At 32.9% G+C, this 64,086-nt stretch overlaps 5 protein-coding genes across 6 annotated transcripts; 4 read left to right on the forward strand and 1 right to left on the reverse strand.

Moving 5' to 3' along the window:
• Positions 1–12,685: 12,685 nt before the first annotated feature.
• Positions 12,686–16,084, reverse strand: LOC134255976 (uncharacterized). The gene is made up of 7 exons (XM_062738576.1): positions 15,930–16,084; positions 15,564–15,654; positions 14,359–14,441; positions 13,857–13,982; positions 13,665–13,755; positions 13,176–13,354; positions 12,686–12,890 (listed from the first exon to the last, which is right to left on the reverse strand). The coding sequence occupies exons 1-7, from the start codon at positions 16,068–16,070 to the stop codon at positions 12,696–12,698; spliced, it is 906 nt and encodes a 301-aa protein (XP_062594560.1). The 5' UTR covers positions 16,071–16,084; the 3' UTR covers positions 12,686–12,695.
• Positions 16,085–19,778: 3,694 nt separating this feature from the next.
• On the forward strand, positions 19,779–31,053 carry LOC134255975 (PC3-like endoprotease variant B). Of its 2 annotated transcripts, none has more exons than XM_062738575.1 (13): positions 19,779–19,926; positions 22,930–23,107; positions 23,962–24,063; positions 24,661–24,861; positions 25,219–25,365; positions 25,686–25,768; positions 26,570–26,658; positions 26,944–27,116; positions 27,713–27,949; positions 28,361–28,461; positions 28,713–28,931; positions 29,165–29,482; positions 29,870–31,053. In XM_062738575.1, exons 2-13 carry the CDS (start codon positions 22,931–22,933, stop codon positions 30,312–30,314), a joined length of 2,292 nt encoding a protein of 763 aa, XP_062594559.1. In that variant the 5' UTR covers positions 19,779–19,926; position 22,930; the 3' UTR covers positions 30,315–31,053. The 2 variants fall into 2 exon arrangements, with proteins under 2 accessions (XP_062594559.1, XP_062594558.1); XM_062738574.1 differs by lacking the exon at positions 19,779–19,926 and adding an exon at positions 20,133–20,455.
• Positions 31,054–44,071: 13,018 nt separating this feature from the next.
• LOC134255966 (uncharacterized) lies at positions 44,072–50,678 on the forward strand. The gene is made up of 9 exons (XM_062738565.1): positions 44,072–44,430; positions 46,947–47,009; positions 47,378–47,536; positions 48,371–48,491; positions 48,843–48,963; positions 49,119–49,301; positions 49,388–49,511; positions 49,625–50,050; positions 50,224–50,678. Exons 1-9 carry the CDS (start codon positions 44,250–44,252, stop codon positions 50,634–50,636), a joined length of 1,791 nt encoding a protein of 596 aa, XP_062594549.1. The 5' UTR covers positions 44,072–44,249; the 3' UTR covers positions 50,637–50,678.
• A 1,496-nt stretch (positions 50,679–52,174) lies between these two features.
• Positions 52,175–53,967, forward strand: LOC134255968 (uncharacterized). The gene is made up of 4 exons (XM_062738567.1): positions 52,175–52,225; positions 52,973–53,110; positions 53,449–53,562; positions 53,786–53,967. The coding sequence occupies exons 1-4, from the start codon at positions 52,175–52,177 to the stop codon at positions 53,921–53,923; spliced, it is 441 nt and encodes a 146-aa protein (XP_062594551.1). The 3' UTR covers positions 53,924–53,967.
• A 2,331-nt stretch (positions 53,968–56,298) lies between these two features.
• On the forward strand, positions 56,299–57,745 carry LOC134255972 (uncharacterized). Its single transcript, XM_062738571.1, has 4 exons — positions 56,299–56,366; positions 56,640–56,765; positions 57,158–57,271; positions 57,581–57,745. The coding sequence occupies exons 1-4, from the start codon at positions 56,307–56,309 to the stop codon at positions 57,722–57,724; spliced, it is 444 nt and encodes a 147-aa protein (XP_062594555.1). The 5' UTR covers positions 56,299–56,306; the 3' UTR covers positions 57,725–57,745.
• The last annotated feature ends 6,341 nt before the right edge of the window (positions 57,746–64,086 follow it).

The following is a 64,086-nucleotide window of genomic DNA, read 5'->3' on the forward strand; positions in this document are numbered from 1 at the left end:
TTTTCCTTGAACATTTCAAAAGATGGATGAATTGGAATTTTCAATTCATTCCCACAGGTATTAGCAATGGGGAACTTTCCTCCCCCCTCCTCTTCGTGTAGAAACGACAGAACAGGAGAAGGACTGAGTCCGAGTAGCGGCACTCTGTTTGTTCCAGTTGCAAAAATCAATAAGTGCTCCAAAGTCACCACAGTGGCTCCCTCTGTAAAAGCAAATTATATGTAAATTTAAAAAATTGCATTTTCATATTTATTTTTTTACTGGGAAAAAATAGTTTCAATATAATTTTCATTGAATAATTGGAAATAACCATTAAATACGTATACAATTTCTCTCTACAGAAAGTTATTTTCATAGAAAAATTTTACAATGCCCAGTACCCTCTGCATCTTGTAAAAAGTCCCGCCAATATCCAACCAGTCTGTCCTCGACTGTTCTCCGGTTACTTCCGGTGGGACTGACACATGTGTAATGGTTAGGGCCGTGGATATCGGCCTGGATAGCTCAGTTGGTAGAGCACCTGACTAGAGATACAGGGGTCCCGGGTTCGATTCCCGGTCCAGCCATGCATTTTCTCCTTTCCTGTTACAGATTTGGTGCCGTTGACCACCCCTGGAAGTGCAGGTGAAAGTCCTGCCAGGGGCAATAAGAACTTGGGTTGTGTCTTCGAGGGCGAAGACCTTTTAAGGAGGGAGGAATGTAATGGTTCGGGCCGTGGATATCGGCCTGGATAGCTCAGTTGGTAGAGCACCTGACTAGAGATACAGGGGTCCCGGGTTCGATTCCCGGTCCAGCCATGCATTTTCTCCTTTCCTGTTACAGATTTGGTGCCGTTGACCACCCCTGGAAGTGCAGGTGAAAGTCCTGCCAGGGGCAATAAGAACTTGGGTTGTGTCTTCGAGGGCGAAGACCATTTAAGGAGGGAGGAATGTAATGGTTAGGGCCGTGGATATCGGCCTGGATAGCTCAGTTGGTAGAGCACCTGACTAGAGATACAGGGGTCCCGGGTTCGATTCCCGGTCCAGCCATGCATTTTCTCCTTTCCTGTTACAGATTTGGTGCCGTTGACCACCCCTGGAATTGCAGGTGAAAGTCCTGCCAGGGGGCAATAAGAACTTGGGTTGTGTCTTCGAGGGCGAAGACCATTTAAGGAGGGAGGAATGTAATGGTTAGGGCCGTGGATATCGGCCTGGATAGCTCAGTTGGTAGAGCACCTGACTAGAGATACAGGGGTCCCGGGTTCGATTCCCGGTCCAGCCATGCATTTTCTCCTTTCCTGTTACAGATTTGGTGCCGTTGACCACCCCTGGAATTGCAGGTGAAAGTCCTGCCAGGGGCAATAAGAACTTGGGTTGTGTCTTCGAGGGCGAAGACCATTTAAGGAGGGAGGAATGTAATGGTTAGGGCCGTGGATATCGGCCTGGATAGCTCAGTTGGTAGAGCACCTGACTAGAGATACAGGGGTCCCGGGTTCGATTCCCGGTCCAGCCATGCATTTTCTCCTTTCCTGTTACACATGGACGGAAAATGTCCTCCATCGATATCGCCGTCAGTTTGATGTTGGTGAACATTAGGCAATCTCTAAAACTCTCTGGGTATGACTGAATGGTGGCCAGCACACCCAGGGTTTGTAATCCAGACTTAAATCTAACCAGAAAAAAATAAATTTTATACTATTAGATACCTGCAAATGAATCGGAAACATAAAAAATAATTACTAGTAGATTAATCCTTCGATTTTTTTTATTTAGCCGGGTTACTATAATTAATATATAAGTATAATAGATTTAAGTTAAAGTAAAAAAGTAAAAAAAAAAAAAGAATACCTGTCAAATGCCGCACGTGTCCTCTCAAGACAGTACCATTTGATCATATCTCTAATTAGTGGCACTTTGTCCTCGATCGATCGTACGTGATGGAAACATCCCGCTAAAGTCAAAGTGCTGCTGTTGGCTTCCATTGAACTTCTTAAATTGTTCAGCGTATCTGCTTGCAGTATCTGAAGAATCGTGATAAATGAATGGGTAAATAATTTAGCTTATCAAAATAGTATTTCTCCTGTTTATGTTAAATCGAGAGATGTCATTTGATTGAATTTGCAGAGAAAGTTCCTGGAGAATTTCCACAGTTGATCGCGGGGGTTGAGAACTGAAAAAATAAGACCCTTTAGTTTTAAATTCATGATATTCCAAGCTTTATCAAAGTGTACTTTCTCGGTTTCTTAGTTTCAAATTATTGAATGAAATATGAGAATACTCCACCTGCAAGCCATATCCACTGTTTGCGTATTTTTTGCCTCAGAAGGACTTGGTGGATTAAGATCTTCTTCCTCATCTGAACCATCTGATATAATTGTAATATACTCGCTAAAATGTAAAAAAAAAAAATCATGTTATTTATTCACTGTAAGTTCTTTTAACTAAATTGTCATTTAAACAGGACTTAGTATCATAATCATTTTTTTTTCTTAGAGATTGAGTTTCTTTTGTAGTTTTAAATATGCCTAGAAATTGCCATGTAATTTTCTTGCAGCACAGCCAAATCCTTCGCTAAAAATCTACTCATCTGGAATACTGAGACCCACTAAGCCCCACCTACATATGCCCTCCCCCCACTAATTTTATGTTACTGTAAGGTATTAGTTGTGTATAAAAGACCTGTAGGTTGAGGGTTGCTCCATTCTGTCGTTTTCTTGTTTTATTACTCTCGTTTCTGCATCAAGTACTCGATTCTCTGGTTTTGGTGCTGGATTTACAGAATCTATATTTTGGGTCTCTCTTTCAGGTGCACGATTCCTTGATTTTGTAGCTGGCCTTTTACGTTTTAGTATTTCTGGTGTTCCGAGCTCCTCCCATGAATCATCACCTACCTTCAACCGAAAGTTTACATATACATGTACATATGTATAAAAATATAAACAAAATAAAAATAGACCTATAAGATCAGGGGATGATAAATCCCATTGCCCGACGCCCGGGGCTAGTGAATTTTAGGATTGGCCAAGTAAAATTTTATCAACCATTTGCCCGTGGGTAAGTGACTTAATCAATTATCAAAAATAAAATCAATATGTATGCCAATATTTTACTCAGTATTTGTCTTTCTCTTTTTTGAAATATTTATAAATACAGTATTTATAAGCTAATGGTAGGGCAGGCAAAAATTCAGGTAGGGCAAGTTAATTTTGACCATGTACTTGCCCTTGGGCAAGTGCCTTAAAAATCTATTTGTCAGCCTCTGTATAAGCGTCATATACTGTAGTTCTTACCTCATTTTTGTTATTCAGTTTTGGATCTGGGAGGTCATCAGAATCGCTGCTGTTCGATACATCTGGAGAATATGAAAATGCATTTAATGATATTAAATTTTATTATCATATAACAGGAAAAAAGTGACTCTGGATGAAAATATAGACCATCCCCGAACTAGCTCGAAATAACTTACTTGATTCAAATTCTGTTTTCGGGCATATGTACAATTGCATATTCTGGAATGGCTTTCCAAGAAAATCTTTATACCCTCTGACAGTAAAAACATTTGTTGTTCCCGGTATACTACTAGCCCTGGATCCATCTTTATATAACAAAATGTATTTCTCTGTTGGGAGCATCTTATTGTTTTTATGATGCTTGTCTGTTGCAACCTTTAGGACATCCGTTTCTGTATTGCTAGGGAAGACTTCTATTGGCAATAATGTTCCCCGTTGATATTTCAGTGTGCCAATGGTGAGTCTCATCACTCCGACATTTATCTATGAAATATAATTTAAGAATTTAAAAATGTGCCCAATGGATTTCAATAAAAATATAAATAAACCCAATCAACTGATCAGTGAGCTTACAAAAAAAATAGAATATCATGGACGTAGCGCCGCTCCTGCTCGTCGTTTTGAAATTGGGGGGAGGGGGGGGGGTTGGCAACCAGAGAAAAAAATATCATCTTATACCTAAAATACTTGACAAGCAAAAGTAAAAAATGAAAAATTTCCAAACTCAGAAATCTCATTTCGTGCGCCAAGGGGGTGGAGGTTGGGTTAGGTTCCAACTTCTTTTCAGAGTCAAATTTTATCCATACAATTCCACATTACCCTTATTTGACTACACACAACGAAAAGTGGGGGAGGGGTGGCTTTCAATAAACATAACAAATGATGCTCCGGAAAAGAGGCAAGGATCCGCCATTATAACCCCCTTGCTACATGTACATGTATATGCCTAATTACAGTTTTTTTTTTTTTTTAGATCATCGGTCAGAAAAAAAGTTATGATTGAAGTGATGTGTAGATGTACATGTATAAAGTCATTGATATTGTAATGATTTGCATTTTGCTCCTACAAGGATTTTTTATTCCTAAATTTTCAAATTATTTTTGCATATACATGTACATTTGAACGCTTAATGAAGTGGTGGATCCAGGATTATTTCTAGGGAAAGAAATTGGTTCAAAGTAAAATAAAATCTTGTTGTTTGAGAAACATAGCATTTATACAGAGCTTGATGAGCTTAAATTGCAATATTTAATCTGATTTGGGTTTTAAAGATGATTCCTCTACATCACCCCCCCCCCTTAACAAAGACATTGAAAGTGTTCTCAAGAAAACTACAAAATTATATTGGCTGATGAAAAAATGGATAATAATTCAAAGTTATTTAATAATTCAAATAAACAACATAATTATGTTCCCCAAACGAAGTTGGGGAACATATTGTTTTTACTCTGTTTCTTATTATGTTCCCCAAACGAAGTTGGGGAACATATTGTTTTTACTCTGTTTCTTATTATTATTATTATTTTTCTTCTTCTTCTTCTTCTTCCTGGGTACTTTTTTGTCCGGGAATGATCTTGTAAACTGTTCGTCCAATGTAGGTAAAACCTTTTTAGGGTCAGTAGACATGTTATGTAGATTTGCGGAATCAAGGTCATTTTGCGCGCACGTGCTTGCAAGAGCGCGCACGTGCAACACGTGAAATGACCAATATAAGGATATTGCTGTAACTTTTCTTTTTTTTTGATGAATTTTTTTGAAACTCATAATGTAAGGATATATTAGTAGTATAGACAAGATGGCATGGTCAAAATAGCAAGATCTCACGCGCATGCACGTGCGCTTCGCTCTGATTGGCTGAAACTAAATTCTCAATATCTTTCTTGTTTCTAGTCATAATGTTTAGAAATTTTGAACATAGTCCTACATTATGAAGGTCTACAGCATGATATATAAAAATTTTCATGAAAGTATGCGCATGCACGTGTGCTGCAATCTGATTGGCTGAAACTTTAAATGGCTATATCTCCTTTGTTTTTTGACGAAATGCTTTGAAATTTAAAACATAGTCATGCATTAGGATATCCTAAAATATGATATAGTAAAAAATTCATGAAATCACGCGCATGCACATGTGCTGCAATCTGATTGGCTGAAACTTTATATGGCTATATCTCCTTTGTTTTTTGATGAAATGTTTGGAATTTTAAAATATAGTCATTCATTTAGATATCCTTCAATACAATAAAGATAAAATTTTATGAAATCACGCGCATGCATGTGTGCTGCAATCTGATTGGCTGATACTTCAAATGGCTATAACTCCCTTGTTTTTCAACCAAACAGGATGGGATTTAGAAAATAGATAAATATGAGGGACTCCTACAAGAAGGGTTGTAATTATGCACGTGCGTGCACGTGCATAAAGTAAAATTAAAAATACACTGGAATGAGTGTATTTTTTAATACTTTTTTATTAAATGCTTTTATATTAAGTATATTAGAATTTTAGATAGTGTAGACAAGATAATATGGTCGTTACGCACATGAACATGCGTGCAATTCCTATTTTTTAATATATTTGGTATTTTTCGAGAAGACCTTGATTAAGTCTAAATTCCATAAAGTATTTCTTATTTAACAGAGATTACAGGGAATATGGCACCAAAAGGGAGTTTGGGGAACATCTGTAACGGTCCCCGTTACAATTAGCACTAGTTATTATTATGTTCCCCAAACGAAGTTGGGGAACATATTGTTTTTACTCTGTTTCTTATTATTATTATTATTTTTCTTCTTCTTCTTCTTCTTCCTGGGTACTTTTTTGTCCGGGGGTGATCTTGTAAACTACACATCCGACTTAGGTAAAACCTTTTTAGGGTCAGTAGGCATGTTATGTAGATTTGCGGAACAAAGGTTATTTTGCGCGCACGTGCTTGCAAGAGCGTGCACGTGCAACGCATGAAATGACCAATATAATAGATATAGCCGTAACTTTTCTATTTTTGGATGAAATGCTTTGAAACTCATAATGTGATGATATATTAGTAGCATAGACAATATGACATGGTCAAAATAGCAAGATCTCACGCGCATGCACGTGCGCTTCACTCTGATTGGCTGAAACTAAAGTCTCAATATCTTTCTTGATTTTTGACGAAATCCTTTGAAATTTTGAACATAGCCATGCATTAGGATATCCTACAACTTGATATATAGCAATTATCATGAAAGCACGTGCATGCACGTGTGCTGCAATCTGATTGGCTTAAACTTTAAATAGCTATAACTCCCTTGATTTTCAACCAAACATGATGGGATTTGGAACATAGATAGATATAATGGACTTCTACAAGACGGTATGGTCACCATGCACATGCATACACGTGCGTGTACGTGCGCTGCAATCTGATTGGCTGAAACTTTGAACAGCTATAACTCCCTTGGTTTTTAACCAAACGGGGTGGGATTTAGAACATACATGTAGATAGATGAAATGGACTTCTAGAAGAAGGTATGGTCACCATGCTCATGTATGCACGTGCGTGCACGTGAAATGAGTAAATTCAAAAATACACTTGAATGAGCGTATTTTTCAAAAATATTTTTGGGTTTAATACATTAATATTTAGTGTATTAAAATATATAGATTGTGTTGACAAGATGATATGGTCATTACGCACATGCATTCACATGCGCACGCGTGCAATGCTAAAGTTTTAATGAATTTGGTACACTTCTGGGTAAACGTTGTTAAAATCTCAAATGCATGGAGTTTGTCTTATTTAATGAAGCTTACAGGGAATATGGCACCAAAAGGGAGTTGGGGAGCGTTTGGGGAACATCACCCTTATTTGACTACACACAACGAAAAGTGGGGGAGGGGTGTAACGGTCCCCGTTACAATTAGCACTAGTTATTATTATTTTTCTTCTTCTTCTTCTTCCTGGGTACTTTTTTGTCCGGGAATGATCTCGTAAACTATACATCCGACTAAGGTGAAATGTTTTTAGGGTCAGTAGACATGTTATGTAGATTTGCGGAACGAAGGTCATTTTGCGCGCACGTGCTTGCAAGAGCGTGCACGTGCAACATGTGAAATGACCGATTTAATTGATATAGGCGTAACTTTTAAAATTTTTGATGAAATGCTTTGAAACTTATAACATAAGGATATATAAGAAGCATAGACAATATGACATGGTCAAAATAGCAAGATCTCACGCGCATGCACGTGCGCTTCGTTCTGATTGGCTGAAACTAAAGTCTCAATATCTTTCTTGTTTTTTGACGAAATCCTTTGAAATTTTGAAAATAGCCATGCATTAGTATATCCTACAACATGATATATAGCAATTATCATGAAAACACGTGCATGCACGTGCGCTGCAATCTGATTGGCTTAAACTTTAAATAGCTATAACTCCCTTGATTTTCAACCAAACAGGATGGGATTTGGAACATGGATAGATATACTGGACTACTACAAGAAAATATGGTCACCATGCACATGCACACACGTGCATGTTCGTGCGCTGCAATCTGATTGGCTGAAACTTTAACAGCTATAACTCCCTTCGTTTTCAACCAAACGGGATGAGATTTAGAACATAGATAGATGTAACGGACATCTACAAGAAGATATGGTTACCATGCTCATGTATGCACGTGCGTGCATGTGAAATAAGCAAAATCAAAAAAACACTTGAATGAGCGTATCTTTTTAATACTTTTGGATTAAATACTTTAATATTTAGTATATTTAAATATATAGATTGTGTAGACAAGATGATATGGTCATTACGCACATGCATTCACATGCACACGCGTGCAATGCTAAAATTTGAATGAACTTTGTACACTTCTGGGTAAAAGTTGTTAAAGTCTCAAATGCATCGAGTTTGTCTTATTTAATGAAGCTTACAGGGAATATGGCACCAAAAGGGAGTTGGGGAGCGTTTGGGGAACATCTGTAACGGTCCCCGTTACAATTAGCACTAGTTTATCATTAATTTTTACCATGGGCGTTTGTAAAAATAATTATTTCAGAAAAAATCTTCAAGGTTTTAACAATTACATTATAGAAATGTTAATATTTTACTTTAACTCGAGTTGGTTTCTTGCTCTTTCGAAAGGTAAATGTCTGTCTCCTCTCTATTTCCTTTTTCTTGCCGAAATTTCTTGAAATCTCTGAAGGAAGGCAAAGCTCTTGTAGAGAAACTTGCATCTAAAAAGGGTTGAACTGTTTAAGTAGTGATAATTATTAATAAGAGGATTTGTATTACACACAAATCATTTGGACATCCCGTCGAAATTCATTGAAGAAGATGGGGGAACAAGGCGCGCAGAATGCCTATAGCTTAAGATATTAAGAAATATTCATTTTCAGTTTGTGAATTAAATATTAAAATTACGTTCGCATTATTGAAATTTATGAAATTATGAGAAATAAAACTTTTCCGAAAAAAAAAATCATGGAAAAAATTATTCTTTTATTGAAATATTTAAGATAGTATCATATTGCTTTGAGACTAAAGCGCTAACCACTTCGCTACACAGCTCATAATCATTCAAAAGAAACAGGGGCATTTAAATCTTATTTGTGATAGTATGTGTAATTTTAGTACACAAATAATTACAGTCTTCTTTGTAAATTGTAGAGATTTTTAAATATAATATATATTTAAAATTAGATGAAATATCAAATAAAATTTGGATATAATTGATATTTGATTTTTTACTTCATGTCTGTCTCACTATAGGCACTTCGTCCGCCCCCTTTCACTCTTCTTTCTCTCATCCTGCACCCATGCAGAGTTGTCGTTCGTTCCTCTCTCAGACACCTCTGCAATGGGCTCACGTCAAGATTTTTGACATAACGTATAAAACATGATATTTGCAGGATTGTTTCAAATTAAATTAATAGTTCTGGATTGATTTAGTAAAAAATTATCTCAAAACTCGGACATAAGCATAGAAAGTGATTTATAATGTTAAAACAAACGCACTATTTCTCGTGTTTATCACTGTGATATACGCGAGCCAACGACAGAGGTGAATGTATGAGCCAATAGTAGACAATGCTCAACCTGGTGTCCGAGCTAAATTTATTAATCTCTTCACAATGACAATTGTATACAGAGATATGTAAACAATGATGAAAACCAGTTATAGCATGCGTGAGTATGAGCTCGAGGATAGACAAATAGTACAATCATAGAATAGAAAATAGACCATGACTAATTCGGCGAGCATGTTTTAGTAATTTTTCAAATAAATGGATTAACTTTTCATAAATATTAATTCATGAGTTCTGTAGATGTAATAGATGTAATTAAATATTTTCAAACTGTAATTGTTTTTGCGATAAACACTTCTTTCTTGTATCACTGACAAACAGTTTAATATGTAATACTACTGAATTCTTGGCCTATCAAACAGGAACAAGGTTTGTTGACCGAGTTGGCATTATTAAATAAAAGTGTAATTAATGGAAACGGGTTTCACACCCAATCAGGACAAGAGCATTGTGCGAAAAACAAAAATAATCATAATATCAATATTATCACCAGATTATATACTGCATATTTCATAATTAACATCCATTCTCAAATGCATTATTCATATCCCGCAAACTAAAGTACAATGTAGCAGGGATAAACACGTTTTAATTATACTTATTTTTAAAGAAATATAGAAAAGTAACAAATTTATTTTATACCATTGATAACATTGAAAAATACTTAACCATTTATAGCTCTTGTAACATTTTTAAAGCACGGCTATATCTTTGCTTCAGAAAATAAGAATCTTCCAGCAGGTACATGTTCAGGACCACACCTCCCCAAAATTTTGATATTTCCATCATTCACAACCAAATAGATCAAAATATATGCATGATATATATCAATTCTAGACATCATGTTTATTAATCTTTTCTAAAAAGAAATGAAACAAATTCAAAATTCAAGTCCGATTTTTATTTTCTGTCTTTGACAATAATTTGATGTAAGTTTTCTTGTTTCAATACACAATAATTACTGTGCTCATGTCAAACTAGCTGTTAAGTAAACCAAAACCTTTTAGAAATTCGCTCACTTGTTTACCATATGTTTATACCAATCTTCTGCTGCACTTGTTTATTGATGATAAAGTGGGAAACTGGCCTCTCTGCAGGACACCAGGGTGATTACGGAATTAAAGAATGGGGTTAACTTTGTGGCACTGATTTCCGTAATATGACTATCTTGATGCTAAACTGAGAGAGAGAGAGAGAGAGAGAGAAAGAGAGAGAAAGAGAGAGAGAGAGAGAATAACACGATATTGTATCGTTTGGGAGTCGTGCGAGAGTTTGACAATTTGATGTTATGTAACTAAACGCTTCATAAAATGAAGTATTTTATGTATGTGAGAGGATGTGAACAGAGTGTACAGAACTTATGTATACGTTGTGAAAATTAATGTTGTTAATACTTTTAAAATATATTATATAAACACACTCAAATGTATTAGAAACAGGAATCGTCCCATCATACAAGCCCGCTATTAAAGTTCTCCGGGAATTATGCAAAACATATACAAAAACGTGTAAAACTAATAACAACTGTAAACTAGTAATTTAATATTAATAAAATGTACAAAAAATTAACGTATTTGAATACACACTCACCATCTTGTCTTCCCGAAGCCAATTTTTCGCCACAAATTGAGCAAAAGATATCTCTTTGATCATCTGCACCACAAGATTGACAATTATTCATCTTGTAAGTTTGCGTTCAAACATGAATTGTGATGCCATGTATTAAGACAAGGAGCCTCTCAGTGGGATGCTGGGGGCATCACTGATGTAATAAAGGTCAGTAAAGGTCACGCCATGGAAAATTTTCTCTTTATATATAGCGAGTTTTTGTTTATATATATCGCATTTCACTTTATATATATCGAGGTTCTGTTTATATATATCGCATTTCCTTTATATATATCGAGGTTCTGTTTATATATATATCGCATTTCCTTTATATATATCGAGGTTCTGTTTATATATATCGCATTTTCTTTATATATATCGAGGTTCTGTTTATATATATCGCATTTTCTTTATATATAGAGGTTTGCTTATATATATTGCTTTTCCTTGATATATAGAGGTTGGCACTAATGGGCTTCCGTAGGATTGAGCACAAGTTCTGAAAACTTATAATGCCCTCTCCCTATACATTTAAATTACACATTTATATTGTCACAGTTAAACATGCTATATAATGTATTCAGTATTTGCAAAAGTAAACAAATTGATGCATTTTGCATATATGTATAAATATATAAAAAGTTGAACAAATTCATATATTAATATTGGTACAGTATTTAACAAGGAAATCTACCAGAATGCTTAATAAATGTTTGAACAAAAGAAAAGAGACGTTGTCATCAAACCAAAATATTGTTGGTCTTGTATTGGAAAACCTGCTCTCCTTGAAATAGCTGGCCTGCAGTACTGAAGTATTATGATTTTATATACGTCTTTGACCATAATGTTATACAGATCACTTGAAGCAAAAAAATGTGCAATTTACAGCACAAGATTTTTTTTGCTCTGTTGGGAAGAATTTCTCCACTTCCTAGCACTGGTCCACATTCCCAAATTGCAAACACACCCTTAAACCATTCTGTGTATTTTATCCACCTCTCAGCCCTTCGACTCTACAGGCGATAAACTCATTTGTCTTGTATTGTCTGTTGGATTGCAGAAAATTCAAATTAAGTGAGTTTATCACCAGTAGACTTGACTTTAAAGGGTTGGGAGGTGGATAAAATACACAGATTGGTTAAGAAGGGATTGAAAGGTAGTTGATTGACCAATGCTGGGAAGTGGAGAAATTCTCCCCAACAGTGCACAAAAATGTGCAATTTATGGGGTGCGAATTTTTGTGCACTGTTGGGGAGAATTTCTTGCGCATAAATTGCACTTTTTTTATCTGTAATGTTATGGTCAAAGACTAATATATATAAAACCAGAGTGCCACAGTTCTGCAGCTACTCTCCAAAATGAAAAGAGGAACATGACATTTAGAAGGATTGTTTCAGATAGATCACCTGCAAATACAGTTAATGTCTTCCAGTTGATTTGATAGGCAAGAGTGTGCTCTACATACGATGCATTTCTTTAACTAGGCAAGCTATTGCCAAACAAGTTGACGAAACAGAAATATCAACTGTCTTATTTAAAGTCAGAATTTAGCAACTTAAATCAAATGCTGACTTGTTTTTCATACAAATTGTAAGGCCATTATTTACAAATCTAAATTTCTACAGAATTACCAGTTTGCCCAATCAAGGCATGTGTGACGGGTTGACAAGGAATGCTTACTTGTCTTTGGCACAATCTGTTCTTCATTTTTCTTTGTCATCAACACACTACAAAGCTTTTTTCTATTTATTGGTAAGCTTCTCAGCTACATACAGTTCAGTGTTAAATGGGACAGTGATGTCATCAGTTCCTTTGGCTAAACTATGTTTATCCATAACTGCTTCCATCTCACTTCTGACTTTTAATTTCTCGTTTTCATCAAGGGAAGCAATGACACTTATGGAGCAGAAATGTCCAAGTACATCATTCCGACACCCCTAAAAAGTTTTGTATTTATAATCAACAATATAAACTCTACTTTTGTAGACCTTTTCTATGTCAATTCATAGTTTCATTAGAAATTATTGTTTTTAATAGTATATTCTAAAGATAAAGGAGAAACATTCAATGTACAAAGATGAACTATATGCATATTATAGGTACATGAATACATAAATGGTTCTCAGGTTTAGCTAGAAAAAATGGCATATGGAACTAAAATGATTTGACTGTTTTAAGTACCATGTATTTCTTGAGCTATTAAAACACATTACTTTTCTCACCTTTAACAGTGTGCCAGGTAAGATTTCATGTCGCACACAGCGGAAATGAGGACATTTTTCTATCACTTCCTTCCATTGATAAGATACAGCTCGTGGTGTGTCGCCATAGTAACGTGTTAGGATTCCCTCCATGTCCTTAACCCACGGAACTTTCCAGTCTTTGTTATTCCACACCATTACTGTCAACAAAATTCAGGAAGGACTTCTGATGTCAATATGTCATGATTCTTCCATTTATAGTGATTTACATTGATTTTCAAAAACTTTGTGTTAAATTCTCACAAGTTTACAATTTTGAAAGAAGTCCTTTAAGACTCAAAAATTGAGTCTGGTCTCATATATTGACTTCAAGTGAAGTTTATAGGAATATAAATTAAATAAAATCTATTTTAGCAGACATAATGACTTATCTACTCTTTGATTATCACATGTACACTACATCTACAATGAGCAATTCATATGTCCATTATACAAATTGTATGTTCCTACAGAATTTTCCGCCTGGAATAAGAATCCTATTTATTTCATCTAATGACGTCGTATTAGCGAACCAATGGAAACACTGGGCAGCTAGTACAGTCTGAAAGAGATAAAAAGAAACACAATCACCAACATAATTTAAAAACTAGCAAACTTTTATAAAATTCATCAAAGACTTACTGATTAGTAAATAAAAACTACCTTCACACATTCAGATGGAACTGGAATTTTTTCTGCAGTGCATATTTGAGTGTCTATTCCAGGACAATTCTGTTTTAACATCTTTTGAAATCCATCCATGGGCTCTGTAGCTAAATATTTTTCAACCTGAAAAGAATTCAGAAAAAAATTAAATAATATTTAAAGGAAAATGTCAAGTCCTTTTCAAATATTTGTCAAATGTCATTGCTGTAGAGTGGAATTACTATTTGTTTGTTGTTTATGTTTAATGGGAATTTTTTCTCTCTCTTTTGATTGTAGAACTGTGCTGCATTTCAAAACTACTAAACATTCAATTTGTTGTGAATTGTTGCAATTCTACATAACCTTCAGTTCAAGAAATATTTTTTTCAATTATCTTGCCACTGGCTATAGGGTTTTGATTTGGGTTTGATAAAACTGGACTATCTGCATGGGAAAATTGTAACAATCTTTGCATCTTCAAAGTTTACATTCAGACTACAACGTGAACATAAGTATGTACCTTTGGTAACTCTTTAATTAATTTCTGTGTTAATTTCCCTGTCCCTGCTCCAAGTTCCACACAATCATACTTTACATTATCCTCTGTAAATTAAACAAAAATGTGTACATGTAGTACATGTATGGAACAATTGCAGAATTCTATTGAACCAAAAGTATTAAAAATCATTTTAAAGATGTTATATGCCGGCTTCCATTCAGAAACACATGCCATTCCATTAAAAACGTGATGAAACCTAGGTGATCTTATTGTAATTTAATGTATCATTGAGTCATTGACTGCAGAACGAAACTAGAGGTATTGTGAGCAATGAGCTCACTAAATGATACTCCTGCCTCCCAAATGGCTATAATGGCAAAGTCCGTGTTTTGCTCTGGGAGACCCAAAATATGTGTCGGATCAAAAAGTAAAATAGTAGGTGCAAAATGGCATTATGTAATAAAGAATCTGTGAAAGTATCATTCATTTATAGGAGAAGTTGTGGATAAGTGATGGATACCCTTCAATAATTATAGATTTTGTTTCAAATGTAAAACTCTTGTTGAAGATGAAAAACACTTTTTACTTGATTGTCCTGTGTATAAAAATGTCAGGAAAAAGTATTCAAGGTTACTAGATGTTAATAACTTATCCTGTTTGCTTAATCCACATAACTTTGTATCTATGTTACGAAACAAATCTGTCTATATATCAGAGACTGTTTTGATATTAGAAACAAGCTTACAATAGTATAATATCTTGCAATACATGTATATGGCTAACAACCCATTCCTGTATATAAATATGTGCTTCAGTGCCAATAAAGAATTGAAATTGAAATATTAAAATTAATTATTAAAGGGTATCTATCTCTTATTCGCAACTTCTCCAAAAAATTATTATACTTTTACATAGAGAGAATGGCTATGTCCAGGTTTTGTTCTCAAAATATGTGTCCGATCAAAAAGTAAAAGAGGAGGTCACAATGGCACTATGTAACAAAGATTCTTTGAAAGTCTCAGTGAATTTCATTCAGTGGTACAAGAGGAGTTGCGGATAAGAGACGGTTCTCCAAAGCATTTAAGTGGAACAGACAGACGTACAGACAGACAGAAAGAGGGAAGGATGGACTGACGTAAAGACAGATGGACATCCCAACCACTACATACCCTCCTGCTGTTTAAGTGGGGTGGGGTGGGGGTGGGTATAATTCAAGAATGTTATACCTTTATCTGTTTGAGTTTCTGTGATGATTGAGGATATCAACTTTACAACTTCATCTGTGTAAGAGGGGCGGAATCTGTCATAATTTTCTCCCTAAAATATAATGTTTTGTTTGTTAAAAACATATCTTAATTAATTTACATCATGAGTACATGTATATCCTTAATTAAATCTTCTACTGGGGTCACCTCAGACCAGTGGTTTCCAGTTAGTAGATTTACTTGGTGTCATTAATTCAAGATGTGCATAAGTATAACAAGATTGTTTTTGCCACCGTGCATTGGTGCCAAAACGGAAAAAGTAAAGGAGATTGAGCAGTTTTACTCCATGCAATAATACATATTTATATGAAAGTTTCACATCCTTACATCAACAAATCCCGATTTCGCCGTGTCGTGAACAGCTTCTGTCATGTTCCAGTATATGCCTGGGTGAGTGAATCGAATATTCTTAATTTGTTTATAACTGTGAAACAAAAAGTAGGTTTGTCGGTGTCTAATCATACTCATAGTACGTGGTTTCACGTGGGAAAATAAATCGGGCTCGAGATACCAAAATAATAAAAACATTTGTTTGGACGAGTGGTTTGGTAATTGGTAGGTAACTTAATTAACTATTTAGTTAATTTACCTAATTAATAAGTACCTGGATACTAATAATATTATATTATGTTTATACTTTTTGACTGTGAACATAATTTGGCGAGGTTTAAATAGAGTCTAATGTGGTTAATTTTAATGTATTGCAATAAATACCATAACCAGTTGATAAACAGTTGGACAAGTGAATAGAGAACTATTTCTTTTAATCTTAAACATATGCATATATATATCCACAAAGATATTTTAAAAATTCCCTATAGATAAATTATAGCCAAACTAGGGCCTTTGTAAATAGGAACTCAGATAAACAGAATAATTAGGCCTGATATTTTGAAATGAATTAATGCATATTTCTCTTACTTCAATTTATAACAAACACTCTTACTTCAGTTTATTAACTAACTGGTCATGGTACAGTTGTGTGTCAAAAGTGAAGATAATTTTATTTTTTCTTTATATATTTCATTAAAAACAATATTTTGTAAAATCGCTGGTATGACAACATTTCTTGACAGATTTTATCAAAAATTTCTTGATAATCCAAGAAATTGTTGTAGTTAAAAAAAAAAGTTTTTATCTGATAAGCAATGATAATTTAAAAATATTGTAATTTAAGTGTGACATGAATTTTTAAGTCATATACTCACAATGAATTAGATAGTCAACATTGATCTTAAATTTTAGAACTGATGTTTAGTGATGAACTATATTTTACTACATATTAAACGTGGAATGATCTTTTAAAGAAAGATAACTACACATTTTCTGGTTTAAGTACTGAAATAAATAATTAGATTGGACAAAAATTGACCATTTACCTATGATTTTACAAAATGTTGTTTTCAATGAAATATATAGAGAAAAAATAAAATTATCTTCACTTTTGGCACGCCACTGTAGCTTAGTGGTAGAGTGTTCACTTCATGATCGTTAGTCCTGGGTTTGATTCTCGTTCGTGGCGCAGCATCAAACTTAAGACGTAAACATAGGTAGTGACTGTTCCTTAGCTAAACGCTTGGCATTAGAAGTGAAAGTCATGGGTGTTTTGAATATGACCTTAAAAACGTAGGTCCCATGTTGCCATAGGTATTGGCATGTTGAAGAACCCCACTGCTCAATGGCCCTGAGTGCGGAGTATAGGTCCAAATTTGAAGCCCTTCACTGGCATACGGTGACATCTTCATATGAGTGAAAAATTCTCGAGAGGGACGTTAGACAACATACAATCAATCAATCAATTTATTAACATGTTTTGAGACAGGTTCATTGATTCTAAATCATTGATTATCCCACTGTTCACTCAGGAAGCAGGGCTCTCGATTCTCTAAAATTGGGGCCGTTCAACGGCCCCGTTCCCAATGCAAAAAAAATACTTTTTTCCCAAAAGAAAGATGTAAATTTCCCAATTTTCATAGCAAAATATTAATTAAAAAATAAAAGTCCATGAAACTTAATCGCAAAAAAAAAAAACCCAAACAAAACACACTTGAAAATGAAAGTGAAACTGTACCACTATTTTATTAGTTCGCACAAATGCATTTAAAAGTTCGGGGAACCAGGTTATTGTTTTTACCGAAATGTTTACTATGAGTTCAGAGTATCTTGTCATGTAGTTTCGACAAAAAAACGTCATTTTGTTTTCAAAAAAAGACATTTCACTTAAATATTAGTAAGCTGCACGTAGAAACAAACCCATGCACGCTTTGGCATGATCAGTCTCGCGCTGTATTGGTAAGCAACTTTGTCCATGTGATCGAGGAAATTCGGGACAATGTGACTAGCGACTGTCACTCAGAATGACAGATAACCACAATATCAACACTCAAAGACAGTAATGACAAAGCTAATGTACTTTCATAAATAGCCTACGTACCCATGTTTGATCTGTATTCAAAACCAGAGTTAAATAGATGACAAAATGCTAGAAAAGCAAAATTTGAGGATTTTTTAAAATGAATTTTGGTTATCCAACTTTTCCCAAAATGATGGTAATTTTCCCAACTTGAACGGCCCCGGCCCCAGTCCCAAAAAGTGGTGTGAGAGCCCTGGGAAATAAAACTTTTTTTAAACACATTATTTTTTAAAAGAATTCCAGTTTATTAAAGTTGAGCATAACTCCTTGGAAATATTCATTCCTTTTGTAACAGAGTTGAAAGTGGCCAGGTGTTGTACATGTAAATAGTGAGGCCACGCTCCTACTAGCACTAGCTAGTGGGTTAACCCTTTAGCTCAGTCGTTAGAGCGTTGGATTTTAAATCTGATGGTTGCAGGTTTGAGCCACAGTACGTACACCCCCCAGCTAATTGGTCATACTTTTAAAATACTTATTTACCCAGACTGCAAATTGCATGGACATACAAATTCATAAAATTGAAACAACAATATTATAGAATTGTATCTATTCTTGAAAGAGAAATTATTATGTCGTAAATTATGATTCCGTAAAATTTTATTGATCCTTTACTCACATGGGAGCTTTTTTTTTTTTATTATTTTATACTTTGATTGATTAGACTTTGATTGTGTTGCTTTTCCTGAAAAAATTGACCAACTGAATAAAAGTGGTTGGATTCAAGACTTTTTTATTACATTCCAGGTTTTTTAATGAATCTTAATTGAAGGCCAAGGTATTACATGTATGAGCCTCATCTGTGACTGTCAAATAAGCATGCATGTAGTGTATTGATAAATTTAGAAATCAATCCAGTTAAGGGAACCTTAGGGAATATGAAAAGCTCTGAGCTTCCATGTAACACAATGAGTGTTTTAAGAATTACATTTTCTATACCTTCTTTGTATAATACAGATTAGGACAAATGGGACAAGTTTAATGGTGTTGTATTGTGATAAAATCAAAATTTCAGTCTCATTTGAAAATTTATTTGAAGTGAAAGCTCTAGATTAAGATATAAAAAATAAATTATTTCTTCGAATAAGATGCATGAAGCTGTCGTCCACTGTTAGTCACATATATCACTACATCATATTATCTGTTATATGAACATATCACATATCACAGTCAGAAAAACTCATGTGTACATATATAGTTGAATTATGTGATTTGTTTGTTTATTTGTATGAATGTTCTGATAAATTTTCTGATATTCCTGTTTAGTCCCTACATATACATGTATGTGGCATATATGTGAGCTTATACATGTTCTGGAGTACATAGATATAGAAGTCTTTTATGTACATGTACTTCTATTTATGATCTTAAAATCAGCCTTCAAGGAATATAAGGGTTATACTATAGAACATGAGAAGGTCACATCATTTTCCCTTTGAAGCTAAGATAATACTGTAACATGATTATGAGTACTTCTTTACTGTGCTCAAAGGAATTAACATGTTTTCATTTAAATTTACACATAAGAAATAAATACATCTATTGAAAAGTAAACACAAATTTTATTTCACAAACCCTAAACATTTTATATTGATATTCAATGAGGCATGACCAGGTATATTCCATTACCAGGATATACCTTTGCAGGTAACTGATGTATCGCCTATGTTGACGAAAAGTTCAACAGATATCAAGATAATTCTCTGTTCCTCAGGCATTCATGCTTCAAAATGAGCTGGTAGCTCAGTGTATTGCCATGCATGATTTGAAACTCTATATTTAGTTTTCTTTTTTCAGGTAGTTAAACAGATAGGCAGTCTAAGTAAACAAAGTCTTAATAATTGGCCATGTTGACGTTTAAACTCTGACGTAAAGGAAGCGGGGGAGAGAGGGGCCGCAAAGATAAGAGAAATCGTAAGTATAATGGGCAAAGGGATTTAAAGGGGTGCACAATAGGTATTGTAGAACATTTTGTGTGCTTATGGCTTTACCTGTATTAAAGATACCCCAAATTCTAATTTTAAGGTCGCCTGAGAAAGGTCTCTATTAGCTATCACAATGCCAATTCTTATTTAACACATTTCATAATCTTGAACCATTTTCTTACCTGTGGGAACCTTCGAGGCATTTAAATTCGTGCACATTAGAAAAATAAATGACAATGAAAGAATAAGATTTGTACTCTCAGTGTTTCTACATTTTATGATAGGAAGTTTATTGGATGACATTAGGCTGCCACGTCTACATGGGAAATTAAACAATAGTTAAAACTGAACTACTGTTGGAGTATTTGAAAGTGCTTTTTTTAGTGTTTTTGGAGTAAAATATTTTCTACTTGCAAAATTTCAGTGATTTTTAAGTGAAAGTAATTTTTCGGGTCTGTTTACCATATGGAAAAATTAAAATGTGGATTATTTGACAATAATGTCCCAAGCGGATTCAGGTACTAAAATTCAAAGTAAAAAATAAATATTGAGACATCTAGGGTATATTAGTTCAAATTAAAACAAAAAAAAGTAAGGCTAAGACTGGTAAATGGTAAAGCTACATAGCTGGACACATTTTAATGTTTTGTTTTGTATTTCAATTTTTCACTGCAGTTTATATCCAGAATTTATGCTCAAAATTTTCAACATTTGATATTTATTTTCATAAAAAAAATTTCCAACATTTTTTATTTGAATTTTCTCAATTATTTTTTTTAATTTCATGTATAACAAGTACAAGTGAAGGAGACCAATGTGTTAATTTTTTTCTAGTTGAATTTTTAGGTCACCTGAGTAAACTCAGGTGACCTATTGCTATCCGTTTTCGTCCGTCGTCGTCCGTCGTGTGTCGTGTGTTAACATTTGAACATTTTCAGCTTCTTCTCTGCAACCACTGAACCAATTTCAACCAAATTTGGCACAAAGCATCTATGGGTGAAGGGGAACAAAAATTGTGAATTTCATGATCCCTGCCCCCCTGGGGCCTGAGGGGTGGGGCCAAGACCACTAAAATTAATGCAATCTTTAAAAATCTTCTTCTTTACTCCTGGACATCAAGCAGTCAAACTATTTGCATGATTGTAATCAGCATTGAGTCCTCTACCAAAATTGTGAAATTCATGGCCCTGGGGTCAGGGGTTCTAGTGCTAGGGCGAGGCTAAATAAGTATATAGTGAAAATGCATTATTTCTTTGAAAATCTTCTTCTCTGCTCCTGGGTATTAAATAAACCAACTAAGTACATAGTTATGATGAGCAAGAGTGCCTCTACCAAAATTGTGAATTTTATGGCCCCAGGGTCAGGGGTTCTGGTGTTAGGGTGGGGCTCTATTGATTATATAGTAAAAATACATGATTTCTTTGAAAATCTTCTTCTCTGCCCCTGGGTATTAAATAAACCAAGTAAGTAAATAGTTATGATGAGCAAGAGTGCCTCTACCAAAATTGTGAATTTTATGGCCCCAGGGTCAAGGGTTCTGGTGTTGGGGGGGGGGCTCTATTGATTATAAAGTGAAAATACATGAAATCTTTGAAAATCTTCTTCTCTGCTCCTAGGTATTAAATAAACTAACTAAGTACGTAGTTATGATAAGCAAGTGTTCCTCAACCAAGATTGTGAATTTTATGGCCCCAGGGTCAAGGGTTCTGGTGTGTGGGGGGGAGGGCTCTATTGATTATATAGTGAAAATATGTGAATTCCTTGAAAATCTTCTTCTCTGCTCCTAGGTATTATATAAACTAAATAAGTGCATAGTTATGATGAGCAAGAGTGCCTCACACAATATTGTGAATTTAATGGCCATATCATCAAGGGTTCTGGTGTTGGGGGGGGGGGGGCTCGATTGATTATATAGTGAAATTACATGAATTCTTTGAAAATCTTTTTCTCTGCTCCTAGGTATTAAATAAATTAATTAAGTGCATAGTGACGATGAGCAAGAGTGCCTCAACCAAAATTGTGAATTTTATGGCCCCAGGGTCAAGGGTTCTGGTGTTGGAGGGGGGGGGGGGCTCTATTGATCATATGGTGAAAATACATGAATTCTTTGAAAATCTTCTTCTCTGCTCCTAGGTATCAAATAAAGTAACTAAGTGCATAGTTATGATGAGCAAGAGTGCCTCTACAAAAATTGTGAATTTTATGGCTCCAGCGTCAATGGTTCTTTGGGGGGGGTTTATTGATTATAAAGTGAAAATACATGAATTCTTTGAAAATCTTCTTCTCTGCTCCTAGGTATTAAATAAACTAAGTAAGTGCATAGTTATGATGAGCAAGAATGCCTCTTCTAAAATTATGAATTTCATTGCCCCAGGGTCTGGGGTTCTGGTGTTAGGGTGGGGCTCTATTGATTATATAGTGAAAATACATTAAATTTTTGAAAATTTTCTTCTCTGTCTCTGGGTATGAAGCAGATGAACTACCTATATAGTTATGATGAGCAAGGTCCCTAATCTTGCAGAATTGTGGATTTCAATGCCCCAGGGTCAGGGGGGGCTCTACTTATATACTGAAAATGAATTGTTTGAAATCTGGTCCTTTGTATTTATAAAACATTTATTTACTTTTTGATAGGCAATTTTAAGGGTGCCTTTTAAAAGTTTGTGCAACCTAGGGTCAGGGGTTTATGTCAGAGTGTTAGGGGCACTACTGATTATTGATGAATATTACTGATTAGTTGGAATGCATTTTTGTTCTCCTACCCTGCATATGGGTATTCAGTAACCAAGCTAAGCAACTGCTAAGTTTATTGTTATGATGATCAATGGTGCCCTTTCAAAATTGTGAATGCCATATAGCATCTGGCTTAAAACATGAATCAAATTCAATACACTGTAACTGGAAAGTTGTTGCATAATGCTCAGGTGACCTATAAGGCCGTGGGGCTCTTGTTAAATTATTGTTTTAAAAATGAGTTGTGTTTATATGACAGGATGTATGTTAGAGTAATGTGGGTCCTACTCCTACTGGCTCTGGTGGCGTGTTCAGCACTTCCTGTCACATCCGAGGAAGGGGAGTCGGACTACCTTAACCTATTCCTAGTGAAGGTCCACAAAAGGTCAGCCATCCATGACCTGGCGGCTGAGCATGGGTTCAAGGTCACAGATGAGGTGAGTGGCTACATCTTTTACAAAGTGGAATATTAATTGTATTGTCAAGTTAAAAACAGTATTATTATTTTGATTACCTTTACGGTAATTGATACTTTTTTTTTTATTGCAAATCTATATATTTTAGACATACATTAATTATCAGATGAAGAGTAAGATATAGAAAATAATTTTGTAATTAGTGAATGGAAAAGGGCTGAGAAAAAAATGCCAGACTCTGTTGTAGTCCATTTAAGACATTTTGGAATAGTCAAAAGAAGCACAAAATCCAGTTATCAAATATCAAATATTGAAAAAAAGATTTAAATTGCTAACTAAAATTACTTCAATATATATATCCTGTTCTATTTGCAGTCAATGGCAATTAATGTTAACTCTTACGTTTCAGTAAAGTAGTTGACCTTTAAAGCAGGATTGATTTTTTTCCTTCTTTATGCATATTCTTTTTTCTGCCTTAGTTACAAAATACAACTTATTTCAATCTTGCTTGATGAAAAAAAATTATATAACAAAGATTCTTTCAAAAGTAGAATAGGATTTATGATTGCAAAGATCTGCCAAAAATAAGATAAACTTGTGGTTTGAATCCCTTTATTATGAAATTTTAATTTTAATGTGGTTTGAGTCCCTTTATTATGAAATTTTAGTTGCCATTAGATATTATTAAGCTGCAAAGGAGTTTGAATTGAAATACATGTACAGTGTATGTGCATTGTAACCATAAACTTTTTCTAATTAATGTTTCTTTAGCAATTAATTCTATGATAATTTTAAGTGAAAGTTTTGTGAGAAGGAATGCTGTGTTTTTAGTTCATTCTGAAGTGTTTATAATGCTCTATTATTGTTGTTATTAGCTAGAAGAACTGGGTTACCATTTATTGGAACATGAGGAAGTGTCACGGAGATCCAAAAGAAGTGCTGAAAATCATGTTAAAAAACTAAAGGAGGATTCTAGAGTAAGCTGATCAGTTATCCATAATTCTGATTTAATGCTTATAAATGAAAGAGACTTGTACTCAAGTTATTTTGGTAAAGCACAATTTGATTTGCTAATGCGCTAATGTTTGAGACAGTAAAATGGAGCAATAACGAGAATTAATTCTTTTTATTGCGACGTCATAATACTTGTATAGTGATGCTCCATGATATATATATATTGCATAGAAAGTCAACAAAATAAGATGTAGACTTAAAACATAATGCAAAGTTTGCATTAGAATGGGAATAATAATCATGTAATTTAATATTTGTTACTGTTTATGCTGATTTAATGGTCGCGAACATCTGTTTGACTGGCTCTACCTAAGCATCACCGATACATGTAAAACTCAGTTTGCAGCCATTAAATCGGCATTAACGGGTACATAAACCAAATTTGTAGAAGAAAGTTATTTCCTAAATCATATTCTTGGCAATTAAGCCATCTTATCTTGATTTATCCAGCAAATAATTCATAAAATTTTTCTTAAAGAAAATTAATTGAAACTTCATATAATTTTTTGCCATTTATTGATATAGAGTTATTGAAACACATAAAATTATTTTTGTTTCAGGTGAAGTTTGTCCAGCAGCAGAAGCTGTTGGTTCGTGAGAAGAGAGAGATCTTGTATGACAAACAACTGGAGATGCCAGAGCGTAACTTTGACCCCTCAGAGTTTTACCGGGCCCCCCAGTCCCACCTGTACAGTAGGGACTTCACTAGCACCCAGGGGGTGTCCTTTAATGACCCCTACTATAAAGACCAGTGGTATTGTGTAAGTCCCCCCCCCCCCCCCCCTCCAAGTCTGATTTATCTACAACAAATTACGCTTAATTAGAGAGTCATGAATGAACAATTTTAATTCAATATGAATGTAAAATTTTATTTGTGTTAAGTTCATATGTCTCAAAACTACATGGAATAAAAATTATCTTGCTGTAAGCATTAATTCAATATAAGCATGTTTGCCTTAATAATTTTTACTGCGAAGCCACTTTATGTTTCATAAGAATTTTGTTTGATTTATGTGACAATTTGAATACTCCATGTAGATCTGCTTAAAAATAAGTAACTCGATCAGCTTTAATTGTGATAATCTTTTGTGTATTCTATACTTAACGTATTTTTTTAGGACAATTATGGGCAGTCTGGTGGAAAGAAATTTATTGACCTCAATGTCAAGGTCGCGTGGAACCAAGGTTACACTGGTAAAGGGGTCACAATCACCGTGTTAGACGACGGCGTGGATCATAGCCACCCAGATCTTCAGAGGAACTATGTGAGTCTTAAACATAACAGATGAGTTAGCTTTAAGTTTGCAATATACATGTATCATAAACTGGGATGTATATGCATGTATATTGTGGAATATTGTGAGAATGAGTGGGCATTGTGTTATATATCACAAAGAAGCTAATTATTTGCTGAATACGAAGCTCCTTGTATAAAAAAAAATCATACAAGTTTAAGTTAAATACACTGTATGTGAAAAGAGTTGTCAATGAAGTTCTTTGCAAGAAAATTTATCAAAAACAGAGTTACTTGAAGGTGCAAGTATTTTGAGAATGTGAAAAATATTCTCATAATTGTTTTTTTCAGTCTCCTTTTGCAAGTGCTGACTTAAATGATAAAAGTGATAAGAACAACGACCCTATGCCAAACACCAAAGTTCCAGGAAATAGGTCAGTTCTGTATAACAAACAAAGATAGTAAAGGATAGAATCATATCAAAGATATTAATTACCAAAGAAATTATTTAGAAATTGTCATTAAATGTCATACATATTTAATTGCTTCATTTAATGTAAATAATTTAAACTTCATTTCTACAATTTAATGCCAGCCTGTGGAAAGGTAATGTATATACATATCAAGAGGATCTGTTCTGTAAAAACAAAAGTACATATAAAGCATGCTGAATCACAGATGGTCATGTATTGTAAAGTTGTGCATGGTCATGGAGACTATATTGTACATGAAAGCAATGCTTCTCATTTTATGTCAAACAACATGGGAAAGAAACCAAGACTGTCAGAGTGCTTCCCAATCAAGTTGTTTATTTGTGTCTAGTTCTGCTTTGGATGTTTTGAAATAAGCATGCTTTGTTATCCTTATGCTGTTTTATTTTATTTTTTTTCTCTTGAATTTTATTTCGATTTGTTTTTAAGAAAATTTCTACCAATTTATGTCAATGCTGCATTTGTATTAATATAGCATGTTTAGTGTACAGTGTAATGTTCTTGAAATTTGAGAAAGATTTCAATTGATAATGAACCAAGTAAAGCTTATCAACCTGTAGATTATGATTATATGGAATCCCAAAATATAAAGATAACATTGAAGTTCCATAGAAGTACAAAGTCCATTTATTTTTTAAATTGTATGTACATGTATTACATTTATGAAAACATTAGACTGCCAACTATATATATAAGTTAACTTTTAAAAACAAAATTATTAATTAACATTACTGTTATTTTCAGTCATGGAACACGCTGTGCTGGGGAGATTGCAGCTGAAGCCAACAATAATGTTTGTAGTGTGGGCGTGGCTTATAATGCCAAAGTAGGAGGTAAGCTGTCAATCAGAGTATGATTATATTTACCAGTAAGTTTTATCGGAAAAATTTATTTGTAAAATTCAACTTATTTGATGTCTTAATGGAACTGAGCTATTCACAATGTGGCAAATCTTGGAAGAATTCTATGGAAACAGATGAATTGTTAATAAATATCTTCATTTATTTAGAAATTTACTAATCAATCTTTAGCATATTACCTAAATCAGCCTATTAATTTGCAAAAGAAAAAATGATTTGATACTCCTTTTCCTATAAATTTGCTCTGCCTGTTTTCAGGTGTGCGTATGTTGGACGGAGCTGTGTATGATACGATAGAGGCCAAGGCAGTCAACTTTAAGAACCAGTTTATTGATATAATGAGTGCCTCCTGGGGACCAAGGGATGATGGACGAACACTGGAGGGCCCAGGCCCCGCGACCTTAGATGCTCTGGAGGCAGGGGTCAACAAGGTAAAAAATTAACAAAATAAACGAACACTTTTACTAAATCTAAAATGCAAATTTTCTTTATAATCATTATAATTTTTTGATTAATGTAATACATAATTATGTTTTTTAAAACAAAAATTGAAAAAAAAAATCACTTAATCAACAAGTGAATTTTAAAAATTATTGAAGAGTTTAATGAAAGTGCAAAACCCTTTAAATTTATTGACATTTATGACAGTTGTACTTTCCAATGAGTTTCCAAACTTTTAGTTATCCCATGTTTAACCCTTTATGATGATATAAATGATGTCGGAAAACGTCACAATGGGTTTTGCGTTAGAGTGATGAAGTAAAATGAAGTGGAGTCCTATATAAAATAAGTGTTAAACATTGACTGTGGTGTACAAAACATGGGATAAAAAGAATCTCACATGATTCGTGGTTAGATATGATTTTTATCCAAATCGTGTGTTTTTATCCCCTTGCCAAGGCTCGGGGATATAAAACACACAACTTGTTGGATAAAAATCATATCCAACTACAAATCATGTGAGATCCTACATATATCATCAGTAATATCCATACCTATGGGGTAATTTTTTAAAACTCAATTTCAGGGCAGAAATGGTAAGGGCACTATTTATGTGTGGGCAACAGGAAATGGTGGTGTCCACGACGACGACTGTGGTTGTGATGGTTACGTGTCCTCACCTTACACTTTATCTGTGGGCAGCATCTCCGATCGTGGCCAGGCTCCTTATTTTGATGAAAAGTGTGCCTCCACCATGACAGTGGTACCTAGTGGGGGGGAGATCAGAGCTGGGGAATTCGGTGGAAAACCCAAAATTAAAGTGGTTGGTATATAAATATCACTGCGGTTTAGTAAGACAGGATCATGTAAAGTTATTAGTGTATGTAGCACAAAGTTCAATATATATATGAGCAAAAGCTGTTGCTTATTTTGATGATGTTAATATTCAGACTCTGCAAAGATACCAGATAAAAACCTACTTAATCTTTGATATTTTACTCACTTAGTTTCTTCAATCAAGACAAATACACACATACTTCAAAGAAAGATAACTCTTATCAGGTTTTACAATTTTTTCACCTCTCATTTCTATGATTCACCCATCAAAATCAAACAAACCTCAAAAATTGTTACTATTCCTGATTTAGAGGCTGTCCAAAGTATTTTTTTATTTTCTTCAAATTAAAATAGATGAAATGTGAATCAGATCTAAATGATTGATTAACAATGACAGGTGACCACAGACATTAATGGGGGCTGTATCCTGGGATTTGAGGGGACATCTGCTGCCGCCCCCCTGGCTGCTGCCTGTACCGCCCTGGCCCTAGAGGCAAAGTAAGAATCTCTAGTTACAGAAAAATTTTAATTAAAGACCTTTTCATTATATAAATGTCCTTTTTGTAAAACATAAATAAAACGAAACTTCAGAGAAGAAAATATATAAATTGGATTTGAGATTTGTGTTGTTTGATGAATGATGTTAAGATATAATTTTAAAAAGTTATATTTTTTGTTAAACAAGCTGCTAAATGGCTGATGAAATAATGTAACATATATCCACTTAACATAAATGGTTTGTTTAACAGCCCTGATTTGACATGGAGAGATATGCAGCACATTGTCGTGGAGACCGCTAAGATCCCCTCCGTGGACCACACCTGGATTGTTAACGGGGCAGGGAAACATGTCAGCCACTCCTTTGGGTTTGGAGTGATGGACTGCGGGGCTATGGTGAATGCTGCCTTAAACTGGCAGACCGTCCCAGATCTCAAGATCCAGAAGTCTCAGGTGTATGAGATCAACAGGTGGGTATCTTTATTGTCCTTGTTTTGTTCATTACTTTATCCCATTTCTTTAATATTAAATGGTGAATTCCCAACTACAATATTATTACATGAATCTATTCAAAAATTGATAGTTATTGGTGAAGTACTTGAAATATATTCTGATAATTTAAAGCTAGCTTCATTCAGCACCATGAAACAAAACTCTTATTAAATATTTCCCGCTAATTATAACTGAATATTTGGTTTTCCAGGCCCATACCCACCAGGGACTGTGTAACGAGAACAGTACAATACGTCCCTGAGGGATCTCCCATAATTCAGTTGGAACACGTCCAGCTGTACGTCAAATTACAGCACACTCGCCGTGGTGATGTGCAGATTTATCTGACCTCTCCCAGTAAAACCGAGTCAGAAATGTTGTCCACCAGGACGAATGATGAGTCTAAGGACGGTATTGACTTTACATTTATGACGGTCCACAAATGGGGGGAGAATCCCGCAGGAAACTGGGGAGTCAAAGTGTGTGATAATCGCAAATCAACCACAGAAAATACAGGAAAACTGGAAAAGTAAGTTTGATGTATTTTGGAAAACAGAAATGTATGCAAGCAAATTCATTGATGTTCAGAACTACAAGAAAAAAAATTACAGTTCATAAAGGAATCATCCTCTATTTCATTGTTGATCATTTTGCAAGATATTTTTGCACTTGTACTTATGAGTCTTATGCTAAAAAAATTTTTTTTGAAAAATGATTCAGGAAAAAGCTTATTATGGTTGAAATGATTGTCATTGTCTCAAAGTAGAGAAATCCTTTTAGAAAGGAAAATTTATGCTACTTGTTGTGCAATTTAAAGACCATTTTTGTGGTCCTAGGAAGTTAATTTTGAATATGTTTTATTTAATGACACAACTGACAGAAAATTTTTCATGGGAACTCCTTGTATAATTTTCAGATTCCAGGTAATCTATTATGGAACTACAGAGAGACCAGCAACTCGTAGTACAGGAAACCAGCAATCTCACAAACTGCCCCTGGCAACGGTAGAGGAGATAGAGAAGACAGAATTACTGAAATCACGGAACCTAAAGCTCAAAAGAAACACGGGAGACAAAAAGAAAAAGGCCTACCAGGAACAGGATGTCAACACTGAAAAAGAGAGGGCTTTTGACATTGATTTCGGGGAAGAGAAGCTGGATGGGCAACTGGAAGATCGAGAGTTTGAGAGCCAGAAGGAGAGGAAGAGTGAGCTATATAAGAAGTTGTTGGAAGACCTAGAGGAAATGCTGGAGGGTAGGAGTGAGGAGGAGGAAGACCAGTACAGGGAGGAAAAACGAGGGAGGGACAAGACTCAGGAACTACTGGACGAAATTGACCGAGTTCTTAAAAATAATGAGTAACCATGATAGCCTTTTGTTCACGTCTTCAATAGGAGTGGTTAGTCAGTGTTATGTTTAACAATATAAAAAGATCTGGTCATCTCATAAGCTGATTTTGATTTATTTTGTCATTTTGAAGTGTTTAGATTTATTTTCAATTCAAAATTCAGATCTTTGGAAATATTTTCAATTAAAAATTCAGATTTTTGTAAAACCAGCTTATTTTAAGAATCTCCATGTATATTGATCTTTGTTAAGAAGTTGAGGAAGCATAGTGGATATGAATAAGGTTAATAACATGACAGAAAAGAATGTAGATTTTTCCAATGGAAATAAATATATAGCAAATGCAAAACATCAGTTGATTATAAACTTAATTTGAAATACCTTTACTGACTGACCTCTCCTACACTTGTTGATGATGGCTATATTTGGCTCTTATTGATGAGGAACACTTTTGAAAAAGCAATAATTTCTGAGAATATACTCATGGGAACTGGTTTCTGCTTTACACAACACTCAATTCTACGCAGCTTTACTAATGTTTAATTACTCCTGAGGCCCATCTTTCTTCATTTCCTGAAATATATTGAGTTTTGTAGGAGGGTTTTTGAATCTCAACAATTGGCTTCTGTTATTTAGCCAGTTTTTTTCTGACTACAATAATTTTCAAAATCCTGTGTTTTGTTTTATATAACTATAAGTTATAAAGAAAGAAAACACATTTTAAAGACAGGGTATTATAAGTGTTGATGGATTATTTTCTATCATTTGTTCAAAAAATTTATTTGATTACATATAATGTTTTGTATTTTTTTTTAAATTTGCAGAATTAAAATCTATGCATTGAAATCCAAATTTGTTGATAATATAGTTTGATACTTTTATTTATTGAAATCTCGTTATTTTGTTCTTAAGTTTATTTGATATAATTTAATTTTGATTCATTTTTGTATAGATATAGTGAACACATTGAAGTCCAGATTTGTTGACTATATTTCTTACTATTTTGTTTTCTTACTAAATTGTTACTATATTTCTTGAAATCCTGTTATTTTGTACATCCCACCTTCTGAAATCCATTTTGTATTTTTATTTAAAGTTTCGTTAAACTTTAATTTACATATTTGAAATCCAAGATTTGTTGATGATGCTATTTCTTGAAATCCTTTATTTGTCTATAACTGATGAATTTAATAATTTTTGGATTTTTTTTTTTTTTTTGCGGAAAGCAGTTGTTATAAAAAATTCCTACCACCCATTCTAATTTAAAAAATATAACAGAATTTTGAAATGTTAGTCTTGTTTAACTGGTGATTCAGGTAGAACACATATCCAGACAAAACTAGGAACCAAAGCTTTGTTATTTTGAATATACATATATTTACAAATATTTATTTCTTATTGTTATATTTTTTGTTAAATCTTTGATTGAAATTTCATCTTTGTTAAAAGTCTGTTATGTAATTTTGAAATATTTGTGAATAAACTTTCACCAACAAATTTTTTTCAGGTCTCAGAAATACATGTTCTTTGTTTTTATTTTAAGTCATTTGAATGACAGAAACATGAGGTACATGTATATATGTATCTATAAGTGATTAAACTCATAGATGGAGGATATGATAAGAACAGTATATCAAAGTCCATAAAACAATACAAAATAGGAGCAGAGCAAACAAGGACCTCCAAAACATCAGAGGTGGGATCAGGTGCCATGGAGGAGTGAGCATCCCCTGCTGACCGCTCACACCAGCTGTGTGCTCCTTGTCATGATTGGGAAATAAAAGAAAAATCCTTCTTCAATACAGTGTATAAATAATGGACTAACAATTAGTATGAAAAACGTCAGTCAGCATTTGACTCGATGATAAATTGTATTTGTAGATCTTGTGAACAATACAAATAGTGGACAAGGCAAATACAGAAATTCTTGTAAACATGTAAATGAGGAAAAATCCTGTCAACAAGTCTCAGCTGCTTAAAATAGTCTTGATTTGATCAGGTAAAAGGAGTAATTTGTGGTCAAAATTAATGTAAAAAACAATAAAATAACAATTAGTTGTGAAACTTTTCTCAAAAATGCACAGCCTAATGATAGGGTTGTGTATGTATTAATTTTGTATCAATGTCATTATGCTATGCATAGAATTTGCAAAATACTGACTAAATGAGATCCTTAAACTCAGTGTATTATTAACTTTTTTATCTGTCTCAGAAACAATTGATCTGAGGTGTGGTGTAAATCTGATTGTGATACATAAAAACTCTGAAGAATTTTCGGAAATTTTGAAATCACATCATTTAACTAAAATTATGCGACCTTCAAACATTTAAACAACCATTCCCACGATAAATCAAAGTCCAGATTTTTGAAATATACGGCTGGGTTTTTTTTAAAATAAAAATGGAACTCGTAAATAATCCAACCTGGTCATTAGTCATTTGCAAAGTTATTTTGTATTTTAAAAAAAGATTTTACCCACAAGTACCCCCAAAACTGATATCAAAAAGTTTCAATTTTCTGATTGATGATATCCACGTACCTTTTGGATATCAAGTCTCTAACAGTCTATTGTTTATTGTTCCAATTATACCTCATTAAGACCCATTATATAAATTGTATTTTAGAAGAAGTTGGATTCAATTCTACAAGTGGTAATCGAACTTATAGTTCCCTTTCTAAAAAAGAAATTCTTCAAATTATATGCCAGTTTTGAATATTTTTAATATCCCAAACAACCGAAATGAATTTAAACTATCATATCTACTGTACGAGGGTTGTTAGAAAAGTTCGCGGACACATTGAATTACGGAATATCTATTGTGTACTGAGAAGTATGATCTATGTCTGAATAAATTCCTACATTTTGTTTATTAGTATGTAAAATACCAGGTCCATTTACTAAAATCTTGAAAATTTACAACGATTTTTACTATGAGGTTATAGGATTCACGGAGCAATCACTTGACGTAAGCCGTCGTGAAACCAGATTTATAGCTTTGTCGCAGTTCTATAAATCTTTCTTCAGATTTTTCTTACATTTTTCTAGTTTAAAATTGAATATCTATATCAAGACATGTTACTTTTTCTACTATAATGTCTTTTGTACTAATTCGGATTGCACTGATTAGGATATTATTGAGATCTTTAAAATGCCTATACAGTAAATTGATCAGGTATGGAAACTAAGCAAAACCATATAGGCACAACGTCCATGTGATAAGGGGGTACTGAAGTATCGATGGAGTTAATCATTCAAAATGTTAATCCTCCCATTTATATAAAGCTACAACCATTTGAAAACTTTTGTCCTTTGTATGTGTAGGAAATTCCCAGCAGTATCTGGAACATTTTAATCTATTTTGAGAAATTTTACTGTCTGCACATAATTTTTACGTAGTGCAGTGCTCCATGACGCTCAATGACGTTCCGATTTTTGGCTGTGTTTTTACGCGTTGATCATTTATAAATGGTTATAAAACAGTCATATACCCTCCAAGTTAATTCAAAATTTCTCCCAGTGACGTTTAATGAAGACTTTAGCGACAGGTAAAATATTATAAATCTCTTTGCGCTACAATTGTGCAATTTTTAATTTTAATAAAGAGTTTTTGTGATGTAAACGTGCCAAAATGTAGCATGCTCCGTACTAAATAAAAAAGCTGTATATTTTCCAATGATCACAGAGAGCACCAAACTTTTGTATATTTATTGGAAAATAGTTTAAGATTTTAACTGGAAAGTTTGACCGTTTCTTGGAAATAGCGCGCTCACAATAGATCTTGTCCGCGAACTTTTCTAACACCCCTCGTATATTGGATTCCGAAACTTCATAAAAATCCTTACAAAGAATGATACATAGCGGGGTCCAGTAAATGTTCAACCAAGCCTTCTTTACTCATCACTACGATATTAACAGTAGTAAAGGAGAACCTTCAAGAGAACTTTGCAACAATATATTTGAGAAGTGGTCTAAGTCAGATTTGGATACTTAAAAATTCAAAGGAACTTTTGGGCAATTTGAAATCATGAGATTTGATCAAAATAAACAGCTTAAAAACTTACGACTTTTCAACTTTATACACAACCATTCCTCACAATAAATTAAACTCCAGGCTTTTTCATATCATGGACAGCTGCTTTTTCAATAAAAATGGAACTCGTAAATTTACATACTGTACATGTACATTATCATAGGCCATTTGCAAAATTATTTTGTTTAAAAACATTCTGATTGTACACAATTACCCTGAAGTTGACATCAAAAAGATGCTTGAGTTTCTGATTGACAGTATCTATGTGGTTTTTAGAGACCACATCTTCCAGCAATTTAATTTATTGGAATTCCCATGACTACCAATTGCGCTCCGTTACTAGCAGACCTATTTCTGTATTCATATGAAGCAAAATTTGTGCAAAATCTTATTCACGAAAAGGAGAAAACACTTGCTTGGCCTTCAACTCGATATTTCGATATATCGACGACGTATTGTCAATAACAACGGTTATTTCCATTTTTATGTTGATACGATATATCCCGGTGAGCTTGAGATAAAAGATACCACAGAGTCTGACACATCTGTTTCATATTTGGATATTTAACTTGAATTTACACACTGAATTGACGACGGCTTTTTCCATTATTTCTTGATCATGACAAGGAGCACACGGCGAGTGTGACCAGTCGGCAGGGGATGCTAACTCTTCTGTGGTACCGGATCCCACCTCTGATTTTTCGGAGGTCTGTGTTTGCTCTGCTCCTGTTTTCTATATTGTTAAATGGATTTTCAGCTTGAATACTCTCCGTTATCTCCATATATTTCACACTACATGCAAGCTAGTGATATTAAGATATTGCTGCACCGATATCCACGGGAAGTTGGCAATGGAAAAGGTTTATCATAAAGTGTAGTTGTTTATTACAGTCTAGATGGTCATTTACGCCTTAAACATGCATAAATGAAATTGATGTTGCAGACACTGCGGAGTCTTTTATTTGGAGTTAATAGAAATTTATAAAGTCAAAATAGAAATAAAATATAAACAGTTGGTGTATGGAAATTGTGTCAATCCCATCAGAAAATCATTATTTTTAACCATTTTTACTTCCAACTCAAACAATTATGTGATGAAATTACAAGAAAGTCATACAGATATCAAACAAGGATCATGTAGAAAAATGATAAAAACATTGCACTTGCATACTTCTTGTCCTAGGCTTTGTTGAATTTTTTTGTTTTTAGATATTTCAAAATCTCAAAATCATCATCGTCTTGAAAACATCGTTCACATACCTAAATGATGCATTTATGGCCACAACAAGAGATTTCTTCTTTACAACTAAAATGGATTTATTTTGCTTCATTTGAATAGAAAAAATACAAATACAGAATACAAATACTTCTCATTGCAATTTCAAGTGATTTTTGGAAGACCAGGCCCAGAATCATGAAATTTCTAAAGCTTACATCAAAACACTCATTCTGTACTAACATTTTGATTTGTCAAGTAGACAAAAATTAAAATAAATTTTTTAACATTACTTTACTAAAGTGTTGTTATCTGCAAAATTAGAAATTCGTTCAATAATTAATAAACATTTCACAAGCGATTTAAAATTTGACTTAAGTCTAAGTCTGTTTTATGATCCTGGGCTTGGTCTCCAAAAACTCCAACGATATTGTAAAGGGAACCTACCCCTTTAACAAATAGTAGAGTACTTGTGTGCAGAATCAGAATGATTTCCAACAATGTATAATCTTGGCAATAATAAATCATTCTCGATTGAAAAATTAAAAGAACAATTGTTCTATGATGCCAGAAAAGCCAGTTCTTCATCTTAATGCTAAGAATAGTTGTATAAACCGTTTTAATGTCACATGATGTCATGCAACTGATTTTTTAAGTTTTGAAATTTTCAATTTTTCCGAAAATTCTTTGGCGTTTTAGAAATCTAAGTACATGTACATGTATGATGTACATCACTTTTTGAATATGTTGTAGCACAGTTAGCCTTAAGGTCTCCTTCACAGTACTTAAAATCTCCTTCATAGTACTTAAAATATTTTGTGGAGTAAGGGGCTTCGTAGAACATCTACATCTGTCCTAGCTGCAGTGTCTCCTTTATTTCATCTTTGCTAGACAGAGTTTTTTTCTGATCCGCTTACATGTACCCTTGCTTTTACTTGTTGATTTAATGATTTGTGCTCACTACAAGGTCTAATGCAGTATCAACAGGTAATCTTCCTTTTTTCCTATTGTAAACAAAAAATGTTTCCGTTTTTAAACTTATTTTATCTGGTGTTAACCAGATTCATGACTGTCCACGTGACGCAGTGATAAATTGTTTCCATGAGGTTCGCGGAGGAAGGAGTTGATCCTTATTTCGTGGGTTCAAACCCTACTGCATGACGTGCAGCTAGCAAGTACGGCCCTTCGGATGAAACCGTATTTATAAGCCGAGGTCCCATGTTGCAATAAATGTTGGCATAAAAAGATCCCTCGGTGCTTAAAGACCCTTAGTGCTGAGTAGAGGTCTCAATTTGCAGTCTTCCAAAGGCAAACGGTGGCATCTCAAGATGAGTAAAATTTTCAAAGGGACCAAACTGACATAACCAGAATGTGTATAGAAAAGTTGAGTTATCATTTAAAATAACATTAAATGACACATGCTAACTTCTGACCACGAGCTTCCTATAACTGATCATAGCAAAGGAGATAAATAAATATATATTTTATTTTGAAGTATTTATACGGTATATCACAGTAACGTGGATTCAGATTAATCTACTAGCTAGTATCATTGGGTCCTTTTTTTGGCTGCCTTTTTCTATATCAATTGTGAAACCTTTGTTTTTATACCTTGTGTTCAGTCTTTACATACGTATGTAAAGACTGAACACACGATATTAAGGATATCCGATCCTCAGCCAGGAAGGATAACTCCAAAAATTGATATTTAATTTGAAATGCATCAAAACGAAGCTTGAAAATGAAATTTTTTCATGCAACAATTTTCATTTTATTCATCTTTATAAGATTCAAGGTTTTTGGAAGTCTTAGAAAAGGTTTAATAAAAGTTTACATTTTTACCCTATAAAAAGAAAAAAAAATAATACAGTTTTAGAGAAATAAGATTTTCTTGAATCCAGCCGTAGATACCAATGCTTATTAGCATGGTATGAAATAAGAAGTGATTTGTGGTGTCTTGCAATCATAGCAAAAGCCTTTTACACTATGTATTATAGAATACATGACGGAAATAAAAGACAAAAAATACCAAATAAATCATGACAATTTCTCTGAATGCCTGGATACCTATCGTTTTTTAACCTGAAATATATTTGTTGATCAATTTGCAATTAGAAAATGCATTGCTGATATTCCAATTCGCTTTTTCTGCAAAAACATTGGAGATTTGACAATTTTCCCTATATAATATGATTAACTTTAATCTTTAACTTCAAAGAAATACTGTGGATAAATTTACATAACTTTCCGGATTCAGAGATACTTTTATGAGTATTTTTGATTACTTAACTGCTAATTTTTTAAAGCTGAGGATCGGACTACCTTAAGAAATAAAGCAAAGACTTAAAGGGCTAGGACATAAGTTTTCGGGGGCACATATTTATAATTAGTACATTCGTCCTCGGGGATTTAATTTTCTAATTAAGCAAATTGATCATGACGTACGTCAGGGTATTTTTCAGCTTAAGTTTATACGATTTGTTAATTTTTTTAACATCCGCCAACAGAAATTTGGTTCATTGTTAATAAAATGAATTTTAATAGGTACATCTGAGGTGAGAAGAAAAGAATTTGGTGCGGTTTCCTGAATTATGGGGTATTTTTATGAAAACACACTAAAACATTGAAATTTTATCAGGGACATAATTATGTTGTCGTCACAACTGGCACCCAATTTATTCAAATTTTGTACTATACAAAGTTAAACAAGGTAATGGAACAATCCCCTTGTTTTGATAGTTATGTTATAATTGTGTTTTAACGTTAACCCCATTGTATAATATCAAATGCGTTTTAAGGAGTTTGAAATTCTATCAGTGACGACTGTACTTCTCTGTACTTCTGTGTTACTGTACATTGCTGTACTAGTGTATTCTAATTAAAAAAAAACCATGCAAGTGTTTTTTAAACAACATACAAGCCTTGATATAAAATAAGTATCAGTTTTATAACTTAAAATAATTAAAATATCCTACAATGTTTTATAATTTAATAGTAAACTTGTATTTTTATCATGTAATCAATTGATTAAGGAGACATTGATATTTTAGCAGAATTAAAAACAAGTTTAATATATAGAAAAACACCACACTAAGCAAAAAGTTCAAAGATATGGAATTACCTCAGAGAATTCAGAAAAATATATAATATTATGAAATATGTTCAAAACAACTTAGCTATTAGGACATGTTCTGTTTAATGATCTGAGAAAGCATAGATCTCAGACATTAAACTAGTAATAACGTTTCATAGTGTTTTTATTAAGAGAAAAATAGCTAAATTCATATTCATTTCTTATATATCTACAGAGAATTAGGCTACCAATTTTCTAAACAAGCATACCTTTGTTTAAACAGATACTGAGCAAATTAGAAATGAATTGATTAGAAAATACAGGTAAAGGATTTTCTATTTTTACACTTTATATTTAAAAATATAATAACGAGTAAATGGCATAATTAGTTATGAAATTATGGTATAAAATAACAAATAAAATTTAAAAAATACAGGTTTATTTTCTCTATGTCTTAAAGTATGTTACATGAAATATATTGAGATAACGAACAATATTCACGCTCAAAAGTCTATTAAAAACATAAATCAGGAGCAGAGCAAACACGAACCTCTTAAACACCTGAGTTGGGATCAGATGCCATGGAGGAGTGAGTATCCACTGCCAATTGATCATGTTTTGTGCTCTTTGTCATGATCGGAAAATAACGCAAAAATCTGTCGTCAATTCAGTCTATAGATAATGGACTAACAATTAGTAGGAAAAACGTCAGTAAGATTTTACTTAATGATAAATTAATTTGTATTTGTTGACAAGGCAATTGTATCGACCATAGAAATAACAAAGTGATGACTTTAAACGAGACTGCTGATATTCTTGTTTCATCAACTTATTTGTCAAGAATTTACCTCGTTTTAGAAATTGTTCATACGTAGAGTATGCTCATACGTATCGAATCAACTGAAAGATATAAACCCCGTATACACGTGATAAAAGTACATGTATATTACTGCATAAGTATTAAGGTAAGTTGACGATAGAAAAGTCATCGCGTTTATCACAGAGCTTGGTTGTTAGATTACCATAAAGGTCTTTTTCAAGTAAAATATCCAAATATGAAACAGATGTGTCAGACTCTGTGGTATCTTGTATCTCCATCTCACCAGGATATATCGTATCGACATAAGGATGATAATTATCATCGTAAATTGACAATACATCGTCGATATATTTAAATGTCGAGCTGAAGGCCACAGGATGTATTTTCTTCTTTTCAAGCATAAAATTTTCCACAAATTCTGCTTCTGAATACAAAAATAAGACTGCTGATAACGGAGCGCGTCAATCAGAAACTCTTACATTTTCGATGTCATTTTCAGCGTACTTGTGTGTATAATCAGAATATTTTTAACAAAATAAAATTGCAAATGACCAATGACAAGGTAAGTAAATTTACGAGTTTCATTTTTATTGGAAAAAGCAGCTGTCAATGATGGCAAAAAGCCTGGACTTTCATTTCTCGTGGGGAATGGTTGTGTATAAGTTGAAAAATCGTAGGTTTTTAGCTGTTGATTTTTGTGAAATCTTGAGCTTTCAAATGGTCCAAAAGATCCTTGGAATTTTTGAGTATCCACATCTGATTTACACCACTTCTTGAATATATTGTTGCACAGCTCTCCTGAAGTTCTCCTTCCCTCCTGTTAATATCTTAGTGGGGATTAAAGAAAGAGGCTTGGTTGAATATTTACTGGAACCTGCTAGGTAACTTTGTAAGGATTCTTATGAAGTTTCGGAATCCAATATATATATGGTAGTTCAAATTTATTTTGGTACTTTGGGTATTACAAATATTTAAAACTGACATATGATTTAGAAGAATTTCTACCTTAGAAAGGGAACTATGATTATAAGTTGTATTACTACTCGTAGAATTAAATCCAAGTTCTTCTAAAAACAATTTATATAATGAGCCTAGCTTACAAAAGAAGACAACGTTAATTTTACGTTGCTACCTGCTTTGTCAGCATGGACCAGTGGAGTAAAACGTTTTTTTTTTAATTCAATTAAACATTAAATGATACAAATTTTTCTTAGCCGACGTTTTCCAATACAAAAATTGATTAAGGCTGCACCAATGCATTTATCCCTCCAAAATATACCTTGTATTAATTTTCATAAGTTTTATTTTGCTTTAAACAGTTTTGGTATCAGCGTTTTAAGTGAGTTCTTTATATTATGAAAGAAAACCTAGAAGATAATTCTCTAAAATAAGAAATTCCCCAGGCAATACTTCAGATATTTCCTATTTAGACCCTTTTAATGACATGTCAAAACCTAATCAAATTTCGACACTTTAGTTACTAATATTTTGATAGGTGTCTAAATAATGATTTATGAGTAAAAATCTAATTTCAGAAAGCGAATGAGGTGTCATTTCATATAATGTTTATTTTAAGAAATAATTAGCTCAGTTCGCATCTGCGTAAATCACATCTGCAGATAATTAAACCAAGTTAACAATTTTCTAAACATGAATTGGTTAGAAAAAACGGACATGAGTGTTCACAAATATTATGTATCCCTGGTAAAAATCATCGTCATAGCCGGTAGGTTTTTGTGAAAATAGATACTATAAGATTTTTTAATGAAATAGAAAAACACAAGTGGAAAACTTTGCCAACCTAGATTGTATTTTACATTTTATCATCCCAGATAATAGACAAGTTTTCAGCGTTGTAACAATATAAGGTAAAGAAACATATCGGCTTTTTGTTCATAAGAGTAGCTTAATTTTCATTTCTTAAATCATGCAAAAATAGCAAATCCATGGTTATTAAATGAATTGACTGCACTTATGAAGAAAAACATTCCCCCAGATGTTTGTTGATGTTGCACCCATTACAAACTGGGAAAATTATAAGAAGAATAAAAATGCACTTTATATAATGCAGTTTATGTTGGGGAGACATGTTTTGGTGGTCTTGTTGACAATATTTCTTGTTTCTTTATGGGAAATTTGACCTGAACAAAAGTATATATCATTTAAATTTTAATTGAATTTCAACACAACTCTATTTAACATTAACTAAGTTGTACCCAGCTTATATTACAAGAAATGAAGTATGTGTGAATTTGGAAAACCTCTAACGTCCTCGCATTTATTTGTAAAACAATATATTTTGAACTCAAACTGTAATATTTTCAACTCTGATCAAAATTGACATCATATTCCCTCGACAATACGTAAATATTTAAATTGTAATTGTATGATTAAAGTTTAAAAGGTATAGTATTATGTACATATACCTCCGTACTATCTGTAAATAATTACGTTAACTTTATTCTCTTCCTCTCCTTACCTGTAGAACACTATAACTACAATGCCAAAATCTGTAATCCGTGAAATCTTCAGAATTTTGAGCTCAGTGTAATGTTCGGAAAAAAGACATTCAATATAAATAAGCATATGGAGAAATAATCATTGCAATGTTGTATTTTCAAGCATTGTATTTGCAATTCTCACCGCTTGAAATTCATGTAAAATTAATTAATTTGACAAAAGGGAAAATCTAAAGAAAATTCTTTTTAAAAATAATAGTTTAACAATTAGTATGAAAAACGTCAATCAGCATTTGACTTAAATTGTATTTGTCGATAGGGCGATAGCGTCGACTATAGAACTTGAGAAATTATGACTTTAAACAAAACTTTTGAAACAAGTATACTTGTTTCCTCATGCAATTTGTTGGTAAATACATGTACATGTATCTTTCATAAAAAGACTTTAAACAAAACTGCATAAATAGTATAGCATCATGCAGTTTGCTAGTAAATAGCTTTTTTATATTATCTAGAGGAGATATAAACTTCAATGCAGGTGATAAGGATTTATATTGTTACGTAAGTAGGGAAACGAGAGAAAAGTTGAAGTCATCACGTTTATCTCAAGAGTTTTGTTCTAAGAATACTACTATTATATATATTGTCTTTTGTAGTAAAATACCCAAATATGAAACAGATGAACCATACTCTGTTGTGTCTTTTATTTCAAGTTCTCTGGGAAATATATAGTCAATGTATGAATGAAGTTACTCTTGTTTTAAATTGATAAAGCATATGTCTATATATCTGACAGTGAGCTTTACACTGGTAACAGCATACAAGCATTTCTTCTTATCATGAATGTTCTGTCCATAAATTCTGCTTCATAAAGAAGCACAATTAGTATTCATTGTAATTCCAACAGCTGGATAATATATATTTAATTTCCGAGTTCAGAAATTGTGTTAATATGTACTAAAATGAAATACATGTAAATGAAAAGAATGTAACAATTTTTTTGAAATGTAAAAGACAATATGTAAACTAAATATTTTCTTTTATGCATAACATTGGGTGGTTTTTTTTCAAAATAATGATTGTATTTGCCTGTCAGACGTGTAAAATTGAATCTTTCGAATATCATTGAATTAACAACCGCCAATTTAAGTTAATAATTTCATTGGAAAAAGTAAAAATTAGGTGTCATTTTGACAAGGCCCTTCTGATCGAGGGTATTTTCTTTACACTCTCTGCAAATCCCTGCAAAAATATTATTTTTATTTAAATGGCACGTCCAACAAAGGGTCTGAAGCAATGATCAGGTTTTTAACACGGACAATGGTCACCAAACGGAAAACTCTTTAGTTTATATACATAGGACATGGTATTATAGTCAAGATTTAGCCTAGTTCACAGTACTTAACCGGTCAAGAAGAAATGCTTGCAATTGTCGGTGAATTCATGAAATTTCAAGATCTCTTTTATGTCAGTATACAAACTTTTTTAACAATTTAAAAAGAAGCAGTTGTAAAGAAACAAGAAATTCTTTATTTATATCTTAGTTTTAATTAGCTACAAATGTATTTTAAAGAATTGGGCATCTTTCAATGCCTTTGAAAGGAAATGACAAATTTAGGAAGGTAGCTGAGAAGAGAATAAAATAAAATTTTATTTACATGTAGAACAAAACGGTAAGCATACTTTCCACTTTCAACATTTTGATTTCTTCAACATTTAGACTGTTAATGAAGACGATCTTTTAATTTTTCTTTTAATGAGTGTGATATGAGCCCTGCCCTACAGCAAGTCTGCTGCCTTTTTGAACTTAATCTCAATAGTTTGCCATTATCTATTAAATTCTTCATAATTTCGGTGACGCTCTAAGCCTTTTATCATTCATGTCTTGGTCAAGACAGTAATTTACGATAGCTCAAATCTAAATGTACCATCCATAATGTCCAATTGTCAATATTTACACGGAGGGAGCATATATATGTAGTCATTAATAAACAAATAGAGTGGGGTTTAAAATTCCACTGAGAAGGCCGCTGTATGGCTCACTGACCTCAGAAATAGATGTACCATGCATTTCCGTTTCTAATGAATGAGGTGCTATATTCACAACTGAGATGAAAACACAGTGACGTCAGGAGCGGAACAATGAAGAGTGCACCCCGTTCAATCTGGGGTATATTATATAAATACTAGTGGCCTAGTTGTGTTCATATAGAATATAAAAAGGTTAGGTTATAATATGATATATGTAACAAGACATACGCGCCAGGATTAAGGCTTTGCCAGAATCCATAGTGAGCATCCAATATCAACAAGTTCATGTGCGATCGCAGTAATTGAACACTTTGCAATAATGATACTCAGGGACTTTGCAATATTTATTTGTGTTCTAACTGGATTTCCATCTTCTTCGAAAGCACGATATATACCATCCGTTCAAGTGAATGTGAAAGGGGGAATGCCCACGGCCAAAATCGTCATCACTGTCATGAGAAAGCGCGCCAAATACTGGGATTTCTGGCAGGTCAATAATCGTAAGTATTAATGTATGGAATGTAAACAAAGGGATTTTTATTTAATATTTGCATGTGTTTTCTCTCCTAATTAAAGATCAATATGTTTAAAGTGAATTTTATATGTCATATGTCACTGTCTTCTGGTAATTAAAATAAATGAGGATAGATTAATTTTTGTGGGTCACTTTTACGCGGTTAATAGAATCTCTACTTGACGGCGATTTAAATCCACTAAAATTTTGCAACGTTTGATATTTACATTCTTGTGTTATCAATGAAAAAGATTGTAAGGAATTTGTACATAGGTAGTTCATTTAAGACGATCGACTTTGCAGAAAAGGATTCCTGCTAAGCCACAGCTGATGCTTTATCGCAGTGAAGTAAAAAGGATTCAATATAGAGCAGTTTCTCTGTTAGTTTAATCTGTCGACATGTTTATCTTCCTACCAATTAGAAACCATAAGTGCGAGATAGCATTTTTAACCCGCAAATCATTGTACATGGTTTATTTTCGTTTCAACACTTTCCAATGATAGATAATTAGGTATTTGAAATGACAACAAAATGAAGAGGTGTACGCTTTGTGTCTTCTATAAAAATGTTTAACAACTGTAAATAATTATTGACACTATAATAAAACCAATAATTTCATATGCACAATTGTAAAATATAAAAAAAAAACCTTATAGATTGATACTAGTAATTGAACATATTCATTTAGTATATATTATTATATCTCTTATATTTGATCGTGTCACTTTGCATGTCAACAGATGACCTACCTAACCTTGCCATACCCTGATTACACTAGCCCTATAGTATGAATAAACATCTTGAGAATTTCATTCACAATTCAATGATGTTTAAACTTTATCTAGCCCGTCACTTCAAGAGGATAAATATTATCAACATATTAATACATTCAGCTCGATATTTCGATATATCGACGACTTATTATCAATTAAAAATACTTAATTCCATTTATATGTCGACTCTATATATCCCAGTGAGCTTGAATTAAAAGATACCACAGAGTTTTACACTGTCTGTTTTATATCTGGATATTTAACTTAAAGTTACCAGTAAAACGCATTCATGGTAACCCATCATCAAAGCTTTGTGATAAACGTGATGATTTCAACTTTTTAATCATCAATCTACCTTATTTGGTTAGCAATACAGCCTTATCACCTGGATTTGGGGTTTATACCGGGTATGTCTTATTTGTTTCGATTCACAAGAGCATGCTCTACGTATGTACGTACATGTATAAAGAATTTCTAAAACTAGGTAAGCTTTTGATAAAACAAGTTGCTGAAACAGTCTCATTTGAAGTCATCATTTCGCAAGTTCTACCATAATGGTCGATTCAATGACTTTGTCAGCAAGTACAAATTAGAATGAGTCAAATACTACCTGACGTTTTCTAACTTATTGCTAGACCATATATTACAAACTGAATTGTCTACGAATTTTCTAGTTTTTCCTGATCATAACAAGGAGCACAAGGATATGACCGGTCGGCAGGGGATGCCCACTCCTCCATAGCACCTGATCCCATATCTCATGATTAAAGGTCCGTGTTTGCTCTGATCCTGCTCTGTATTGCTTAAAATAAATGGACTTTGAGTTTGAAAACATTTGCTATCTCTGTATAATGCAATTTCAATTTAATTCATTAACTTCTCTTGCAGTAGGTTTACATTTTCCATATACATGTATGTTCTTTATGACGCTTCCAAATTAGTATAGCTATAGCAAGCATCAAGTTTAAGATTCAAATATTCACATTGAAAAAGTGCAATATTCAGGCAACTGACTGTTCACTCTTGGGTAGGGGAATAAAAGGCAGAAATCAGCCAATAAGTTATCAGTAAAGCAGAGCTCTGTATTTAAGTCACCTTTCAATGAAGCAGAAATCAACCACCCAGTCACTTTTAGTAAAACAGAGCTCTGTCTTTACTGTAAACCAACTTTTATTTGCGTGCGAGAAATATCTGCGAGTTCCGCGACCTACTCTAACTCGCGAATATTAATCGCAGCGAGCCATTCATTTTCCTCAAGTATTTGTAGAAAAAGTTTCAATCGTCGCAGATTGATTTCAAATTGACGAATCGCAAATAAAAGATGATGATAATTAGTTTACAGTAATTAAGATACTAAAAAAGCAGGGCTTTTCATTTTAAGTTTCCTTTCAATACATGAAACATATGGAGAAAACGAACAGTATTCAAGATCAAAATCCATAAAACAATACAAAACAGGAGCAGAGCAAACAGGAAAGGTGGGATCAGGTCACATGGAGGAGTGAGTATCCCATGCCGACATTTTATATTCTCTCTCTTCTTACAGTTTACTGAATGACATACTTTTGTCTTGTTATTGAATGTTGTCTAGAACATTTTAACTTAATTCTGCTTCATAGTGGGATATATTTTACATTATAAGTTCACATTTCATTACTTCGTTTTTTTTTTCTTTTTACATATAATTAATGAAAGGAATCATAAATAAAATTTGAGAGTCAATTTCAGATATATGTCCGCCCTCGCTATGCTTTATGAAGGAAAACAAACGGGTGAAACCTAGAGGAACTGGTAAGTTAACATTTCACTTACTAAAGATCTAAGCTTTATCCTCTAAATTTAAAATTTCTTCAAATAAATTTTCTTAGTACTGTGGAATCATTTTATTTCTTTGGGGCTCAATGTTCGTGGTTAAGCAAAATGTTGCTGGTTCGTGGGACAGTTAATTCTGGCGTTACTCATTTACTCAGTAAATCCAAAAAAATAAATATATTGCAAAATATTTGTTCTGTTGGTACAAATTCATGGATAAGGTTAACCCACAAAATCCACGAACTTTGGTCCCCCGCGAATAACGGTGATTCCACGGAATAAGAAGATAGATGGAAGGAGAGGCGCGTGGATGAAATGCATTTACACTATATACTGTATAAATTCAGGTAACAGTGCATTTTACAATGGCGACATCGTCCTTGATGAAATGGCTGCAGACATGATGTATGGACCTGTAAAAAGACGTCGAAAACGAGCGACAACTCGTATGAAAGACCGGTTATGGAAGGATGGCATAATGTACTATCAATTTGCGCCATCACTTTGTGAGTTATATCTTTCCGTCTACGCTTTATTTTAGATCGAAAGATCTATTAATCTCAATCACTGAATTCTCTTATAGCATTCTTTAAATTTTCTCAAAAAAAGAGAAGAAAAGAAATTATTTTTTATAACAATAGTCTTAAAGCTACTAGTATTTTATTCATTTTTAAAAATATTTTCTGCTCAGAGACGGTTTAATCTAAGTTTGACTTACTAGTAGTTAAATCACCCAAAGTTATTTTTCTTTTTTTACAATCTCACTTCACGCCCTATTAAATTTGATAATTAATCATATAATATAAACTATTGAAAAGAAACTGAATGCCCTCGTCTCTTTAATGTTAATTTTCTTTCAAAAAACCCTTTTCAATTTAAAGGGCCATTTTCTGATGAACGGGTGTATTATTTCAATATTACCATTGTCATGATAAACGTCAAATCATCATCGTACTCAAAACCCCAAACAACATTCCTATACGATTGAAAATATTTGGTAACGTATGTATAAAAATACGATGTCATTTTTCTAAGTTTTAAAGAATATTTCACAAGAACACTTTGTAGAAGTGCAACGATTTGATTTTTTCTTTTGTAATAGCATAATATTATCTTCTTTTAAGAAATCTTCATTACTATATGATTTTTTTCTCGATCAAAAATACTATTTCTGCTTCACCAAAATGGTGAAAAAAAATATATTTCGAAGACCCCTGAGAATTATGTTTAAAACATATATTTGATTATTTTTCTATCTTAAAACACTGATAGAATCAGTATACTTTCCTATCATTTAATGTATTAATTAACACTTTAATTATAAGGAATTTATTTATCAGCCAGGTCAGCCAGGAAAGCAGTCAAGAAGGCGATGGAACATATATCAAACAGGACGTGTATAGTATTCAAAAAGAAAAGGAAGAAAAACCCGGACTTTGTTAGATTCATCAGTGAACCAGGGTATAGAATTTGAGTTTTGTTGGCTATAAAATGTACATTATACAATGCCTTTCTAAAATTATATTTTAGCAATTTAAATGACAGTAACACTTACTGAATATGATAAAAAAATAAAATGTTCAATAGGTTGTAGTGTGTGACTGAAGGAATAAAATGCTACTTTTGATATGAAAGTGAACGCATCTTTATAATATACATGTACATGTACTGCAGTTTCCTCTTTTACACTTAGTACCTATAACGTTTAGTTGACGGTAGCATTTAAGTACTAGGCTTTCGTTATATTACGTCATTCTTTTAGCTCTCTGTATATTTAAAAATTTTATTATGTCTCCCCATTTACCTTCCCAGCTGCTGGTCCAATGTAGGCCGCGTGGGGGGCCTGCAAAATCTCAGTCTCGGTTACGGATGTGGGAGAGAGGGTACGGCAATTCACGAAATTAACCATGCGCTAGGATTCTGGCATGAGCAGGTCATAATTTTAAAATTCATTATATCTTTAAATGAAGAAAATGATTATCACTATTCTTATTAATTTTTGAAAGAAAATTCAAATGAGTTTTTAGGTAGGAAAATAAATTAACTAGAAAATGAATGTTTTTTACCCTGTTTTCTTGTTTATTTTAGGCCCGATCTGACAGAGACAAATACGTGGAGGTTAACACGGATAATGTCTCCCCAAACTATATTGGAGATTTTGCCAAATTAAATAAAACAATTGCCGTATCAAGAGGGTACGCTTACGATTATTCCAGTATTATGCATTACAGTGAACGGACGTTTACCAACAATGGACTCAAGACAATTAAGGCAGGTGATGAAGTTGTGGTCGATATTCAGTACAGCGATTCATTAGAGTAAATGTTTGATGATCTTACGTATATTTTATGTTGTAGGTGATAGGTATAGGAAAAGAATTAGCTCTTAGGATCGGGCAGCGTGATGGTCTCAGCAATATCGACATTGCACAACTTCGAGATATGTATTTTTGCAATCGGAAGCAAGATAATGAAGAAACAAGTAAATGACTTGTAATTTATTAAATACGTGTAATAAGCATTTATATTTTTTGACATTTCTATATATATTCTGATAAAATAGAAAAGTTCTAAAGGCGGTTCTAATATTTGCAGCATGCCCAAAAGATTGGATAAAACACAAACGTAGCTGTTACAAATTTGTTACCCGCCCTAGGCTTCAGTATGCTGCCGCATACAAAGCATGTACGGAGTCCTTTAGCACCCTGGTCCATCTTAACACTGCAAACGAAGATAGATTTTTAAAACAATATTTAAAGAAAAACTTTAAAAAGTCGACAAAATGGCGAACAGGTGCTCGTAGAATAAATGATACCTTTGTATGGGACAATGGAGAAGACCGGAAGCCGAAGTCTATGACGTTTACTGCCTGGAATAGTGGTCCCCCAGAGGGATATTCTACCATGGTTCTTGGACGGGAAAACTCGACATCTGATTTTGCCTGGGAAGGGGCGTGGACAGGATCGGTCAAACAGCTTCCAGATCACGCATTCTCCTTCATCTGTGAACGGAAGGCGAGACGTATGTACAACTGTACATGTATTATGCAATCAAAATTATTCTTTGCTTACAGGCATACTAGAAGTTACAAAAAACAATTAATTTAGTATTGGATTTGTATAAAATAAAATTCCGTTTGACAGGGCTTTTTGTGTATTTTCCCCCTGTTTTATCTTGTCTGATTTCTCCTGTAGGTAAGTGCTTACCTCTAGAGTTTGAGGATGGGAGAGATTATCGCGGGAATCTCCAGCATACTGTATCGGGGATCACGTGTCAAGACTGGACATCTAAATACCCCCAACGGCACAGTCTGCTGGCAGGAATTACCGCAGATGTAAATCCAGACGGTCTGGGGGATCATAATTATTGTAGGAACCCATTCCGCATGCGCAGAAAAAGACCATGGTGCTTTACAACGAAAAAGAACGTTGAATGGGAGTATTGTGACGTCACTATTTGTAAAGGATCTCAAAATAACACAGTTGATAATAAACAGAAAAGAGAGAAACTTGTTTCCAAGAATAGTATATCGATATCTGAAAAGTTTGAAGAATACTCAAATAGTATATCAGAACAGATTAGCGCAAATAACGTTATACAGCCGTAGCAAACTTAGTTATACTTTTAATTCTTAAAAAAAAGTCTTGTAATAAATAATGTATATGCTTTTTGTTTTATTTAAAAAAGCGATGGCAAAATGCTTTGTTTTTTATTATTTTCTCTGAAATGGAAAATGAAACTTAAATCGATTATTTGTTTCAATTTTATCATGAAAAATTATACATGTGTTCTGAAAATCTGCAAGTAGCAAGAATTTTGACATATATTTTTCAAAATCATAGAAATTAATTTTTGAAATAAAACAAAGTTTTGCCTTTATCACTGTGATATACGCTAGCCAACGAAATGAATGTATTATCAATCAATTGACACATAAATTTGGAATCAATATGATTTGATTTAAGATCAGATCCCCACTGTTAGGTAGCATGTTATTGTTAATCATTTATTAGTAGATCTTTTTCTGTTTTCTTATGAAATAAAGTTTGCATAAAAATTCTACATGTAAAAAATAATTTTGTCGTGTCCTTTAATTTGACGTTAAGGTATATGAAATAAACACACAAAAATTCTACATGTAAAAAATAATTTTGTCGTGGCCTTTAATTTGACATTAAGGTATAAATTGTTTTATCAATTAACAAATAAACACAAAAATGTAAACCTAGTTTCACAATTAATAAACTAGGTTTATGACTGTAAACTATAGTTTACAAATCGTAAACTATCTCATCCCACTTCTGATGTTTTTTGAGGTCTGCGGTTTGCTCTGTTCCTGAAATGCAATGTTTTAATAGACGTTAGAGCTTAAATACAGCTCGAGGACATTTCATTGTTTTATCAATTAACAATATTCATTTTCTATGGTTTACAAATGTAAAATATAAATTCGCTATAGTTTACACTGATAAACTATTGTGAAATATTTTTGTGAACGTCACTGAACTAGAAATAAACACAGAATCTAACACAACTGAATTTGAATGTTTTACAAAAGAACCATGTGAAAATTCGGGTTGACTTTGGATCGATCCTTTTTCATCTTTGTGTATCTAGTGATTATGTAAAATCAAATATAGTATGATTATACTGTCCTTGTTGGCAAATACACTTATCGCTAAGACTAATTTTAGCTGCCATGCTTCATACAATATTAAATGATCCTTTTAAACTAAATTTGAATACGGAGCAATCCGTCGACATGATAAATGCATATGGTTCCTGAGGCCGTGACTGTGGACAGGGGATGCTCACTCCTTCTAGGCTTCTGATCCTACCCTGTTTACTGGGATCCATGTTTTGTACTGCTTGCGATTGGTAAGGTTTACTTGATTTTTCGAGATCGATCAAAAATCCCTCACCTTATTACATTCTATAAAAAGTGATTCGGGTTCTTCGAAGCTCACATACTTTCTTTTGAATTAGCCAAGAAACCCCTTAAGATAAACAGATCCAAGCAGGAATTAGTGTTTAGTTTGTAAATAAACGTGCCAAAGTTCACGTGAACTTCCTAGTTGTCCCTATTTGTAAACGTAAATTCTCCGATTCCTCGATAAGGCATAAACTGAGTGCATTGTTTCTAAAATGGCAGCAGGCAGCATCTCGTATAGTCCCATTTTCCTTTTGGTTGTAGCAGTAAGTATCTTTTTTTGTATTAATCCCTTTAAAGAGACTGGGTAGTCAAACAAATTACGTCTAAATCCACAAAAGATGGTAAATATACTTTTGTTTTAACCAAACTATTATTTCATAAGAAACAGTCAAACATATGCTAAAGCCAATTATATACAATGTAATTCTTTTTTTTCCAGCAGGTTTTATTAAATAGTCTTAAAATGGTCATGAACACCCAGTCTTATAGAAGTTATTACATTGTTCATTTTTTGGAAAAAAGTATTGTTTTCTACCAAATTAATTTTTAGTATCATCCTACAAGTTCTTCCGAGCCACATTGTTTATTTCATTTTCAGCAACAATTTTATGCTGTCAATGTTTTAATCTTAAAGTACGCCAAATTTTCATTTTTTTGAAATAGTTTTTATTTTGTCATAGTTATTATTTTATATATACATGTATAATCATTTTTACAAGAATTTCTGATCTTTGTTCACAACCCTAACTTGTACTTTTAATATAAGTGTAAACTTCATTAAAAATAGATAACATAGATAACATTTATCATTTAAGTAATAAAGTCTAAATCGTTTATTATTGATGTAAAACACTTTTATTGTAAATATATAAGATTATTAGTATGGCATTTATATATATAATCATTTTTACGAGAAAATCTTATATACTTTATATATTGTTATATGTGTTATATGTAAATAAACTCTCTAAGTGAAATGCTGAAGGACTATTTTCAATTTGAAATTAAAGGCAGTGGTCTTTGGAGGACATCACCATCATCATAGATCCACCACTACCCCCAAGCCCACCACCCCAACTACGACACAAAAACCGACCCCCGAGTCCTTCGAATACGGCTACACATTCTACTTTTATGATCCCATTTCTGTAAGTATAAATTGATAATTTTATTAATTTGGTTGATTCATGGCAACACCTGAACCCATCTCTGATGTTGTGGAGGTTCGTTTTTGCTCTGCTCCCATTTTGTATTGTTTTATGGACTTTTGAGCTTGAACACTGTTCCTTATATACGTATATATTGCATAACTAAACGTGTTATATACTTTATTTTATTAATTAATAATAATACTGAGTATATATAATTATTTTGGAAGGTGTTGTAGTCAAACTGATTTAAAAAAAAACTACACTTTTTATAAAACAATGTAATACTTATATTTTTACACCTTTACACGCTAAAAGCATTTTCCATTGTTTTTTAGCATTACATATGCTCTATCCACGTGACGAGATTAACTAGATTATGTATGTGTTACCATGTACCATACGATGAACGGGATACTGTGCATGATCAACAAACTGCTATAAACATCGAGGTAAGTAAAGACGTAATACGCAATTATTATCAAATATGATTTCCCAGAGAATATTCCTACTTTGAACAGCTAAATATTTTGTACAAAAACGTTTGTGAATGTTTAGATTTAGTTTGATAATTTAACCTGTTATTATAACCACAGCAGGTAACGACCGCCATTGAGATCAAGTATGCTTAAAGAAATATTGTTTATTTTACAGTTTGTATTGATTTCTTAACAGAAAAGGATGTATGCCTTGTATGCTGCTGGACACCACACCCCAATGAACGATCTTCAGTACTATAGCAAGACCAACTACGACATGTGTATCGACCACGGCAGGCACCTCAACACCACTATAGAGCTTGTATATCCGTAATAGGTCATTAAAATATATTTACACTTATAGACAATAAACGTCATTTTGAAGTAGTTTGGTTTTTGTTGAATTTAACAAAAATTCTCTCATAAATAGAGAGAGAGGCATATATTTTAGCATATATATTTGAATTTTGGGAGAAAAAAATTGATTGTGTTATTTATCCTTGAATCAGCTAGAGGTTAAAATTAGCACCTTACAACACATATAATATAACAATGAGTTCTTATTCATATTTGATTTATTCCTGATAATTTGTTGGATACTTAAGATCGTTTTGAAGAAGATGAAATAGCTATTTGTTCGTCGTAGATCTGTGCATATATCTCCAATAACATTCCTGTCATAATTGTATTCTATTTCAATTTTTTTTTATCATTCCATTTTAAGCATTTGATCAAAAAAAATTATTGTATTGAGAATACATAAATTTTGTATTAGCAAATATATGGTATTGAAACTAAGAAACTCGATCGTTGTATACTTTACTTAAGAGTAATATAATTACAAACAGCATACCGTTCTTATATTAAAAGGTAGGTATTTTTTATTCATAAATCATAAATGTTTTGAGATTTTCCAACTAGTCTCCCTTAAAAACTATATTTGTACAACCTCTTTGTTACCAAAGAAGAAAGAAATCTATTTCGACTTGACAAGTTAAAAAAGATATAAAAATAATCAAAATATCTTAATATATACTGTTATTAGAGACAACATTATGGATTTTGAAACACTTCATATTCATGTCACAGAGTGGAATATGATTCACGTTTTGATAAGATTTGTACTTATTATTGTACTGTATCAGTGTAATGGAATGCTTAAATAGATAAGACAATAATATATAAATATGTTTCATACAAATTTTTGTTAAAGAATTATGCTTTAAAGAAAATTCTGTCTAATTTCATTATATAGCTCAAGGATTCCAGTTTTATTCTTTTTGGTGCCATAATGCCCAACTGAGGATTATTTTAACAATATAAAAATATTTTTAAGTAAGTGCTTTTTAAACAACATTGCCACTTTTCCTGAGTATTAGAATAAAATTAAAATTTTCGAAAGTGTATAGTATCATGACAAAATTATATTTTAATATCATTTCAGAAGAAAAAATAATATAAACCTTATTTCAATATATAAGTTATATGAAACAGAAAATTAATTTTTGTATGGGTTTTATTGATACATCATTGCACTTTCACAAATTTTAATTTTATTCATAATACTTAGGAAAAGTGGCAATCTTGTTTTCATATAAATCATTTCATAATATAGAATATCAGCTGAATATAAACAGTATGCTTTTATCATGTGATGTCGCTAAATTAAGCACTGATAAACTCATCTAATCTATCTAGTTGTTTTATTACTCTGACTATTCATTACGTCATCCAAAGAACAGGCTTCATTATTTGATGCACTATAACGCAGTTTTATAAGGAAACAGAAAGATATATGGTTTTCGTATTTTTATGAGCACAAGCTAGATGGTTTTCATTTTGCCCTTCAATCGCTTAATGCGAGATTTTAACATACATCTGATTGTTGGATTAAAGCAGACATCCGATACATTTCATGTCTGGCCCTTCGCCTGCCATGGTCTTCACACAATTGGTATGAAAAAAAAGTCAGTCATCATTTGACGTAATGACCTTGTCAGCTGATAAATACAATTTATCATTGAGAAACAAAGCTGTTTAAACGTTTCATCAACTTGATTGTTAATCCATTATTTATACACAGAATTGGCGATGGATTTGTTTCCTTTGTTTCCCGATAATGACAGGTATGACCTGTCGGCTTGGGATGTTCACTCCTCCATGGCACATTTATCATATACCTTGGTTGAGAGATAACTATTAATTTATTTTTCTAGTACAATATCCAATATGTGTCAGACTCTGTTGTATGTTTCTTTTCATTTTCAAAAGTGTTATTATCGTATAGACAAAATGTTGCACAGTGTTTATGTACTGTACGCCGTCGATATAACAGTATGTAATCGAGTTGAAAGTCACAACAAATGTTTTCTTTCTTTCATATATTAGATTGTTTAACGAACTCGGCATCCTATGCATACAAAAAGGTCCTCATTATAACCTACATATATGTATATGTTAAAAGACAAAACTTTTAAATAAGATCATAGAAGATGTTATTGTTAATACTCCGAGGTATTAATCGGGATTTCTTTCCTCAAAGTTTTAGTTTTAAATTCAGTATGTTTTTTTTACACAGCAGAACTGTCTTTCATCAAATTAGATATAACACTGTGTGAAATGTAGTTTGGAAAATATGTTGATTTACTTCTATATATAGAGATCTAGAATCCCAATGTCACAAGTGAGATAAGAACATTTTCCCTGTCCAAAACATCATGATTATGGACTGTAAATTGCTATTACTAATCCAGCTTAGTGTGTTATGTCTATTGTTTGTGAGTATCAGTTGAAAAACCATTACCAGCAGATAAATGATATTTAATGAATCAGTTAATATGCAGTTGTTTTCAGGAAAAGTATATATTTTATAGTTTTTTTTTCAATTAGATTATAACGTTTTATGAAAATTTAACATAAGTTATCATTCGCTCATTTCTAATTTTGACCATAGTGAGGCATTTTGATAAAGAGAGGTTCGTATTAATAATATAATTCGTTTTAGTGTAGAATGTTACGTACAAAATGTACTTCACACCTGCTCTTTCTAGCATGAAACCAATCCTGCTACTATAGATCATGCTTCTACAACTAGAGAGGTGACGACCACGACTCCTCGTCCAACACGGGAACACCCAGAATGGACCAACTCTTTCTACTACTATGATCACTACTCCGTGAGATTTATATTCTTATCAATATTATTTAGTATTATATGATTGAATAATTCCTATCTTTCTGATTGGCTGAGATCCAAATATGTGGAAGAAATGCTACGTTATATTTACCTGCACGTGACGTTCCAGGTGAATACAAGGATTGATTTCCCCTACATTGATCTAAAAATAGATCTGGAAATTCCAGATTGATACACATTGTTTTAGAAAGCTAAATTTGAACGACTATGACTTTTTTCATGTGAACAAAATATATTAAGCGAATATATATTTTGGGGTGAGGGTGGTTAAAGGAGATACTTTTTAAACCGTTTCTTCTCAAATTGCTTCAATTTTTTTCGTGACATTCTGAGATTTTTCAAAGGTTGCAACGCTGTTTGTTATTATTTTAGCACTACCTTTGCCATTTTCACGCCTCCAGACTTATACAATACTGCCACTGCTACCATGTTCCTTACGAGCATCGGAGTGATTTCCATTCTCCGCTTAAGATGTTTGAAATGGAGGTAGGAAGTAACATATGACCCTTTCTTCGTAACAATATTTATATATAACAATTTTCTAAACATTTTTAATATACTTGTAATGATCTAATCCATACAAAAACTGTTCTTTGTTTTGTTGTATTTAAAAATCAATAATTTTTTTTAAAAGCCAAACAAAATTCTTTATCATTCTTTTCTCTATTATGTCTTTTTCAGTTTATCGTGAAATACCAAAAATGTTTATAAAATTAATTTTATCCATAATACAATGATAAATCATTAGTCTTCTTCTATAGATATCTGTCGAATGTTTTTTTTTAATTTACAAAGAAACATATGGCGGAATTGTACATAGCTGGGAACCATGTATTGATGAATGATTTTCAAATATACAGTAAAGTTAACTACGACATGTGCCACGGCCATGGGAGAAGACCCAATGTTACCATATATCTATTGTACGACAATAAGTGAACACATATACATAATATATCGTGTGACATTAAATTATAATTTTCTTAATATGTCATGTTTTTTTTTATTTTGAAGTGATATAGGCGGTCACGAGACATGCTCTTTGGCGTTCTGTCACAGAAGCTTAATTTTTTTCGGCTTTTGTATTTCTTACCATGCAAGTCATTTTTTACTACAAAAACAGTCCATTTGTCAGAAATGGCATAATCTCGGCAATTGTATGGGTGGATAATGATATCATTTTGCAGAATGTGCATGATGACCATCAAAACCCAAGTCCTCTGTCTTTTGAGCGTCGTTTAATTCATGTTGATAAAGTATGGGTGCCTTCAATTTATCATATCTGATAAAACAAAGTAAACGATATATTTTAGAGATTTAATAATAATACCGTAAATCTGGAAATTTTTGCTGTAGATAAATTTTTAGCAAATTTGCCAGTTCATTGCATTCGCAAAAATATTTTTCTTAAAAATAAATTACCATTAAGAAAATGTAAACAAAGCTGTGGTAATTCGCAAAATTTTGAAACGTAAAAATTAATCAATAGCTTTTTGACCTAAATTCGCAAAAATAAATCGACGTAAAAATTTCCAGATTTACGGTATTATCGTAAAGATATTTATTTATTTTTCTAACTGTAACTTGGCGTTCTTTAATATCAAATTGCTTAACAAAGGACACGTCTCTTTCCCAGTTTGCTTTCACTGGGCAACAGAACAAACATCATTTTAAACATCTCCCTTCCTTCATTTAAACAATCAATCCAATTAATGACAAAACTTATGGCAAGTCTTTTGTCTTCATAAACCATGTACAAATTATTATAAACTTCTGCAAAGGAAATTTCAGACATACGTTTACCTTTACAGCGTTCGTTTCACATGTAGGCAACAATAAACGTTTTTTGTCACAATTGATCTACCTTATGATGTCATATCACACTGTATACACATGGGCAAAACGTTCCATTACATATGCTATTTATAGAACATGTGTATGACTGTATTTGTGCCAAATTTAATTCTGATCTTAATTGTGGTTTAGCAAATAGAGAGATAGCTCGCAAACTTTTTGATCACCCGTCGTATAGTATAACGTATTTTCAGTGATATAGAAATATTCAAGCTAAATTTGATCTTATTAGCAATTGATGACAAAATATGATGAACATGATTGGAAATGTATACAATTGTAAGACAGCAAACATTATGAGAGAAAGTGATAATGAACTTTGAATCAGCTTTTTAAAAATTAAAATTTAATTTAAAAAAAAATCAGAAAAATTGCAAGCCTGGCGTTTATATTACCCCGATATTTACTATTACTAGTGAACTTTTAAATTAAAAAATGAAGACAATACCCTGCTCAAAAATGTAGAGTAAGATTCACATTTTGATAAGGATTGTACTTATTATTGTACTTTGCAATGTAACAGAATACGAGGGTTGTCCCGTAAAATCGTGGACAAGTTGTCTAGTGTAAAACAATAAACATCACTGCGTTCTGAAATTTTCACTATTTTTTAGTACATATTTTAGTAATATACACAGCATATTTCAGATAAATATATGCATAAATAAACAAATTATAGGATTTTATGCCATGTATTGTATCACCTTACGGCGCATCGATTATAACGTCAATGTGTCTAAAACAGCGTCACGTTTTATCTTTGCTGAAAATAAAGTTGGATGAGTCCGACTTAAATTTAGGAATTTCATTGATACACATTCTTTAGTCTCCATAAACAGTCGAAGAACCAATTGGAACCCTCATGCGATTTTCTGAAGGTTTATCAGTAAGTTACGGACAATATTCTCACCATCATTAACTAATAGAAAATCTCATATCGGCGGTCTACTGTGACAGCTTCTATTGCTATTACATTAGGAGTTTATAAGTATGTTTTTACTCCCCAGGGACTAACAAAAAAGACTTCGCTAAGAAAACTCCTATTTTATTTGTATACTTAAGATATGGTGATATTTTTATTATCTTTTTTCTTCTATGGTCATTTCAAGTCTTAAAAAAAAAATTAAAACGGAACTGCTCTCCAGTGTGCCGTAACGTCATAAAACGTCGCCATTTATCGTGTGTTGTGTTTACCACTTTCCCATTTTGAATGCTCGAGAAACTGCCAAAAATGAAGCAAATGCCTTAAAATTTTTACAGAGACTACAAAATTGATTGTGGAATTCAATTAGGATAATTTTAATCCAAAAAGTATTTAAAACTTTTACAAAAATTCAAACTTGTGTATTAAAAAATAAAACCTTCGCTTTGAAAAATTCAGTGCAAGTTAACCAAAAGCCCGTGCACATTCAATCATAATAAAATCTTTATTTTTGCCTATATTTTATAAAAAAAAATTATCATGCACTTTAATATGATAAATAAACATTTACTGAAATTTTCAGCTCAGTGCGCCCATTACTTTTCGAAAAAAAAAACGCTTTGTCCACGATTTTACGGGACAACCCTCGCACTTATATAGATAAGACAAAAATGTTTAGTACAACCTTCACGTCAAAGGATAATATACAAAGTATGGACAGAGAATTCGCTCCTATTTCAATATATCGCTCAAAGTTACTAGTGTCAACTTATATCGCTCAAAGTTACTAGTGTCAACTTTCTTTTTAGCTGAGATGAAAAAAAAAACTACTTGTCCATAAGCAGATGATTCGCTTAATTAATCCCCGTTGTTTTAGAAAAGAAATGCCGCTGACTAAATTTTGATACCTTGTTTCGATATAAATCATTTCACGATACAGACTATCGACTTGATATTTACAGCACAATTTACGCTCTGTGGCTTATTATGCTGCCTTATAATCCCGTTTTTGTCCCCCGCTTGAAAAGTGGGGGATATTAATTTGTAATAGTAATAATTAACCTGTCCGTCCGAATATCCATCAACGTCTTTCTGTCTGTCTGTAACGCTTTCGTTTCCACACGATATCTCGAGAACCCTTTGAGCTTTTGCAATGAAATTTAGCATAGCAAAACTATGAATAAAGAAGACCCCTATTGATTTTGAGGTCAAAAGGTCAAAAAGGTCATAAATAAGCAAATTCTGTCTGTTAAAACACTTTCGTTTCCACACGATATCTCTAGAACCATTTGAGCTATTGCAATGAAATTTTACATAACAACTCCCTGTGGCCTAAAGAACACCCCTATTGATTTTGAGGTCAAAAGGTCAAAGTTCAAGGTCGTAAATTTATACATTCTGTCTGTGTGTAACACTATCATTTCCGAGCGATATTTCAAGAAGATTTTGAGCTGATGCAATGTAATTTTATACCAAAACTCCCTAGGACGTCTCTCGCCCCTCTCAAAGTGCCCCGCCCCGTTTGTTTTATTAGTATTTATAGTATTACATGTCGCTATTTTTAGTGCAGGGGCATGAGGAGAGTTATTGCGTATAAAACAGGTTCTCGGCGGACTTTATGTTCTTATTACATCTATTAGAACTGTTTAATAAAGGCTAAATAAATCAAACACCATGGATTGTGTAAAATTTTGAGAATACCGAACATGAAAACATGAATATATACATGTATGTGACTTCAGTTCTGCATATACTTCACTCCGAGTAAAGCGATTATTATGTCTCTCGCTTCAAATGTGAGAGGCCCCGGGATCGAATCTCGGTCGGACCTTTCTTTTTTTTTTCTTTTTTTTTTAAAATACTTTTTTTTTTTTTTTTACTAAATGATAGTATTCAGCATGTGAAATGAAAAATTTATGAGGTTATAAAATCATCATTACAGTGTGATAAATATTCCATATGAAAAAAATCTTCTATACACATAATAAAGAATAAGCAAAAAAAAATCTTTATATGCATATTGACATACATGTATTTTATTTCCTTCAGTATACATGTATACATTTAATAATTCTACAAATTGTCAGGGGGAGCCGACTTTTTCCCTAAGCGGGGGACACGAATTCTCTGAATTAGCTTGTTTTTCTAGTTACATTGTAACCCTGACATCAACTTTTCATCAAAAGAACCATCATCATTATTAGACGCACAACATAGGAGTTTAAAACCATTTATTTCAACAAAACTTAAATATAAAAGACAATACTGGTGATATTTAGAAGCAAGAAAACCTAAGGATTAATTTCAATTTTTTGTTTTTAGATTAAGTCTAGGATCCGACAAAATAGAACTTTCTTTCGTTGATATAACAAAGAGAAGTCACATTATGTGAAATATAGTTTGGAAAATAATTTGCTCTTTTAGTAGCAATACATAGAGAACTAAGTCACAAGGTCACATATAAGATAAGATCACACTGTCCAAAACATTGATGATTATGGATTGTAATTCGCTATCTTTCATTCTGCTTTGTGTTTTCTGTGTATTTTTCGTGAGTACAAATTGTTAGTAATACTTTCTTTTGACTGATAAAACTATTATAAAACACGTTAATCACAGATGTTTAAGGGGAAGTATATACCGTAGAAGAATATTTAGATATAGATAAGCCTTAAAATTTATTTGGATGTGGACACTTTTTTGCATGTTACATTTTTATGAAGCATTTACGTGCTAGTAGTTTATCCTCCTTTGATCATTCGTGCTTGTGTTTGTGACTGTATCGAAGCATTTCAACAACCTTCACCTTATTTGTATTTCACTTTTGTTGCAGCATTAGTAATATATACATTGTTTTACAAACCCCCTTTTTTATATCTAGCATGAAATCAATCCTGCTACAATCTACATCATGCTTCTACAACTAGAAAGGTGACCACTACAACCCACCGTCCTACCCAGAACACGGAGAATATTCCTATTCCTTCTACTACTATGATCCCAAGGCTTGTAAGATTTAATTTACTGAGCAATTTGTGTTTGCTGAGAAACAATATCATTTCCTTAATTTTTTTTCTTAATATTCAAAATGATTCAATGTCGTTATTTTTCTTACTGTTTTTATACTAATGTTTTCTATATATACCTATATATATCAAATGCATGAAATACCTTTTAACGATTTTGAGAATTTGCAAAAATTACACATCAAATTTATATATTCTAGCATTTCCTTTGCCTTTTTCACTCATCCAGACTCATACAGTACTGTCACTGCTACCACATTCCTTATGAACATCGTGATGATCTACATTCTTCTCCTCTAAAGATGTATTAAATAAAGGTAGAAAGTGATCAGTGAGGTCTTTATTACTGACAATATATACTTATGTAACAATCATCTAAACATGTTGTTGAATGATCTTCAAATGTACAGCAAACCTAGCTACGATATGTGCCACAACCATGGAAAGAGGCCCAATGTTACCATATATATGTTATATGACAACCACTGACTACACTGTGGCATTAAATAGTAATTTTCTGAAGATATCTTATTTTTGAGCTTTTGGGTGTTCAAATCTGTTTCAGTATTTATGGCAAAACTGTTAGTTTCATTCAAGACATTGAAAATTTTCAGAATGTTTAGTTTTTATTCTCATGTATATACAATAATCGAACATTTTTTATGGCGATGAAAACATACTTTGTGATAAAAAAAAATCCTGAAAGATCTTTTTAGTAAAATAAGTGCCTTTTGAAATATTCTTTTACGATTTCAGTACTAATTTGGAGCGATAACCACACACTACTAAAAACTTAAGAAGTCGGATCAGGTGCATTAGATGCGTGGACGTTTCAAGTCGACCGGTTTCATCCGCCGTGTACTCCTCATGATGAGGTAAAGAAAAAATCCTTGGACAATTCAATGCGTAAATAACGATCGGTCAATTAGTCAGTATTAGTCAGTATTCGACTTAATGAAAGATAATACATGTAATTTCGTACAAGATTATTATATAGACCAAAAGACGATTTTAAACAATGCTGTTTTTATTCTTCTTGTTTCAGTAATCAATTTTATCATAAAGTTACGTGGCTGGGTAAGAATAAACATTTGATTGTTGGATCAGATGGTGAAAGTATATTTATACGTAAATAAGGAAAGTTGACGAAAAAAAATGGGGAAAAAACTCATTGAGAGTCATTATATTCTTTGGACTATACAATGACAAATACAATTTACCATTTAGTCAAATGCTGAGTTCAGTTTTTCATACTAATTGTTAGGCCATTATTTACACACTGAATTGTCTACGGATATTTCCGCTATTTTTCACAGAGGATCACAGAGCGGGTATGAACAGTCGACAGGGTAGGCTTACTCCTCCATGGCACCTGATCCCAAACTTTCTAATTGTAAAAAGGTCGGTAGTTGATTTGTATTAATCAATCATAAACCAATTAACTTTAACATTTCAAATTGTTTTTCTAGAATACTGTAACTTCTGCCTTGCTTAAAATA

Source organism: Saccostrea cucullata, unplaced genomic scaffold (genome assembly GCF_032062105.1).
Source record: "Saccostrea cucullata isolate Sc308-1 unplaced genomic scaffold, CSIRO_AGI_Scuc_v1 ctg3680, whole genome shotgun sequence".
Lineage (NCBI taxonomy): Eukaryota > Metazoa > Mollusca > Bivalvia > Ostreida > Ostreidae > Saccostrea > Saccostrea cuccullata.

Coding starts and splice junctions, on each gene's coding strand:
- LOC134255976 (XM_062738576.1), bottom strand. CDS start 16,070: ATGAGTATGATTAGACACCGACAAACCTACTTTTTGTTTCACAGTTAT. Junction 15,655..15,929: donor CGAAATCGGGATTTGTTGAT/GTAAGGATGTGA, acceptor ATTATATTTTAG/GGAGAAAATTATGACAGATT. Junction 12,891..13,175: donor TACCTGGCACACTGTTAAAG/GTGAGAAAAGTA, acceptor AAAACTTTTTAG/GGGTGTCGGAATGATGTACT.
- LOC134255975 (XM_062738574.1), top strand. CDS start 20,403: ATGGAAAAATTAAAATGTGGATTATTTGACAATAATGTCCCAAGCGGA. Junction 25,366..25,685: donor CAGATCTTCAGAGGAACTAT/GTGAGTCTTAAA, acceptor TGTTTTTTTCAG/TCTCCTTTTGCAAGTGCTGA. Junction 27,950..28,360: donor GAAAACCCAAAATTAAAGTG/GTTGGTATATAA, acceptor TAACAATGACAG/GTGACCACAGACATTAATGG.
- LOC134255968 (XM_062738567.1), top strand. CDS start 52,175: ATGGCAGCAGGCAGCATCTCGTATAGTCCCATTTTCCTTTTGGTTGTA. Junction 52,226..52,972: donor TTTTCCTTTTGGTTGTAGCA/GTAAGTATCTTT, acceptor TTGAAATTAAAG/GCAGTGGTCTTTGGAGGACA. Junction 53,563..53,785: donor AAACTGCTATAAACATCGAG/GTAAGTAAAGAC, acceptor ATTTCTTAACAG/AAAAGGATGTATGCCTTGTA.
- LOC134255966 (XM_062738565.1), top strand. CDS start 44,250: ATGATACTCAGGGACTTTGCAATATTTATTTGTGTTCTAACTGGATTT. Junction 48,964..49,118: donor TAGGATTCTGGCATGAGCAG/GTCATAATTTTA, acceptor TGTTTATTTTAG/GCCCGATCTGACAGAGACAA. Junction 49,302..49,387: donor ATGGACTCAAGACAATTAAG/GCAGGTGATGAA, acceptor TTTATGTTGTAG/GTGATAGGTATAGGAAAAGA.
- LOC134255972 (XM_062738571.1), top strand. CDS start 56,307: ATGATTATGGACTGTAAATTGCTATTACTAATCCAGCTTAGTGTGTTA. Junction 56,367..56,639: donor GTGTGTTATGTCTATTGTTT/GTGAGTATCAGT, acceptor TGCTCTTTCTAG/CATGAAACCAATCCTGCTAC. Junction 57,272..57,580: donor TTAAGATGTTTGAAATGGAG/GTAGGAAGTAAC, acceptor TAATTTACAAAG/AAACATATGGCGGAATTGTA.